The sequence below is a fragment of the Callospermophilus lateralis genome, chromosome 13, assembly GCF_048772815.1.
Source record: "Callospermophilus lateralis isolate mCalLat2 chromosome 13, mCalLat2.hap1, whole genome shotgun sequence".
NCBI classification, from domain to species: Eukaryota; Metazoa; Chordata; class Mammalia; order Rodentia; family Sciuridae; genus Callospermophilus; species Callospermophilus lateralis.
The window spans coordinates 69,489,474-69,561,562 of NC_135317.1; positions in this window are offsets into that span (position 1 = coordinate 69,489,474).

Consider the following 72,089-nt stretch of genomic DNA (forward strand, 5'->3'; position numbering starts at 1 on the left):
CAGACTTTCCTAGCAGCTTCCTAGCAGCCGGGTAACCCGGCTCCCAGAAGTGTAACAATAACCAATGAAAGAGAGAGAGTTGATTGATCAGCTCCTCACTCCTTATCCATACTGTGTCATCAGACTCCTGCATTTTCTCCATCAGCATCTTGGTGGAATCATGTGTGACTGAGCTGTAGCTGTGTTTTCCTGTGAAGCTGTGGCCAACCTGGTAATGATGCACTGCCGCTGAGGCCCTGACCTCTTCCCTGTCTCATTTTCCCCTTCCCTTTCTTGCTGAAGTCCCAGGATCCCTGTCCTCTCAACCCTTGATCATGGGCATCATCTCAGGCTCAGCTTTCTAAGGAACTGGGACTACAGCATTCCTGTTTCCTGACTCATAAGTCATAGACAGACGAGAGCATTACAATGTAAAGATAAAAGAGCAAAATAAAACATAAAATAGCAAAAGGAAACTATTAGCTTAACAAATGTTACTGAGGTGTGAAAAATCTAATGCAAGAATTTAATAGGTTTGACTTTATACAAATCTGAAACCTCTAGGTTGGAAATACCACAAATAATGAAATGACATAATGAAAAATAAAATATTTAAAATGTCTTTGAAAAAATAAGGTGGCATTTGTTAGTACATTTATATGTTAATAAAGAGCTCAGATAAATCAATAAAAGATTAAAAAAAATAGACTAAGAACTTAAGCAAGTAATCCACAAAGAAATAACATAAAGGATCCAAAACATATGAAAAAAAATATTCAGGCTCATAAAAATCAGGGAAATACAAATAAAAACAACAATGATTTGTTATGTTCTCAATATATTTGCCAAGTTTAAAACCAAAGGCAATCTCTAAAATTGGGGAGGTTGCTGTGGTTTTGTTGTTGTTGTTGTTGTTATTGTTTTGTTGTTCTGCAAACTGCTAGGAGGACTGTAAATTGGTACATTCTTTCTAGAAATAAATAAATATGTTATATATATATATATATATATATATATATATATATATATATATATATAAAATCAAAACTTTAATAAAGTTTTTACCATTTAAACTGAAATCCATGTATAATGATTTATCCAAAAAAAAAAAAAAATCAGGGAACTAAGACTTACAACTAAGAATATTCAGAGCAACATTTTTTATAGAAAAACACAACTGGAAACAAGATAAATTCAGAGCAATACTGTTTATAATATCAAGTAACTAGAAACAAGATAAATACCAAAGAAAGGGACCAGCTGAATATTTTTTTTCATATTAAGAAGTCATGATTCTCTGCACTTGCTTCACATTAAGGTTTTAAAAATATGAAAGTTTGTGATGAAATATTTTCAAAACATGCAGAATATAAAAACCTGATAAAATTGTGTAAAATAAATTTTCAAGTACAAAAAACTCAAAGTGCTTTTATAGCATATGAAATCAACCCTCTTCTCTCCCTTCATATCCCAAGACAAAAATCAAATAAAACTAAACAAGAACTAGAACCACAAATAAGTAAGTAAATAAAATAAAAGCAAGTCTCTCAGGGATATCTTTTAAAACTAATTCTTGCTAACTTCATTATCAAAAAATAACATTAATATTATTTATAAATGATTTTGGACCATAAACTTAAGTGTAAAAGCTAACACTATAGGCTTCTAGAAGAAAATACAAGAAAATATTTAGAGATTCTGAAATAGGCAAGTATTCCTTAAGTAGAACACTAAAAACTCAAACTATAAAAGAAAAAACAGATTGCAATTGAACTTTATCAAAATTTAAAACTTCTGCTTTTCAAAAAATACCATTAAGCTATGAAAAGGCAAACTATGGAAGGAAAGCATGTATAGTACTTTTATTTGACAAAAGAATTGTATCCAGAATACATGAAGAGCCCTCAATTATTGTTATCCAGTAATAACAAAGCTTAATTTTTTAAATGAGAAAAATATTTGAATAGGTTCTACAGAAGATCTACAAATAACAATAGGTATATGAAAAGAAGGTCAAAGTTATTAGTTGTTAGGGAAATGCAAATTATACCACAGTGAAATATCAGAGCATCTCCACTAGAATGCAAGATCTTAGAAAGACTTGTAAAACTAAGTGTTGGCAAGGATGAGGATCAAGCGGATCTCTCTCTGGTGGTGGAACTGAACAGTGATGGCACTACTTTGGAAAACTGTCAGTTTCTTGCAGAGGTAAATATGGAGTTCCTACCCTATCAGCCACTCAACTCCTGAGTATTTTATCTTAAAGAAATGAAAACATATACCCACACAAATTGTTGTACAACGATCATGGCAGTTTATTTGAAATAACCCCCAAATGGAAATAATCTAAACGTTTATCACCAAATGAATAGATAAACAAATTGGGGTGTAAATATACAATGTTACTCAGTAACAAAAAAGAATAAATAAGAACAAAAAATTCCTGATATACAAACCAATTCCTGATATACACACTTATCTAAGTGAAGGAAGTCAAACACGAAAGAGCACACACACAGTATAATAACATTTATATAAGATTTTAGAAAATGCAAACTAATCTATAGCTGCAGAAAGTCTATGGCCTGAAGTCAAGGGGAAGGATGGTGTGCCATTGACTGGTACAGTTTAAATAGCTATAGTTAATAATATATAAATTATATAACAGTAAATTTAATGGAAAATACTTTTTCCTGTATTTCCTGCTGAATGAGATCTACCCAATTAAGGTACTGATTTGCTTATTGTCTTTCCTACTTAATATTGTATTGTCATAACAGACTTAAGAACGCAACTGTGATTACAAATTTTAATTGCTTGTGTGTGTGTGTGTGTGTGTGTGTGTGTGTGTGTGTTGACCAAGGAAGAAGAGATTGAAAATTCCCAGCTGTTAGGTTTTTGGTAAAGAAAAAGCACCTAAGTTATGGGATCCAGAGTACAGATGAGACTGTGGCACTTGGAGCAAAGTCAAGACTGGACACGGGGAAACTTGAGGTGGCCTCATGAGAGGCTGAAGCAGTCTGATGGCCTCAAATATTTCACAAATATAAAATGTCACGTCTGAAGAAGGTCCTGGATGGAGCCACAGTGGAGGAGGCTGGGGTTTACTGGTGAAATCAACCAAGAGACAATAAAGAATTCGCCTGAGAGGGTCAAAGGGTAAGCAGAACATTCTAGATAGAAGGAAGCCTCTGCCTGCTCCCAGCAGGGTTTCTGGCTCACTTCTCCTCCAGTGCACAGGAAGGATGCTGTATCACTAACGGTGTGTCGTCCTCTCCACCCTAGCTCCTCTTCCAAACCTCAGACATTGGGCGACTGTCTAGAGTTTCCAGGTGGAGAGATTAGGAAATGGAGGTGCTCCTGCCATGATTGTGGATAGGTCTTTATCTTGTTTGGGTAAGAAGTACCAAATCTGATCCCTTTCCAGCTGTTGGAGGCTCAGTACTCATGGTGCAGATCTATCTCCATCAAGCAACCTCCAGGGTCCTCCCTTGCTAAAAGCGCAATTTTATTTTGTGTATAATGTGTCCATTAAGGGCCCTTTGCTTTCTACTGGCAGAAAATGTAGTCCTGCTAAGGAGAATCCCATGTGCCTGCTAAGTGGGTTGTGAGGTTGGAACTGTTGCTGAGAAGATCTATGCCAAATAAATTTTATTATAATGACTTAGGTCTGTATCATCAGTCTTAGATAATTGTGCTGTGGCAGACATGACTTCTTTTCCACAGGCAGGCTGTTAGCATGCATGACATAATAGTGCCATGATTAATCTGACCCAGCCCCCACTGGAGGGTCAAAAAGTACCAGTTCACAGGCTAATATAACTACTGCAAAAATTATACATCAACCCTGCATTTGGGGGGTGGGGTGAGCCATCCATCCTAAATGTGTTGTTAAGAATAGCACCCAAAGGGAAAAAAATAAACTTGGATCCCTGGGCCCCTGTAAAGAGGACAATTAACAGATTATAAATGGGGTTCATTTCTGGTATTTAAATTTGGGATTTCAGAATGTAAACTTAGGTTACTAAAATCATTATAGCATCATTATTGAGACTTCTGAAAGATTCCCCATACACCTTACACTTAGTTCTACTTTTAAAAACTAGATGGAAAAACTATAGACAGTATTGCTGAGTGACACTTTCCAAATATGAGAAACTGATCCGTATGCAAGCACTCATGCACTTGATTAACTTTAATTGCCAAGAACGAGAGAAAGAACACCTTTCCTATTTTTTGATGTTTTGTTTTTGATCATGGTTGTAGTCAAACTACGAAAAATTGGCTTTGGGAGAGAGTCATTAGCCAGCTAATTAGTTAAAGTCTGTTTGTATTTTTATTTTCAAGGCATTTATTGGTCTTAACATAAATGTTCCGCTTCCTCTGGAGATATTAGGGCCCACACAAGGGTAGTAAGGCAATCAAGGAGAGCATTGGGTATGGAGCCCTGCAGAGCTGACTTGAATCCAGGCTGGGCTCTATCCTGTATTATTCCAGCAAAGAAAAAGATTGTAGCATCTAAAATGGTTACTAGGTGGGGGGAAATTTCCTAAGGCTCCTAGAAGCTTAGGAGCCAAGATAAGATATACAGGGAAGGACTAGGCTGGAGAACCAGGATCTAAAGGTTTTACATTGAACTCTGACAACAAAGTTATGGAGTAGATAATGTTTTTGTCCCTGTTTTTCAGATGAGAAAACCGAGAGACAGAGTAAATAATGTGTGCATATTCACAGAGCTAGAAAGTGTGAACAAGGATTTCTATCCAGGCAGTGTGGGCAGTAGTACCTATAGGTACATTAAGTTTAGGAGCTATGTAGCATTAGAAGTTGCCAAGATGGCATCAGCCACAGAGAGATGCTCTATGGGTACTCAAAAATTGTTAGATACTATGAATTTATTTGGATCTCATAGTAGAGACAAAGCTAGTTGATATGTGTAGATTTTAAAGCAAATGATAATAGTAAGTGGGATACTAATTAATGAAAAAGCTCTTTGTTCTTCCCCACCTTAGTCGAGATGGTTAATATTGGACTCTAGTCTACAAGCCAGAGTTATAGAGGTCTGTGTTGTGTTCAAAGCCACGTGGGTAAGGTGGCAAAGAAGAAGAGACTGTTCCCTCAAATCACATAGGGACTTTAGTTCTTTGGTTTGCTCTCTAATTTTACTTTTTGTGTATGTTATCCAGGACCACTGAGCCACATTCCTGCTCTTTTTATTTTATTTTATTTTATTTTATTGAGACAGGTCCTTGCTAAATCACTCAGGTTAGGCTCAAATGTGCCTCCTACCTTGCCCTCCCAGGGAATTACAGGAGTATACTACTATACCAACTCGCCTTATTAAAGATGATGATGATGACGATGATGATGATGATATTGTTGTTTATACTTTGGATTAAACCCAGGGGCACTTAACCACTGAGCCACATTCCCCAGCCCCTCCTCCCCCCACCTCTCTCTCTCTTTTTTTTTTTTTTTTTTTTTTGTATTTTTATTTTGAGACAGAGTCTCACTAAGTTGCTCAGGGCCTCACTAAATTGCTGAGGCTGGCTTTGAACTTGTCTGAATTTGAACTTTGTCTGAATTCTGAATTGCTGGGATTACAGGCTTATGCCACCGAACCCAGCTTTGCCTTCAGAGTTTTAAAACAACTAGTTAAATGAACAACTTCAGAGTGGAAGTGGGTAGATTCCAACTTGTTAAGCAACAAAATTGAAAAAGCAACCAACTTGGTTGATAGCTTCCAATCAATGATTGCAAAATTAAGAAAAGAATTTTAACTGGCTACTTATTTTCTTACAGAACCCCAATTCCCAGCTATGTTTTAAAAGACAAATGCTCAGGCCTAGTCTATTAATTTTTGAGTTGGTGGGGTGGAAGAAGGGTGGGATAAAGGTGGGAGGCAGGAGTCTCTCCAGAGATATTGAAGGGTTACCCAAAGGCTAAATGCTCTGTGGTTGCATTTTCCAAAGTAGGAGGGTTGGGGTCTGCAAAGGTTGGCTGGGGTCGAGGCAGGTGAGGTACACACCTTACTCAACACTTCATTTCTGTAAGGTGCATCTGGCTGGACTGGTTTTGTCCTTGTTCTGTGGTGCTGGGATTGAACCCAGGGCTTTGCACATGCTAGCCAAGTGCTCAACCACTGAGCCACACCCGAGTCCTGCTGGACTAGTTTTTGAAGAACCATAGTTCCTTGGTAAAGGAACCCAAACAAATTGATATCCTTTCTCTGTTCACATGAAATAGAGCCTTTTAAAAGCCATCTCTTATTTGAATTTGATATCTTAGAGACCACCATTACATAAAGAAGGTCTGTGATTCTCCAGCAAATTTCTATTTGATTTCTTTTTTTTTCCCCCCTTTTTGGCTTTTTAACATTTCTGTCTCTGGCTTGTAACTTTGGGAAGACTGTATCAGGGCTTACATGGTTAATAACAGCAAACTAAAGCAAATAATCACCTTCTAGTACTTCTTTCAGCATATTCTAATTTTTTAATGGAGAAAATGCATTCTTAAATTAAATATGCATAATAAGAAATACTAATAATAAGAATAAAGTGGAATATGTGAGAATGAATCTAGTGTTGTAAGCAAAATGCATTTGATTTGCTAAGGATAAAAGCTGGCTTGAATCAGTAAGAATCAGTGCAAAAAAGAAAAGCCTCATAATGTTCATAAATTGTCCATAATTGTATGGATTTTAAATATAAAAGTTGGCAGTGGCAAAAGCTAAAAGCCATTAGGAGAGATACTATTGTGCAATACACCAGGAGCAGCAAGTCACAATCTTACGAAAAAAAACCCTTGCTAGAGTTTTCTAAAATTTTGATAACCACACTTGAGACTTGTCTTGATGTTTACTACAATGCACGCATTGTTCTGCATGGCATGGCCTAATGCATATATGAATCATATTTGAAAAGAGCTACTAATTAACATGAATAGTCTTCTTCCATGAAGGTCGTTTATTACAAAGTTCTTTCTTCTTCTTCTTTTTTTTTTCTTTCTAGCTGAATGTTGCTAAAGGAGTCCTCGACAACAGCCATTAGTTTAAGAGACTAGTCTGTTTTCTCTCTGACATTGGGTCAGAGTTTTAAAGAGTCTTTATCTTATGCCAAGAAGTCATAAAAACAATATTTAAAGGCAAGAGAGAGACGAGAGAGAGAGAGAGAGAGAGAGAGAGAGAGAGAGAGAGAAGAAAAGAGAAGAGAAGAGGAAAGGGAGAGAGAAGAAAATAATCTTTCTCCTGTTGAGCAGTTTACCATGCCACCCAATCCATTCATTAATTTTTTTTCTGCATTCAACTTATTGTTAAAATAGTATTTAAAAATTATTTTGCTGAACTTATTCGAGTGAGATTAATTGGGAGGTTTTTCTTTGAAAATGGTATTAGCCATTACTTTTCTAAGATTCACTATAATGGGTTTTTCAGATTTGTAAAAGAACTTTTGGGACTTTGTTAGACTATTCTGGAACTTTTGGCACCTCCCAATGTTGAAAGTTTAGGTTCAGTGAGCTTTATGACTTAGCCAGGATAAAGGGATTCCCAAGGTTTGTCAGGAAACAATAGTACTCTGTGCCAAAATATCTCCTAACTAAATACCTTCAGTTAGGAGATACTTAAAATTTTATCCATTTGAAATGGTTGATTTTATGTGTCAACTCAGGTAGGCTGTTATGCTCAGTTGTTTGGTGAAACCCCAGTCTTTGAGTGAGCATGAAGATGTTTTTAAGAGGTGACTAATCTTTGAATCAATAGATTTTGTGTAAGCAGATTACCTTCCATGGTGTGGTGGGCCTCACTTGATCAATTGAAGGCCTTATGAGCAGACTGAGATTTCCTAAAGAAAGGAAATCCTACGTTGAGATTTCAGTGTAGAAACTCTGCCTACATTTTCAGCTACAGATTTCAGACTCACTTTGCAATACACATCAACTGCTGCATGAATTTCCAGCCTGCTGATGTAGATGTACTCTATAGACTTGCCAGCCTCCATAATCATGTATGTCAATCAATTCTCTAAATAACTAAATTATCATATATCTCTATCCTATTGGCTCTGATTAATTGGAGAACCCTGAATAATCTAATACATCATTTAAGTACAACTATCAGTAAGCTTCTCATACAAAATGTGCTCTTTAAAATATTCAGCATCTAAAATAAACTTAAATTTTGGACCAAGTTTGCCTGATGCAAAGATATGATATAAAGTATTTTTTAAAATATATACTGGTATAGTCAGTTTTCCATTATTATAACAAATTCCTGAGATAAATCAACTTAAAAAGAGAAAAAGTTTTTTGGGTTCATGATTTCAGAGGATTCAATCCACACCCAGTTGGCCTCATCGCTTTGGGCTATGGTAGCATAGTACCTCCTGGCAGGGCTATGTGGCAGAGCAAGCTATTCATCTCAGGTGATTAGAAGCAAAAAATGAGAGTCCCACAATCCCATTGGGGGGCACTTCTCCATGACCTAAAATGTTCTATTAAGCCCTACCTGTTCCACCACCTTCCAGTAGCACCAAGCTGAGGCCCAACAGGCCTTTTGGGAACATTCCAGATCTAAACTGTAACACACACATTATTTTAACTGGCCAATCTGCTTAGATAATAATCCTAAGATTTGTCAATTTCATACCTTTTCTAGTTCTGGAGTCTGTGAATGCAGTATGTGGCTATTTGGGGGAATTCGCCGGATCATCCCAGGAAGGATTAGCTTTTGGAAGTATCAGGCAGAAGTTCTCACACTGAATTGGTAATGCACAACTTCTACTATTAAGTTTTCAACCACAGAAGTATTTTACAAGTTGAAATTAAGTAAAAGGCATCCAATCGTCCCTTCAGCCCAACTCCCTACCCCCAGACTCCTTCTCTTACCAGTTAGCCAGGGAAAGGGACACCAATGTGGGGGAGAGAGGAAGCCCCTCAGACATCCCCTTTCTTGTTTTCCTCGTGTTCCCATTAATGGAGTCAATCTATAAACATCAACATATTATTGATGGTTCATCAGGTACCAGGCCCTGTTTCATATGAGATGTTGTCCTGGAGATCACAGTATTGAGGGGGGGTGGTATTGTCTACAATAGGAGGCAGAATGTGATCCGTGCCCAAAGACAAGAGTCTATGTGACTGTTAGAGATGAAGCAGGTACGTCCAGTCCAAAGATCCAGAGAGGACACGGCCCCCGGGAGGGCAGATCCCCTGGGTTAAGCATAGGAGGGAGGAAGGACATTGGTCAATAATGGGGTGAGGAGAGAAATGGGGAGATGTTGGTTATTTTATAAACCTCCCTTCCCTGGAACTAAACAGGCTGCCTCAAACATCTTTGCTGGAAAAAATCTGATTTTACCATTAAGAAACTAGTCCCTTATAAACTGGACCGGTCCCTCTCCAAATGGCATCTTGCCCTTGCGCAGAGACACATCTTGGCTGGGCTACCAGGGCTGGGGCAGCAGCGAGGCAGAGGAAAAGTCTCAGAACCCAGGAGTTTCCTCAAATGAATAGCAGCAAGGATGTTATAGTGTTTTCCTGTTTGGGAAGTTTAATTCTTCACGGTTTGCTTGGCTGTCAGAACGCTTCACGTTTTTATTTGTGAACATACATGGTGATCATCCTTAAGACAAAAAAAAATCTGATGGCGGGTCCCTCGATGCCCTTGTTCAGAGCAGATGTTGCAATCAGAGCTGGGCTTTCAATTCTCACCCCTGAGATGTTGTAAATTGCATTAAGCAGCATCGTTCCCCCACCCTTCACGTGTACAACCGACTTATGACGATAGTATTGGAGGAAGAAGTTGAAAGAGACAAACAGATCACCAAGGCAGAATTGTCATCCACGTTGGTGACCATCACCCTCAGCTCTTGTGACAACAAAGGCAGACTTGACTCACCAGGGTTATCAAAGAGAGAGATGCATGCACTCAGATCACCAATGTGGAACAGACTTGTGCAGCTAAGACTGCGTCTGCACTCAGGGACCACGGCTCATGGGTACGTGGAGCCTGAAGTGAGAGGAGACGTCTCTCTGAATGGGAAAAGAAGTGCTCTCACCCCTCTTATCAGGGAGAGACCTCAGCATCCCTGTCAGGGCCCTCTCACCTCCCCTTGAACTCCTCCACTGGCTGGAGTTTAGACATCCTGACTTCTTGTTTGGGCTTTGTTGGATATAGCCTAAGTCTGGATGGCAGGGTGGAAATTGGATAAACAGCCACACTGACTCAGGGGAGGGTTTTTTTTTTTTTTTTTTTTTTTTTAATGCAAACATCTGTTTCTTGAATTTGGCCATGGTAAGACCTAGGGGAAGGGGGAATGCCAATTGATGAACTAAAACCAGGAAGATTCAGCCCCATTCTTTATTTCTGTCTCAGGAGCATACAGCCCATCTCCTTCCAGCGTTACAGAGGGAAGACCCTTTCCAAGTTTCCTCTGATACTGGGTCTATGTCCAACTGTTGCTTGGGTGAGCTCACGTGGACGCATTTTCTGGTGATTTGTCGTACCACAGATGTAACTTGCTTTGAAAGAAACCCCATGCCTGCATCTAAAGATGCCATCTCAGAGTAGAGATGAGTAGAGCTGTCAATGAATATTTACTAAGCACTTCCCAGCACTGGGCAATATGCTGAAGTGTATCAAGAAGTGTAGAAGAATGAATCTGTATATCCATAAAGCTGCAAGCTTTGATAGGAACATTAATAAGTGATACAGAGCAAAAATAGACAAGCTACGATTTGGTGCTATATTGCAAAGCACCTGTGTTAATAGCCACAGTTATTTATGATGGGAGAAGACGAGGTGGACCACCAAATCCAGGGCAGACTCCAAGATGGTAGTTTGAACAATGCTGACTTCAAGGTGCTAAGAAGCTCTGAGCAGGCAGAACATAGATGAGAAGTGTGTTTGGTGGAGGAATTGCATGAGCTGGCAATAAGGGTTGCTTAGTCAATTGATTGTCTAATTGCTAAGAATTCATGATATAGGGACATTTCTGTCCTCAGTTACCAATGGGGTCATGAAACTCGGTAATAGATAGGTAACTTGGTCATCATTCATTTGGCATTTTCTATGGGAACTTGTTTCAGGCTCTTTGCATATTTAAGGTTATTTAAGCCTCTTAATGACTCTTCCAGGTAGGTACCAGGAAGAGAGTGAGGCAGAGAGAAGTTAAGTAACTAATTCAAGGTCACATAGGCAAATAAGTGACTGACCTGGGATCAAACCCAAGCCCATACTCTGTGACACTGAATCTATGAGGAGAGTAGATGTTTGGGGAATCAGATGACAATGACCTTGTAGGAGGGGCACGATTTCAAGGTGGGAGGAACATGTGCAGCTGAGAGTTAAGGAAGGGTAGTCAGAATTTATTCTCAAACAATTTTTTTGTTTTGAATCAATTTTTTAAATAAATCGTTTTAGTTGTTGTTGGACCTTTACTTTACTCATTTATTTTTTTATGTAGTGCTGAGAATCAAACCCAGTGCCTCACACATGTGAGGCAAGCACTCTACCACTGAGCCACAACCCCAGCCCCTGTTTTGAATTATTTTTAACTCTCATCCAGGCTTTGATCCCTGGAATTGGGTGAAGATATAGAATTATGTGGACCCTCTTTGCATCTTTTGGTAGAATGGCCAACCAACCTACTTGAAAAGGTTATGATGTCAAGTTGGTTCTCAGAACAGACTGTATGGAGAGAGAGAGAAAATGATGTGGTCAGAAAGGATTCAGGATAGAAATTCCTTATCAAAATGTCTTCCTCTTAGACATATCATATTGTTAAAATCTCATTATTAACCATTCACTTTCTTTAATAAAGCCAACAGATCTTTTACTGAAAAGGGCGTATGATCCATTTGTTTTAAACATAGAGTTTTAACAAAAGAATTTACTTTTCTCAAATGAATCTCCATTTAGATTCTCAATATTTAAGACAGGAGATGAACTAGGCTGAGAATAAACTAGTACCAGTAAGACACAGGGGTCCCTTTTGCTAGCCTAGGCATTACCTTGTCCTAGCGGCCTCTGAGAGATTGTCCCAGAATCTTTGAACTATGGAGCTTTGTGAGAAATAGTTCATGTATCTCAGCTAGTACGAAGTACCAGAGTATGAATAGAATACCAATCAGAATAACCAATGACTTACACAAAGGGTTTCAACTTTTTTTTTCCATAAATATAAATGCCTGAAGGTAATGAAGGGGTTTGTCAGCATTGGTCCTATAGTTCAGAGATCTCAGAGCCAATTTCTTTCTGTTTTTTGTTTTGTTTTGTTTTGTTTTTTTCACCTCATGATCTATGGGAAGCTGCTTCAGCTCTAGACATCACATTTTTGCCCAGGGAAAGAAGATGGAAGGACAGGGCCAGTCATATCTGTCTCCTACACTCAAGAAAATGAAGACTTTCTTGAAAGCTTCTAGTTAACCTTTGGTTAGGTCTTCTTGGTCTAAAATATGCCCCAAGGTCACTCCAATCTGCAAAGGACTCTGGGAAGATAAATATTTAACTGGTCATCCTGCGACTCCAAACAATACAAGGTTCTATTCTTAAGGAAGGATGTAGGTAGGTGTGACTAATAGGTCACTAATAGTGTAAATTGTAGCCTGATTGTACTTCATGAAGGAACATAGCACATTTTAAAGTTTCATGATAGAAATTGCACATAAAATCAGTTTTTGCTAGGAAACAAATGACTTCCCTTCTGGTGGGAGCAAGAAAATTTAGGTTTCTGTAGGCTGTTGTAGAAAAGAGATAAAAATGTAAGAAAAATGATAGAAAAACATCAAGAATAGATTACTGGCAGCTCAGAGGGTTCTCCATGCAATTTTAACTATGCAGACCTAATTCATCTAGTGAGGATATCATGTTTTCTGGAACAATGTGCCTTTGTGCAGCTTCTTTAAACATAGTGTTTCATCTCAAGTGTAAGCATATTAGGTTATTTAACCAAATAAGTTCACCTGATTATCCAGAGAAGTGATTTGCTGTAGCAAAACACTTAATATATGATAGAACAGAGGTACAAGTCATCTCAGGAAAAAAGTGAAAATGTGTTCCAACACACACACACACACACACACACACACGTGCACACACTCACACAGAGCCATAAAGATAAAATCCAGCCAGGGCACACGCTCCATGAGAGTCTTTCTGCTAATAGTGATTTTTTCTTCTGTGTCTCTCCTTTCCTGCTTCTTGGGCAGTTGAAGGAGGGTACATCATGCCTGTCTTTAGGTGGAGTCATGAAACCTTGGCAGTGGAAAGCTTTAATGAGCAAGAACTTGTCCTGAAAGGCAGGACAAAAAGAAATTATTTATCATGTTTCCCTTTATATATTACTGTTTTGATTCTGAGAAAATTAATCCATGAAGAGATGCAAAATTAGGAAATATGCCTGATTGGTAATTAATGTAATTTTAAATTTTTATAGAGGAAGAACTGGGTTGTAATTGTGTGTGTGTGTGTGTGTGTGTGTGTGTGTGGCGGGGGGGTATTTTAGCTTCATGAAGTTAATAAATATCTTGCATTACCGAGTTACTGTCTTTTGGGAATGAGGTTGGGTATGTTCTTTCTTTTTAAAAAACCAACTAGAAGAGGTGGAAAAGTCAAATGAACCTACCAGGTGGGAGAGAAAAGCCAATCACAAACAGACATGGACCTGGGCTCCCTGTTAGGAACTGACAAGAGCTTTTTAAAATTATAATTGTCCTTTGAAAAGCAAGTAAACCATAAATCCCAGTCTCCTCCCCTTGATTCTCAGTCAGTTGAGATTTAATAGTTCTCTTCCTTCTTGAGTTAGAAGGAAATGGAAAGGCAGCACTTTCTAAATTCATATTTAAGCAGAGTGGGTGAAATGTTCAGCCCAGCTATTGGGATTGGAGACTGAGATCACCTAGAAAGCTGGCAAGCAAGTCAGGGCCCTGGGGCAGTGGGTTTCAATTATGGGTCCCTACCATTGGTGAGTTACAGAATCATGGGAGGGTTCTGCCATAGGTAATCTCTTAGCCAAATGGAATCACATAGCCTGCAATAAAATATAATAAAAACATAAATATGAGTCACACACAGTAAGGGTATTTATAAAACTTTTGTTTTCATAATACATGTATGTCCCTCACAAATTATTTCTTTACATGACTCATAGTCAAAAAATGTTTGAAAAACATTGCTGCAGGGTTAAGTATGAATGGGTGGCTACTCTTCAGGTCCCAAAGCCAACTGGAAAGTGATGTGGGGGAAGGGAGATTTGGGGGAGGGGAGAACAAGAGCTGGGAAAGAGGAAATGAAAGAGGGGGAGGGAGAATCTGTGGCTCCTCTGGTCCCCGTTAATGTACATCACGGCTCTTGAAGTATGGGTGTGTGTACCTTCATTACTTTCACATAACTATTCTTCCACATGAAGTTTAGAAAAATTTTGCCAAATTCTTTATTGACAAATTTCCTTTGGAATTTGATTGGGATTGCATTACATTTTTAAAATAATCTGGAAAGAATTGACATCGTAGTTAAATCTGACCAATCCAAAGGTATAGGGTATGTCTTCACTCCTTTAGGCCTTTATGCCCCTTAGCTCTATTCAAATCCCTTTTATTTTTTACTTTCTTGTTAAGATGACTCTTATGTGTTTGGCATATTTTGGTTCTATTTCAAATATCTTTTTTTTTCTTAATTTTTTTTGGAGAGGGGGCCAGTTACCAGGGATTGAACCCAGAGGAGCTTTACCACTGAGTCACTTCCCACCCCTTTTATTTTTTAATATTGAGGCAGAGTCTTGCTAATTTGCTTAGGGCCTGGCTAAGTTGCTAAGGCTGGCTTTGAACTTGTGATCCTCCTGCCTTAGGCTCCAGAGTTGCTGGGACAGGTGTATGCCACCCTGTTGGGCTTTTTTCTTCTATTTTGCCATCTTTTCTCCAGGTATACTGGACTTAGGCTCACTACGGCTGTGTTCTGTGAGATCTAACCTCTGCTCATGCTGTTCCACTGTGCAGAGAGCCTTCCTACATTCTTGAAAGGTGTCTGTTCTGCTGAGATGACAGATAGGGCTATTTCCACAGCAGCCTCTAACTGGTCACCCAGTTCCTTCTTTCCAACTGCCCACCATTCACCACAGCCTCGGAGGTGATCTTTGAAAAGTATTAGTCAGATGATGTCCATCCCCTCCAAGACATCTAATAGCTTCTGTGATCTTGCAAAAATCCAAATGTGTCTCAAGATCCATAGGGCTCCCCACAACACAACCCCTTGGACCTCATTTCCTGAATGTTCCTTGTCATTCACGATGTTTCAACCACACTGGCTTTTCTTTGGCCTCTAGGCATTCCCCTGTCCCACCCTTGGCATGTTGACTGCTGCCTTTTCCCAGGATACTCTTGCCCTGGATGTTTGTGTGACTAGCTTCATCTTGTCATAGGAACACACACACACACACACACACACACACACACACACACATCACCAATTTATATAAATGTAATTTTGATTTTGAGAAGATTTTTTCTGAGCACCAATATAAAATGACATTCTCTATACATCTAATCACTTCCCATCATTTTAAAAAATATGCTGTAGAGTATCTGATACTTTCTTATTTGCTTCTTCACTCTGTTTCCCACCCCCTCAGCCCCAATACACACATGGAGACATCTCCATGACTACCATCTCCTCACTGTACCTAGACACGAAATATAAATGATGAATTCATGGAGAGCCTCAGAGAAGGGGCTATCCCAAATGCAGAGTACAGAAAGTATTCAGCCTAGGACCTTGTGCATGCTAGGCTAGTGCTCTGCCACTGAGCCACACCCTATCCCTCTCAGTTCTTATCTTTGATAAGTGTGTACTTTGAAGTCAATGATGCTCTGAAAATTACCTACTCAGTTTTAGCAAATCCTGTGTGTGTGTGTGTGTGTGTGTGTGTGTGTGTGTGTGTGTGTTTGAGAGAGAGAGAGAGAGAGAGAGAGAGAGAGAGAGAGAGAGAGAAACATCACATGGAAGAAGTCCTTAAAAATAAACTCATAAGTCAGGCATGGAAAGGGCAGGGCGTGTGGCATACTCCTGTAAACCCAGCAGCTTGGGAAGCTGAAGCAGGAGGATCCCAAATTTGATCAGCCTCAGCAATTTAGCAAGGCTCTCAGCAATTTAGTGAGACTGTGTCTCAAAGTAAACATAAAAAGGACTAGGATGTGGCTCAATGGTTAAATGCCTCTTGGGTTCAATTCCTGGTGAGAGAGAGAGAGGAATGAACTCTTAAGAATGTACACACACACACACTAAGGATTAAACCCAAGGCACTTAACCACTGAACCACATCTTCAGCCTGTTTTATTTTTTGTTTTGAGAAAGGGTTTCACTAAGTTGCTTAGGGACTTGCCAAGTTGCTGAGGCTGGCTTCGAACTTGTGATCCTCCTGTCTCAGCCTCCCAAGCTGCTGGGATTACAGGCTGGGCCACTGTGCTAGGCAAGAATACATTTTAACAGTTAAGGTTGTACTTTAATTGTTAAGAATATGTTCTCTGTTAAGGATATATTTTAATTTGATCTTGCAATGTCTTTTGAAAACTTTGCTGTAGGTAAACGGGGCCCTCTGGAGAGATACCCAGATAAATAAAGCAATCTGCACCCTTGAAGGAGAATGCTTTTAGTAAGATGAAGAGGCTTGTAAAAACACAACAAAACAATGGACTAGAAAAGTGCCAGTGAGGATGCTCCCATAAGGGCCAGTTAGGGGACACTGGTGATAGGGCTCAGCCTGTCCCAGGATGGTGGCCAACATTCTTTGCTTATTCATAACAAACCATTAGGGGCAGTCAGATTCTAATTTACTTAAAATCATTTTGAAAATTATCATGAAATTTACATTCTATAAAAATTATAGGAAATTAACATTTTTTTTTTTTTACCTGAAAGAGAAATTGACAATTTGATCCAAACTTCAGAAACAAACCCGGAGAATGAATGAGCCTTTCTGAAGAAAGTCATATGGCATTGCTATAAAAATGAGTGTAATGTGAATAATACTAAAAAGCTTCCTGCCCATAAATCAGTGGTCTGCCCTGACTTGTTACACTTCCAGTGTCTGAGATGGAGGGGATCCTGCGACTCAGGCCATGCCTACCTGCCACCGCATACCAGCCCACCTGACCTGCCTGAGGATTTCTTAGCTCTGGATGTGGATGTTTCTGAGCAGAGGAGTGCCAAGGTGTGGGAGGGCCAGGTTTTATCTCTCCTTGAACCCTGAATAGTTTATCAGGCCTCCATGGAAACTACATTTGTAAGGATCATGGAAGCTCCTGTAGAATAGATCAGGTCATATGACAAATGAGAATGGAAGTGTCCAAGCAGGAAGAGGAGGCCAAGGAGTAGAGAGAGACAGAGAAACTCTTGCAGACAGCATGGAGGGGGTCATTGCCTCAGAAGTCTTGCAAATAAAAACAAACAAATGCATGATCCATGATTTGACTAGGAGTAATCTGAAAGGATTTTGATTTCCTTGGAGGAGCAATGAAGGCACAATACCTGTCTAATCGGAGACTATCCACTGGCCTACCCTGGTAACTTCCCTATATCCATATCCTTAACTTAATCATATCTGCAAAGTCCCTTTCACCGTGAAGGGCAGTGTCTTTCACAAGTCCCTGGGATTAGGATGCAAACTTTTATATTTAGGAGATGGTGTGAACACAGATGGGCACTGTGTTCCTGGAACCCAGGGGGGCAGTTTTATAACCTTGGCCCACAGCATCCCTTGATCATCATCATGAAGGCATGACCACATGGGAGGGTCTCAGGTTGCTGATTGCTCAAGCATCAAGCACATAGAGAAGGTCTACACCAGCTCCATCACAACAGGGAGACAAGTGGTCATGACCCGGCCTTTCTAGACCACAGCTTCCCATTCTGGTGTCTGTGACTCCACAACAGCCTCTGGACTGTGTGGGATTGATCTCCCCTTTCCTCTTCCCAGAACCTTGTCTGAAGAAGCTGAAGAGCCTCTTCTCCTTGTGGGGTGGAGATGCTCTGGGCTCCTCCCCTCTCACCTGCCCCTCCAAGCCCTGACCCTTCTCATTACCATCCTGTCAGGCCATGGTAGGAGTTCTCAGGAAGGGGACATTCTAGGGGGAGGCTTTGTTGGTAGCACCTTGCATCTGGTCACTGTGGGCCAGGATTCTGGGCATGATTTTCTTGTAGACTGGGGTCTATTCTTTGCAAACCGAATTTAATAGTTCCCCTGGTAAAAATCAGTCTAATGCAAATGGTGTTAAAAAATGAATATTAGGCATTTTCTAAGCAGGGGTCACCTAGTGAAATGAGTTTCTAAGTCTTTGTTTGAGTCGCTTCTCAGATCTTTTAACCTTGCTCCTTGATGGTTATAACTTAGAGCAGAGCCAGCCATTATAAGTTGTTGAAGGCAGCTGGGAATGTGGGGGGCGGAGCCTGGGGGGAGCTTGCTGGTGGGGAAATGGCCTCAGCCACAAACTGTGGGTGCCCAGTTATTCAGTGGTATAACAGTAGGCATTAAAGTATATCAAATCCCACTACAGAGTGGTGTCTGCCTGTGCACCTGGATTTGGGAGGAAAATACCTTAATTCTATCTGCTCGCCCTGTGAAGGACCCCGCTCCAGGACAAGAAGCCACACCCCCTACCCAATCCACTGACCAGGGCCCTAAGATCCCCCTTGAGCTTGCCTTTCTCTTTCCTGGGCTTAGATCCTTCCTCTCCATTGGTAGATTTAACCACATTCCATCAGCCGTCCTTGGACAGATTCCTGGAAGCAGACTCAAAGTCAGGGCTGGTTCATTCTAGCAGAATTCACTGCCCGTCCTTTTTCAACTTCTAGAGACCACCTGCATTTCTTGGCTTGTGGCCTCTTGCTTAATTGTCCCAACCTCTTGTTTCATTTTCCATCTCCTGCCTAATCCCCCTATCTTGCTCATCCAAGGGCCTTGTGACTATAATGGGTCTACCTTGATAATCTCCCCACCACAAGATCCTTAACTTCATGACAACATTGAAATTCCTTTCACCAAGTAAGGAATGTCTTTAACAGATCATTGGGAATAGGGATTTTTTTTTTTTTTAAGAAAATGGTATTATTCTACCTACATTAGTTGGGAATGAAGGGAAGTGCTTCAGGCTAGGGAAATGAGGCGGACAGACAGAAGACAGAATTTTTAACTTGTTCTGAGGCTGATGTGGAGCAGGGACAGGGAGTAAAGAAGGAGTCTCCTAGCATTCATGAACCTCAGCAGAAGGTGGCTATAGGAGACTGTTCATAGTGGGGATGGACCAGTGGCAGAGAGAGCTCTGAGCTGCCCAGAGCAGCAGGACCAAGACAGATGGCAGCACCAGCTCTCAGCTGCAGCAGCAGCATCTTTTAGCTAAAGAAATAGTCACAGAGGTAAGGACCATCATGCAGAAGTACCTGCCTGCTCCCCTGACTTTCTGGAACCATAAAAGCCTCGATTTTTATGTGACCCCATAGAACATAGAGCAGGGGAAGGTGTCCCTCAAATGAATATCTGGTTGGGCTAACTAGTTGGAACTGAAAAAGATTTATTGTAATTTCAGGAGTTTTCAAAAACAGTGTGATGTTGAACTTTCATATCATGGTTTTAAAAAATCATACTTCTGGAGTTATAAACTTGCTGTGGCTACAGGAGGTAGATGGGCAGGTAAAGGCAGAGTTTTCAACAATATGCTCCAAGCAGTGTTTACTTGGGAGTTAGCCACAAGGAGACATCTCACTTCCAAATGCTTCTGACTCAGGGGTCTACACCTAAACCAAACAACCTGCTAGGTGGTTGGGCTCCTTCCATGGCAGATATTATCTGAATAACAATAGTCATATTAATAACTCTATCCAGCAGGGGGGATAAAAAGGTGGTAGGGTATTCCCAAGAGGAAAATTAATTTCTTTTTATAATCTGTCGTAGTTTATTTCACATATTCATGACCCGCCCAGTATGTTTTTTCTTTATGATGAGCCATAAAAATGACAAAATACATTAGCCAAGTTCTTCGTTTCTGCTAAAATGACCATATTCAAAAATAATAACAGAGACTTGTATCAGCGATGCAAAAGATGCATGAAGTAATTGGGGCTTAATTTGTACACAAACTGTCAAGGCAGTTTTCCTCACGGCCTGCATCTTCTGAATTCATTAGTCTCTAATTACGGCCAGTGGGGACCAGCAGTTAGAAGGTTAAAGAGGTTCTGACAGGCCTAATCATTGCTCAGGAAGCTGAAAATGTATGCAAAGTCTCGGCAGATGGGGTGAGAGCAGCTTCTGCCAAGTGATAACTGTTATTCCTTTGCACCTCCAAAGCTGTCATACTAATAGGCACATTTTAAATTTATTAATGCTCTAGTTACAATGCATACACAGTCTCTAATGGTATGTCATTCTGAGTATATAAACTGAGCAATTAACACATATTACCTGGTAATGGTAAAATTATTTGTTGCCTGTTTGATTTTTTTTGGGGGGGGGAGGGATATCTCATTCTGGTAAGAATTGTCCCAGGAAAAGCTTCCTTCCCTTTGTTAAAATAACATCAGAGCTACGTTGTGGACAGGCTGCTCTCTGCACTCTGATGTAGGAAGCCCCTCTGAAATCACACATTCCGTTCTCCTCTTTACCAGTTTCTGACCTCTCGTGTCAGAATCTGGTAGTTAAAAACAATTCGAGAGAGCTGCTTGGCTGGACTTTGGGAAAGAAACAGAACTCCAAGCTTTGATGATAGAATCCTTTAAAGTGAGAAAAACCCAGGGTCCCACTTCGTGTTTGTGCCTTTATACCAATTCATAAAAGTAGAGGAATGTATGTACTTTCCAATTTCCAAATGCCCCATCTTCCATGTCATATCCTTCTCAGGTGGCCTCCCTGACTTTAACCCTAATCACTTTAAAGCTAACTTATCACCAATAAGAAGTATCTTTTTTTTTTTTTTTTAACAAACGAGGTCTCTCTTCTTTTCTGTAACTGCAGCTATGACATGGGAAGGGCCTTTAATTAAATGCAGCACTTAGTGCCACAATTGTTTACATGTAGGAGGCTACAGAAATGGAGACAGCTGGAATGGATAGTCCCTAAATTGTAGGCTTCGTCAGGACTACAAGATTCATAAGCGGTCCTAATAGCATGATAAGGTGTTAATCTCAGCAACAGAGCAATTATCTGTCCAGTGACTGACCGCCACTCTGCACTCACTAGCCCGTTGCAGCTAATTGATTTACACTGTAATGAAGTAATGTTACAATAACAGCAACAAAAAAAAAATGTCTTGAAGATTGTATGTTAATTAAAAACTATGATTACATTTTCCTGCTAGGTGATCTTTTAAGATTTTTTTATATCATCCAGCAACAATAGCACACTGGTAGGTAATAAGTTTTCCTTACTGGGGAAGAAATAACTCATCTGCTATGATTCTGCAGGACTACAGGAATAGCTCTAGTTGATTAATAAATATGAGCCGTGTGACCTCAGGTAAGTGCCCTCATCTCTCTGAGTTTGGTTTCGTCATCCCCAAAGCAAAGAGTTGGCCTAGACTATCTGTAACCTCTAAGCTCATTTTCAGTTCTTGAAGTTCACAATTCTATGAATTCAAATGCCCTATAGGCAGAACTAGTTAGGAGCAGATCGAGTCTTATGTCTTCCACTGGACATTTAATGTATTTTCTGATTGTTCTGTTTATTTATAACTTGTTTTCCTATATGTGTACACTGAATATTTCTGGTTCCATTGCTGTATTTTTTCCTTTATGAGATAGACATTCATTTTCAGAGATTAAAAAAAAAACAAACAAGCAAACAAACTGTTTTCAGTATCACTTTAATGGAAAACCCAGTGAAGAGAGTCTAGACATGCCCTGCAGCGGTGTCAGCTCACTTGGTGTGATGTGGCACTGAGGGAGAAGGGCCACCCTTCGGGCTCTATGAACAGTGAGGGTGTGGGGTCTGCCCCTGTGGAGTCCCCTGTTTATGTAAGCATAAGCCCCTGTCTATGTCTCTGCTCAGAAGACATTTTGCCTCCTTGGGCCTCGTTTCCCTGTATATACCTGAAAATCCTGGGGTGAATGCTCTCTAAGATCTGCATCATCAGCTGCATTTGATGACATCCATTCTGGGAAAAGGGAATTTCCTTGAAATTAGAGCCTTAGAAGCCAAATAGTATTTAGAGGAACCAGCAGATAGAGAGAGAAAGAAGAGCCCTGAAAATCATTTATGAGATACAAGTCTCATCATTTTGAAAATGTCAGGTCATGGTGTGGGGTACAATTTATAGTTCAATAAAAATTAAAAAATATTAGTTATACTTATTAAGCAAAGTTTAAAAATGACTTTGGATTGTCTTATCTACTTGAGAATCTTAGGAGCCACTGTTTTTAAGCACATCATCTGACTTGCTTAACCTCACCTAGAAAGGCCACTGCAGCTCCCTTGGTGAAGGAATGTGGCTCAGAGTGACCGCTGACCCTCCAGTGAACATTCCCATCATGTTAAAGCCATCTGTTTTGTAAAGATATTTCCCAAAGAATGGACCACTGCATCAGAGATCCTGGAAGTCTGTTCAAAAGTGAGCATTTCTTAAAAAGAAAGATCCTCAGGTTATCCTTAGAAGATGAAAAACCACAGTTCTAGAAATCAGGCTGTTCTGTTGTTCCCTTCAAGAACAGTTCAGTTTATTTTCCACTCTGGGGCTGACTTGCAGCCTTCTATAAGGAAGAAGGTCTAGTGTGCAGGTTAATCCTGTGGTGACCTCCCAGGAGCAAGGTCACAGTCATCAATTACAGGTCAAGGTTTTTTTTATTTGTGCCCAGGTGTGCTCACAGACTCCATCCTTCCAGTATAAACTGGTTTCTATAATTGGGGCTTTGTTGGTATGGGTCACTTTTGCCTATGGCCTTAGCCATCAAGCTTCTACAGGCTTTGACATGGAGGTGCAATAGAATGTGGGAGTCCAAGGAAACCCATTCCTAGCTCTGTGCATTCACATTTACATTATTGACCACATACACCCAGTCACACACGTGCACAAGTCTCCTGGTCATTGTAGTTCCCTGGAAGTATGACAATCTCAGAGTTCCTCAAACTCACTCTTAATAGTAGAAGAGAAGAAAATGAAATGACTTCACAGAGTGGAAATCTCTTAGTAGAATTCTCAGACTCAGCTTTGGAGAAGGGTAACTAGATGCATTACCAGTGCTCCTGGTTTCAAATGCTGGCTCTACCCTGTATCCATAGAGCCACAGACAAGATGCATACCTCTTCTATGCCTCAGTTTCCATGTTAAAGATAGAAAATAGCAGTTATTCCCTCTTAGGTTTTTCCTAAGGATTAAATGATTAAGCTTTTAGAACAGGGCTCAACAGAGAGCAATTACCCATTCAATATTAGTCATGGTTAATTATGGATCATCTATGCACAGGCTCTATGGGGGTGCAACCTATGCAGTGGCCAAGGACCCCAAGTTTAGAAAGGCCCCTGTACTTGCCTTAATGTTATGCTTCTGTTGGCTTGAAATTTTTTGTAATTTTTGAGCAAGAACCCCACATATTCATCTTGCCCTGGACCTACAAATTATGTGGCGGTCTGTCTACAAGATGGTTGTGGCTAAAATCCAGTCTATAAAGTGTTGAAACTAAAATGACCTACCTTAATGTTCTCTGAGAAAGGCCAGATTTTTCCCTAAAGAAAGTAGGGCTAAGGCAAATATTCTAGGCACATTTGCATGGAGCCAGAGATGACTCATATTTAGTGGTACAATTATGCTTCAAAGACTTAGCATTATCTGGCCTTCAGATAATGAAGTGGATCAACATTGATATGGGTAGAAGTAAAATCTTTTAAACTTATAGTATGGTAGTATGATTCTAGATTTTTTTATTAGTTTCTAGATTTTTTTGATCATAGTTTCATTTTTTCTCCTATAAAAAAAGTATATTGTTAGTTTTCTGAATTTTCCAAAGTATCCATCAAAGGCTTTGACAACCAGTCATTATTTAGTAATTTTAAAGATGACCAATAAGATGATCATATGTCATTCATCTCATGAGTAATGTTGAACATATTTTGGGTAAAGATGAAAATTAATATATGCTAAGCTCCTTCCTCTATCATGAATTTTGGTTGTTTTTAGTTCATGGGTTTTGATGCAACTTAAAAGCCCATGAACTGATACAATTAAAAGATTATATGGGAACTCTACTGCTTTATGATGTAAATTTCTAGAATGATTTCATAATAAGTGAAGCATTTTTTCCCCAATAATATCCCAGTTTTAGGCTCTCATTAAAGGATATTAGAACTCTATGAGACCTCAGGAATCATTTTCTTGGTGCCTGACTTGGCATTTGAGGAGACTGATGCCCACAAAGGTTGTGGTTTCGAAAGTCACTCAGTTTGTTGATGCTTGTCAAGTGGTTCACCATTGCCCTAGGTTGGGGACCAGAGGATGATCCATGCAGTGGGGCAGAGCTTGGGGTGCAGATAGGTCACTTCAACTTGGGCAACCCATGGATGATGAGCTGGGCAACATTGGCTGGCATCAACTCCCTCCCAGGACAGCAATAAGAACCTCTGAGTCCCAACTCAGCTTCTTTCTAGCACCAAGTTCTCAATAGAGCTGAGACTAGAGATTTCTTAAGCTAATATATTCTCTCTTCCTGCTCCTTACTCTCTTCCGTCCTGTTTTTATCCATGTATTTCTCTGGAAAACCTACACTGCAAGTGTGTCTTCGAATCTTTCTGTATCCACGTTTAGACAAGCAGTTTGTATGTGGTACTAACCATCTCTGTTTCTGGAGTACAGAAGGTGAGTCCCACCCAGCTGTGAAGAAGGGACCCTAGGTGTGCTTCTGAAAGTAATCAGTGAGTCCAAGAGAAGGGTGTGGGATGAATGCAGAGCACGTTAATTGAGGCTTCAAAACGTGAAATGGTCTCAACTGTTACTCAGGAGTCTGGTTTCCCTAGATGCCCAGTAACTCCTTTCAAACTTGGTGCCATTTTTCTTCCTACTTCCTCTCTTATTTGGAGATACAGTCTTCCCTCTCCCTGACTGCTTTTTCTCTGGCCTGGCACTGCCAGGGAGGGGATGGAGGCTTTCAAGGAGCAGTGCCCTGGTGCCTGGTACGCTATTCCTCTGAAAGGAGCAGCATCCAATCAGCCAGTTGGTACCACTACCAGGGCCATAGGAAGCGGGCATCAACACAGGGGCTAGGATTCCTCATTTCTTGGCAGTGCAAATGCTGAATTTTATTTAGAAGGCATTTTCTTTAGGTTCTATCTATCAGGTGAGTGGGTCAGGGACCAGGGGAATCAGGATTCCTATTTACCAGATGCAGCTGGGCTGACCAAGGTTGAGGGTAAATGAACTGTTCCATAGATTTCTAGTTATTCACTTGCAGATGTGAGGCAACACATCTCTTTCAACTGGGCTGGGAAAGAGTGTCTGCCCTGAGGAATGCACAGGGACCTTAGAGATCCCCACTGTGTCATAGACTTACATTTTTGGTGGACTCACATCACCTCACAGGCCTGGGGGTCTAGGGTCTTTCTCACTGCAACTTAGGACCACTTTAAAGCTCATTGCCCTTGTCTTTGTGGGATTCTTCTGAGCCTTGAGTAGATCTGGACAGGAGGATAGTAAGTAATGAGTAGCTACACGATGAAGAATCTCATCTTTGGGGGAAATTAGGAGAGGTATTCTTATTTTCCCCAAATGACTGTTTTAAAATGTACAAGATTCCTCATTGAGCACAACTCTTCTATCCAGCTCCTTGCTTTAAGTGAAGAGAGTAATCTCCATTTCTGTCCACCCTTATCATTAGCAGTCATATTACCCTAGCAGTGTCACATGTGCATTTCCTGTTCTTGGTCACTTCTCCTCCTGGAGATGAATCATAAAGAACATGAGATCCGTGTGGGCACAGTGACTATGGACACAGCCACCGGCTACCCCATAGCAGGAATAGCAGGGACAGGAGTAGGTAAGAAGGAAAGAGGGAGGGGAGAGGTATCTTTATAGGGTATCAAGACAACAGAGTAGTTGACTGGGTTGCTTGGCCATGTGGAATGCAGAGGACCGTTAGAGGGTAAGTGAGAGAATAGCTCATTTATGCTCTAAAAGTAAATGGGTCATAAAAGGAGAGAAAGGGGTTATAAAAACCAATTCAGGAAGATGGAGAAAAAGTGAGGACTAAAACATGGAGTCAGTCTTGAATCATTTTACATAAAGGCAGTGGATTTCCGAGCAAAAGTGTGATTTTTTTTCCATGTTTATTGCCGCTACTTAGCAGTGGCTATACAAAAGGCACTGAGTGAAGTTGGACTTTGGACAGAAGTTTAGTAGTCAGTCTTTTCTCTTCAGGGTTCCTCCAGGTTTTCCTGGGGGGAGGAGACTGGAGTGGATGTGCCCACTCCCCGCATCCTGAATGGCTCTCCAGGGCCTCTCTGTTCACTCATTGCTTATTCATTCCTCAGGCTTAGATGGAGCCCACTCATGCCTAGCACTGGCACGGTATGGGATACGGAGATGCCAAGAGCCATATAAGGTAGGTGACACAGATAAAGGAAGGTCATGAAGAATAGCAGTCTAGGAAGATAAGACGAAGGTGGGGGGCAGTATCTAGAGAAAGAGCTAGAGCAGGACTGACCTAGGTGTTCCCTACCTCCTATTCCTGAAGTCTTCCCCTCGAACCCCCCACCCCACCGCAGTAACACTAATGCTCTTGGATCATGTCAGGGGCTTGGATCAGAGAGAAAGTTTAGGAACTGAATAAGTTGTCCCAGAAAAGGATCATTTGGAGACAGAAATGCTCAGGAAGTGGGATTTTTAGAAGGTGGAATTTGCCGTCTCAAATCCACACTATGTAGGTAGCAGCATGACTAAACCTAAGGCAGCTCTCTGGAGTCGTTTGCTCCCAGCCACACATGCAGGTGGCAGGATTGAGATTTCCAAAGGGAGGAGTGAAGTACACCTTCTCACCTCAACCACTGAGATACACCTGCCCCCATCCTATGGGGTTGTGGAAATGCTAAGCTTCCTGTCTCAGAAGATGGTCATTAAGATGTCAAAATGCACCCAAATGCGTCTCTGGACCTTCTTTAATCAGAAATTTGAATTTACAGGTCTAGTTGGCTCCACTAAGGGATAAAGGTGGCCATATTTCTAGGAGGAGGCTTTCTGACAAAACTGAGGCCACCAGCCCCAGCTGATGCAGTCGTTTTTTCCCTCACTGGGAACTTCTGCCAAGTTCTAAGGACAGGGACGGGGATACCCTACCACAGATAGTCTGCAGGTCATCACTTGGCACAATTTGTTTTCCCTTCTGATCTTTCTTTTTCCTTTTCCCCAGGGCAGGTTCAGGGCAAGCTTTCTCTGGGAAGTGGGCAGAGTCTCCTCCTCCTAGATTCCAGATCGTTTGGAGGCAGCCCGGCGTCCTGGGATGCAGCTGAACTCAGAGTGCCAGGAAAATGGAGAGCAATAAGGGAATGCTAGGTCTACACAATATTTATTGCCTTGTCAGTGCTTCTGCTGTGGATTTTTTTGCAGATCACATCGACTTAAAGCCAGTTCTCAAGAAGCTTCTCCTGGCATAACCACAGATTGTCTCCCTTCCCTACCATTAATCAGTGTCTGCTAATTAGAGAACAAACTCCTGTTTATCCAAACAGTTTCCCACATCCCCACCCAAGGCAGCTAAATGAGGATAAATGAATCCGTCTTATTAAAAAATGACTTAAATGTATTAAATCCTATTTATTTTTTTTTAAGTAAAGTCAATTTTCTATAGATTCACTGACTCCAAATGAGAAGGTTTCTAGCTAAAGTAATTTCTTCCTGACGTAACACAAGACTGGGTTGCGTGTCAGTAATATTTGTGACCGCCACAGCAGTAATTCTACAAAATACTAATATCACGAAGCCCTTTGTATGCACTGTGTTCAAAACTTTACCTGCATTATCTCATTTAATTCTCACAAACACCTTGGCAATAAATATTATCTCCATTGGCACGTAAGGAAACTAATGTTCAAGAAGGTTAAGTCAATTAACTGAGGTCACACTGTAGGTATTTAATAGGATTCCATGACCCATCCTAGATTCTGAATCCAGTATGCTCAGAGTGTGACCCTTGAACCACTGAAATTGGAAAGTTCTAGAGGCCTTGTTAAACTGACGATTCCTAGGCTCTACATTAGACCTAGGAAATCAAAATCCCTGGGGATGTGGTCCTGGAATCTATGAAGGTGTAACGTCTGTGGATAGGGATATGTGGTTCACCTTGGAGACTACATTGACTTCCTTCCTATGAGGCAGTGGGAAAAAAATGGAGGCAGAGAACTGTTTTAGTCCTTGAATGAGCTTTCATGATTTATTTGATCAGTCTCAGCCTCCATTATTTTTTTTTTTTTATTTGTAAACAGAAAGGCTACTTTTCTTTTCCAGATGATTGTGAGGATTGAAGGAGATGAGAGAGGAATAAAATTTTAAACATTGAAAAAAAAACTGTACAAATGTAATTAATTGTAGGATTGCCTGGGCCTGGGGAGCAGTCACAGTTCTGTGCATAATGTTGGCACTTTGTATGAATACAGAGGAGGGGGAAAGAGCAGCTAATCCCTTCAGGGACTGGGCATCTTGGGGATCTGTCCAACTTCTTAGAAGGGACCATTTCTCCTACAACTCAAATGAATTCATGTCTTCAATCCAAGTAGGCATGCGTTCTATCTGCTGCTGGCCCTCATTTACCAAGCTGTTTCATGTGGGATGAAGGATTCCTTTCTGCCTGAATTTCTCCCCTGTGTACAGGCTGGAGACACACACCTGCTCCTCCTTGATCCCGCCCTCTGCCAACATTATTTTTTTAGGTCGTATAAGTGAATGTTCTCTATGTGCCCAGGTAAGTATTGCTGTGGTTTGATAAGTATCTTTAAAAGACCCATGTGTTAAAGGTTCGGTCTCCAATCTGTGGTGTTGGTGAGCACTGGTAGAACCTTTAGGAGGGGGACCTAGTGGAAGAAGTGAGGTCATTGGGATGTGCCTTTGAAGGGGATATTAGGACCTGACCTCCTTCCTTTCTTTTCCTTCCTGGCCTCCATGAGGTAAATAGACCCCCTCCACCACATGTTCCTGCCATGATGTGCTGCCAGAGGCCCCAAATAATAGGGTCAAGTGACCATGGACTGAAAATGTGAGTCCAAATAAACATTTTCACTTTTTAAGTTGATTATCTCTGGTATTTGCTAAAGTCATAGAGAGCTGACTAATACAAGTATTACTTCATTTAGTCCTCACAACAGTGCTATTGAGTCTATACTTTGATTATTCCCATTTTACAACAAGGGAAGAGATGCGCGGAGTTTAATCTGCCCAAGCTAGGAAGTGGTAGAACTCCAGGAAGTTCTTATCTTCCATCGCACACTCCCGGGAAAGGCTGGAAGGAAGGGTTGCGACCGAGAGCATGTTAAGCTTCATGCTGTTCTGAGGCCTCTCAAGGAGCATCTGTATTTGAAGCCACCTCTTCCTCTCCCTGGCCCTCTTTAATGTAGCCTAAGTTATTCAATTAGGAAGGCAAATAATTGGCAGTGGAGAATGCCTCCAGCGGTAGTAATTACCTCCAGTGCCTTGTTGGAATAGTCAAGCTACATTTCAGTTTATGCTGTAATACCTTAATTATAATATAAACAGCTGCCCTCCAGCCCTGTGCGGCAGGCTTCCCCGGCCTTTCTGCTCTGGTCTGGGAATGGTGTTCCCCTCCTGAGTGGTCAGGGAGCTCTGGGAGTGGGATGGGGCCTTGGGAAGGAGGAGAGCTGATGTGCAATGTGTGTGGTGATGGGATTTGAGAGACTAAACTAGAGGGAGGCTCTGTCAAGTCCCCATCTTCAGATGAGGCAGCTGAAGGCAGCCTCACCCACCATTCACACTAGAGTCTCAGAGGGGCAGAGGCCCCAGGAGTTAGCTCTCAGCCTAGCACCATTCTGTTTGAATGGGGTTTGGCAGGATGTAGCATCATTTCAGGGTAACGTCTTTTTCCATTTTCTCCCCTGTGAAGGAGATGAAGTCTTCCCTTTTGGAATGGGATGTTGCATCTTGGATGGGCCCCTATTGAGCACCCACTGCATACTAGGTAGAGTGTTAGGCACAGTCCCAAGTGTTTCCCCATTAAAACTTTAAAATGCTTGGATACTCAGGACATTAATAGCCTCATTTGCCTGTTGAGAACATCTGCCTTTGAAAATTTAATGGGGAATAAATTTCGTGGTTGAAATGCAAACCACTTTGTTAGATTATGGTTCAGGTAATCAATATTAGGTATTTTTGTCCAGAGTAGAAGGAGGCAGAGGAAGGGATGGTCACCAATGGGCATCTGAGAGGGTCCAGGGGCAGGGTGCTGATGAGAGGAGGAGGGACTGGAAACAAGAAGAGCTGAAGCTGCTGATTGCCTGGTGCAGAGATCTGCCTAGGACTAGCCCTAGTGCCCCATGAGGAGAAGTTCTGTGCCATCTGACAACCAGGTTTAGAACTTTGATATAAGAAATCAAAGTCAGTATGGTGAGATAGATACGGTTGTCATTTGATGGTCAGGGCTCTCTCTTCAATCATTGTGGGCAAGATGGAAATATATGAGCTTTTCAGTGGTCTTCATAATTGAGTAAGCAAAGCAGTCCTCTAAAGAGTAAGAATGTTTATTAGGACTTCTATTTAAAAACATTTATCCTCCATTTAATTTCTGATTTCTACATGTTTCATAATAGGGATATGTTTCACAATAGGACATTTATCTAATTTATACACAAATATGCATATGTATATATGTAAATATGTATACACACATACATACATGCTCATGTTCAAGATTGTTCTAGAACTTGTGGTATATCATCAAAATTTTGAAATCCACTGGGCTATTTAGATTTGATATATAGATTTATTGTTTTTTTCCTCTTTTTCTTTTTTTTATTCTAATTTGTTATTTATGGCAGCAGAATACATTACAATTCATATTACACAAATAAAGCACAAATTTTCATATCTCTGGTTGTACACAAAGTCAAGTCACACCATTCGTGTCTTCATACATATACTTTGGGTAATGATTTCCATCTCATTCCACTGTCTTTCCTGCCCCCATGCCCTTCTTTCCCCTCCCTCCCCTTTACCTTATCTAAAGTTCATCTAATCTACCCATGCTCCTCACTTCCAACCCCATTATGAATCAGCATCTTTATATCAGAGAAAACATTCAGCATTTGGTTTTTTGAGATTGGCTTACTTCACTTAGGATGATATTCTCCAACTCCATCCATTTACCTGCAAATACCATGATTTTATTCTTTGTTAATGCTGAGTAGTATTCCATTGTGTATATATACCACATTTTCATTATCCATTCATCAACTGAAGGGCATCTAGGTTGGTTCCACAATTTAGTTATTGTGAATTGTGCTGCTATAAACATTGGGGTAGTGACTCATTTGGATAACTTGGAGTCATAGTAATTATTTCTCAAAGAGCAACTACGAGTTTATACTTTCATTTGCTGAAGCAAGGCAAAGTAGAGTCCACGGCATATCCTCAGGAACTGGACTGTCCAGCCCCAGACCCCTGCTCTGTCATCTGCTAGCTGTGTGATATGGGATAAGTTATTTAGCCTTTGCATGTCTCAGTATCTTTGAAGATTAGAACTCGGATTCTTCAGAATTTAACTCTAGTCTACATCGAAGGGTATCTAGAGGATTACATGAGTTAGTCCACCTAAAGTGCTTACATAGTACTTGGTCCTAGTGACCAGTGAGCAAATGTTAACGATGCAGGATTTTACTGGTAAGGAAAGGGAGCTTCAGGAAAGGAAGTGGAAGAGCTGACCTTTCAGCTCAGATCTGGATGATTCTAAAACCTATGCATGGGGACCCACAACAGAAATTATTCTAAGTTTTCACCCACAATCAGATGGGCCCAAGAAGGTATATCGGCTTCTGTTTCTAAGAATCTATGAGTCTTAACCTCTAGCTACCCTCACTCAATCCATTTCCCAACCAGAACAGAGAACAGCACATTAGCATGTCTCTTGTTCAGTTAGAAGATGCCCAGCAATTTGGTGCTTGCTGCCATCATCCCAACAGGTAAATGCCTCCATCTTTTCATAGTCCTCCAGTAGGCCTCTCAACTCTTCAGGATGTCCTTGCTCCAAGGAGGGATTCTAGAGCCACTTATAGCTTCAATTAGGACCAGCAGGAGTGCTGCAGAAAGGCAGGTGCTGCCAAGGACTCGAGCATCAAAGGGAGCCCATCTGCTGGGCACACAGGGATAGGGTATGGGGGCTGTCTGGCTGGATGAGCCTGGACCAAAATTTACATATATCACTGTCTCTTTTCACTGGTTTTCCCTGACTGTCCTAGGGTATGATGCTCACATGTCCTCATTCTATATAAAGTTTGGGAGCAAGGTGTCTTTGCTGTAAACCCTGAGCCTTTTTGAGGTTGTAGTGATTTAATAGCATCTTAGGTCTTTAACCTCAACCTCCAACTCTGACAATATCTGCTGGATACGTTTTAGGCTCAGCTTATCAAGAGCTTCAGATTCAGGGACTTTGAGGTCAGAAGAAGCGCTGATCACTACAAGGACAGGAGGAAGCCCTCATGATCTGAGGGTCCTTTGCTATAGACTCCCAGAGTCACTGGAAGCAGGACTCTGCCCTGCTCCTAGGGATTGAATTTCCTCCTTCCCTGCTTCTAGCATCATCTATTGCTCTCAATCCCATGAACGCCACCCACAGATTCTTTACTAGACTTTCCCTGAAGAATGTAGCCATTGGGAGTTTTCTGAGAGTTTTTAACATCAGAAGTGGTCAGAAACTTAACAGTATCAGTAGGTAAAATTTCCAAAAAAAAAAAAAAAAGGAAAACTTACTCTGTTTCTGGACACTCTGAATGATGCACTCAAAATGCATTAGGATAGAAATTAAAGTCCTTGAGTAGCTTTTATATTTTATATTTCACGTTAACCTGACTACAATTTTCTCTTCTTCATTCACTTCCTAGAAATCCTTCTTCGATGAAAAGCCGGAGGATGAAGCCCATGCTGGCTCAGGAGGGGACAAGCGGTGCCTGTTTTTTATCTTGTGAGTTCTCTCTCGGTGGGCCACAAGACGGGGGCAACCTCTCTCAGGAGACAATTAAAATGGTGCTTTAAGAAATCTTCAGCCCAATAAAAAGTTGCTTACACCGTTAGAAAGCCTGTCTGTGTGTCAGTTTTCTTAACCTCCTAATCTCAACTGTCCAATTATGGGTTTATAAGCCCTCGGGGACTGCTGTATTAAGTAAATTAAGAAGAATAGTCACATTTAGTGGAAGAAATACCCAAGGCTAGTAGTAGGAAAGGAGTTACCTATTCCATCTTTCATAAAATACAGTCTCTAACGCAAAAAGAATAGTTCCCTTCAGATTTGCTCTGTGGGTTGCCTTTCATGGGCTGGTTCATATTTATAAACCAATTTGTCTGGGAATAAATCTCTTTAACGCACTCAACCAACTTCTAGAGGTGTGTCCCAGGGGAACCAATCTCCTAAATGAACTGTCTCAGGGATTTAACAAAAACATTGCCAATCCTGGAATATCCGCCTCAAAAAACGATATCATCAATAGACTGCTTGAGAACATAAAATGCACCAAATTTAAGAAATTGCCAAATTGAATCCAGGCACCTAAAAAAAAAATGGGTTTGTGTTAAATAGTTAAGGGGATAGTGATGGGAAGGAACAGATTCTTGTTCTATAGACCTGAGGTTCAGCAACGGCCCCTCTGACCTGAGGTTACCTCAGACAACAGCTGGTTTTGCATCTGCCACGATTTCTTCTCATTTATTCAGAAAAGAGGGCATGTAATCTTGAAAATATGAGATTTTTCTTCTCTTCTTTTTTCCTTCCTTTCTTTTTTCCCCCTTCCTTTTCTTTCCTCTCTTTTTCTAATTTCTTGAGGGTAAAGACAGGCATACGGCAAAAGTTAAAGCTTTAAAATGCTCTTTTTAAGGGGGGATTGTTTCTTCCAGGGACCTTGTACCATCTCATCTCAAAAATGGAGGGTGGTATGTTTATTACCTATTTTTATTGAGATGTGATCAACCTACAATAAAAGCACCTAATTTACAAAGTTGTTTGGAGTCATAAAATGACATGAAATTGCTCCCCACAATGTTCAGCTTTGGTTAAATTTAAATATAGCAGAACTGTTAACAGCACTCCTTTGTGGAAAAACCTCAATGGTTCTTCATTTCTTACCGACTAGGCCAAAATCCAAAGCTCAAAAATTTAAGGCTCTTAATAATTCAACCCCAGCCTGCTTTGTAGGCTCAGCTGTTGCTACATTCTTGTACACCTCACTTGGCAGATGAAACTGGATGAGAGGGAACTGTCCTATCTCCAGAATTTCCTCATGCTCTATTTCTGCCCACCAAGGCCCTTCCTATCCTTCAAGGTCGGAAGTCAACTCCTCCATGAAGTCTTCCTGAGCACTCCAGCTAGTTATTCCTTTTTCAGTGACATTAGTCAGATTCCAATCACTGTGACAAAATACCTGATATAAAAAACTTACAAAGAGAAAAGATTTATTTGGGCTCATGGTTTCAGATCTTTTAGCCCAGGGCCAGTTGACCTTTTGCTTTGGGGCCTGCATTGAGGCAGAATATCATTGTGGGAATACATGGCAGAGGAAGCTACTCATCTTGCAGCATCCGAGAAGCAAAGGAAGAGTGAGAGAGGAGGGTCCTGGGTTACAATATCTCCTTCAAGGGCACGCCCCTATGATCTCACTTCCTCTCTCTATGCTCCGCCTCTTAAAGGTTCCACCATCTCCCAAAGTGCCATAGACTAGGAACCAAGCCTTCAACACATGGGACTTGGGGAAACATTTTGAATCCAAACTCTAGCCTATCTTACTATACTGTCTTGATTCTAAGTTATTCACCACATTCTGTTTTGTACAAGTTATTGGTGAGTAATTTTGATAAACATTCATTGAGCATGTATAATGTATACTCAGTGAGTTAGACAAGGGGAGCAGAGAGGTGCAGAGGTAAATGGCATAGTGTTTCCTCTGGAAAAGCTCATGACCTGGTAGGAAGCTTGAGGTTGAAGATCCCACCTTGTTCAATTCTGGATTTTAAAATAGTGTCCAAAGTGTTCAACTGTAGCAAAGAGAGGTGCTGAATAAAATTAAAGAGTGTTAAAGGTAATTTTTTAAAAAGTCAGTGTTAAATGTAATTGTCTCATTCTAGCAAAAAAGGAAATTGAGCCTTAGATAGGTTAAGTCACTTGTCCAAGATCACCAGTGACTCCAGAGTTATAAGTAGAACACTATAAATAACCACAAACCAAGGTGGGAAGGTCAGGCATAGGAACCATTTTTGGTGTGTGTGTGTGTGTGTGTGTGTGTGTGTGTGTGTGTGTGTTTTGCTAAAATGTAGACTTCTCTGTGGTTACAAGAAGCCCACTTTTGTCCAAGAAAGTGAACACCATTTCCTGTGAAGTACCAACCTTTGGCCTCAGTGGAACCTGGGTTTGAATTCTAGACCAGACGCTGACCAGTTGAGTGTTCTAGGATGAAAGATTTACTATCGCTAAGTTTCATTTTCCTTGTCTGATAAATGAGAATATAACAGATATATAATAGAACCATTATGAAGATTTTATCAATAATGAATTAAATTAATATATGGGAAAAAATAAGCTCAGGTTCCAACCCCTGGTAAACGTTGATAGCAGTGGGTGATAGTGGTGTTGATGGTAGAAGTAGATAATGTCATTCAAATACACCAGCAAGGTGGAATTAACTTCCTGCTAATGATGTTTGTGTCTGGAAGCGTCATTTGTGAACTTAGCCCCAGATGACGGGAAAGTATAAGCATCCTAGCTTCCAGGGTTCTCACCTCCATATTTATCAACCAACCCTTTGAAGCACTTAGAGCAGAAAGAAATTCATTTCACCATGGTTTTCTAGATCTTCTTATTCCTATCTGGCCGAGGTCTGTGCCTTCATTCAGGTGAACTCTGCCAATGAGGCTGCAAAGAATGAGTGATGCTCTTATGATATTAATAACTTTGTCTCTTCTCGCCCATCCTACATAACATGTGTTTTTCCACCTGCTCCTCTTTCCTGGATTATTGACCACGTTGTCCCACTGACTCCTTGAATCAACCACCAGTATCATTTTACTGGATCAGGTCCTCCTCCTCCTTACTCATGCTTCACACTCACCTCCTGCCACAGTTTAGTGCTCCAGGCAGCCACAGGCCTGATTCCATGTTATCTCCACGCATCAGCAGTCAGGTCTTCCAAGGCTTCTCAGTTCCAATGATAAGAAATCAAATGATGAAGGTAGAGGAGGCAAGTACTGGTGTTCATGGTGAAGAGAGAGCCTGGCTGTCGGATAGATATACCCTCTCACACCAATATCTGCAACACACCTATCTTCTAGATAAGCTAGTGGTGAAAATTTTGAAACTTCTCCTAATTCTACTTTTATTAAAAGAAAAGACAAGGGAGTATACTGGTAATCACTATTGATTAAGAAAAATTACTTCTAGAGAATGTGTTAGTGCGCTAGCCGATTCTGACTTCTCTTATCTCTCCTCTCTATTACTGCATTAGTATGCCATGATTTCTGATATAGAGATCACTGTTTTGTTATTCAAAGATTCCCCAGGTGCCTCTGAATCAGCAACAAACCAACCGAGAGGTCATATGTGATATGTATACTTTCAACTTTGAAATATTTAAATTATATAAAGTTCCTTGAAAATCATTTATTTGTGAAGGCATGTATAGCAAACTTTGGTGAAATGGAATATCCAGTTGTTAAGAATATTCACATAATTCAAAATTCTACTCTATGTCTATATGCTATATGCTAGATATTTCAGAATAGTACCTCTTTTAAAATTATTATTATTTTAATTATTATTGAATAGCACTTCTTAATCTGGGTCTGTGGAACTCTTGAGAAGACTGTGAATGGATGTTGGGGGTTTGAGCCTGCTGTATCTGTGTGCAGAGTTTCATATCTGTATATTTATGATCCTTTGGCAACCAGGAGAGCCCATAGCCTTTAGTAACACTACTGTGCATGATAAGTAGCCTATATATCAGGACCCTTGATGGGTAAGTGTTTCTCCATGGTGTGTGCTTGGGAGAGCATATTTTAGTATGGGAGTATCACACATCAAAGAATGTTACCAAACTTAGCTAAGTTTATACCTGAAAAATAGGTAATCCAGGGACAAATTCTGGCTTCAACAAAATTATTCCAAAAGTGATTCTGTTTTTCCTGAGTTATTTTTCATTGTTGTTTGAGAAGAACCTTGCTCAGATACTGGAAGGGGAGCACATCCCTATTCTCCCCTATTTCTCACCATGAAAATTCCTTTTCTCATTTCTCCTCAATCACCTTCACTTTTTCTTTCTACTTTTTCACTCTCATGCCCCAAATCCTGCACCCTGCTCTCGGTTCCTTTCCTCTGCCCTTGGCTGCAAACCTGAGCTGTAATTCACAACAGAGCAGCTGTCCTTGGCTGGGAGAATCAGGCTCCTTGGTTTTAGACAGCCCCGGAACAAGGCAATGACTTTGGTCTCTGGGCTCCTCAATAGACTGTACAACAAAGCTGTGGTGAAAGAAGGTGTCTTCTAAGAAGTTCACATTACGGCCCGTAGTAAAAGAAAATGGCGATATTGTTACAGCCGCCAGTTTCTTCCCATTGTCTTCCTTGTCAAAAACATGCCCCTCCAAAGGGACGGGATGTGTTTCAGTACAATTTGAGAATGTTCAGTAACCCAATATTATCTTCATTTCCCTCCTTGTTTCATGTTACTTTCTGATCCTTGAGTTCTCCCAAGTTCACAGCGGTCCATGACATTACGGTGACTTGCTCACTTTCCCATTATACTAACCATCAATGGCAGGACAATAGGTTGTGTTATTCTGTATTTCGCTTCCCTGTCACTCAGTGTTTTATCTCCGCTGATACCCCGGTACCAGACACAGAAACCAAAGTAGGTTGTCTTGTCTTCAGCGAATCTTGAATGCCTTTTGTTCAGAGAGGCGTTTTGTATTCATCAGTCAACTGAGGACTCATCCTGAAGAGGCCCTCAGTCAGCACACAGCCCCAAGTCAAAAAGGGATACCCGGGCTGTGAAATATTCATAGCAAAAGGTACCTCGGTGGCGTTCACCTTTTGGCCCCACCAGCCTGAAAGGATCACCCATAGTAACTGGCGCGTCTTGTGGACATGAACATTTCCTGGATGAAATCATGTGCACGTCTCATATCCACTTTTGATATTAAACCTATTCACACAGGCACATTTATCTTCCTACTCGATCTGCCAACCGGCTGTGTCAAACAGCTGTAATAAAAGTCCAAAGGTGAAATGATAGTGATCAAAGCTTAACCTGATTCCTTCTCCCTCTTCTTCGAAAGAGGTAATAGCGTTTCTCCCTCTCCCCATACGCTGCTTCTTTAAATGCCTCTCTTGGGGTGCTTAGAGACAACACAGAGGCCACATCAAATGGCATGTTGTTTATGTTTCTGAAGAATAAAATCTTACCAGATCAATAAACTCATGTCCAAACAGAAAGCAACTGAAGAATATAATGGCTGCTAATTCGATGCCATTAGTTGATGACGACCAAAGGTCAAGTTCAACCAAAAAAAAAAAAAAAAAAAAACAGTCAACAGAATCCATAGCAATGCACAGAGATACAGAGAAAGGAGAAGAAATTGGGTGGGGGTGCATAAAACATCACTTTCAAGATTTACTGCCTCAGAGTTTCTGATAGAATAAGAACTGAATACTCCCAAATTTTGCAACAAACTTCTCTCTACTTATTTTTTATGTAGATCTAGATTTCCACAGCAAGGAGGACTGATTTCCATAGTAGAGAATGCAAATGAACAATAAACAGAAAATAAAAAGTAGTGAACGAACCCCCCCATGCTCATCCCAGTTAACCTAGATACTAGAAGGACATGGTAACTTTTATTTATTGTACATTATAGGCATCTCACATGCACACATAGGAAGGTTTTAAAGGAAGAGCAATAAATTTATTCACAGATTTAACTTTAGAGTGCATTTGATCAAATACTCCTGTCTGGAGTATGAATATCCAAAGTAGAATCCTAGCCAAGCCTGTACTCAACTGAAGGCCTTCAAGGAATGGTTTGTAACAACTTCTCAGGGCCGATAGAAGTGAGAAGTCTTTAGATGAAGAACAACAAAGAGGATTCCGTTCAAAAAAAATGTTTTCATGATCCTAGTTCCTGCCTAGCTTAAGAGGGTCTCTGAAACTGTTTCAACACTCAGAAGGAAAAACCAAAACAAATCGAAGAAAAACCCTGTACTTGGAATAGGAGCTTCTGCCCTGAGCATGGGATAGACTCATGGGGAAGAGCTGGTCATTCTGAGCTTAGACCCAAGTGTTCTTGGTTTCTGGATCTTTTTAATCTCAGAACACTGCAAAGGGTACAAAAGGGTTGCAAAGCAATTGACTTGGTGGGAAATCTATATACTAATTTCCTATTAGGCACCTAGACCTCTCTGGAGAGAAGGCCTCTGACAACCTAATGAATAAATAAAACCCAAATAAAGCTTCACATTCAAGTCCGGGTGCCCCAGAGAGACGGTCTCTTGGAATTCAGTCATCAAGAGGCCAGGCTGCATTCGTACCCAGGCTCCCCCTCCCCCAGCCTATCAAGAGCATATCTGGCCCCAAAGAAAGCAAATAATTAAGCAGGTCATTAGGAAGCCTATAAAAATACGGATATGCAGCTACACCCTGCCCTGCCGTTAACTTCAAAAGGTGACCGAAAGGCAGAGGTTCTTTGCAGCAAAGGAAAAAGCAGTGGAAAAAGTGAAGTCGCATGACACCCAAAGGCAACCGGGTGGGAGTTCATTCTGAAAAAATCCGCTTCAGCCCATGAGGGTTAAGTGCTTTCCCTATTTGCTGAGTCTGTGCTCAGAAGTCTCCGAGGGTTCCACTGTCACTGATAGCTGTAGCTTTGCTGGGGTGAACAGGGTACTTCCAACAAACCTGGGAGCCCTGGAGCTTCCACTTGGCCTGAGCCAGGGCAAAACTGTAAAGTGTGCCTCTCCATTTCCTTCCTTCAGAGCCCTTCCCACTTACATGCCCCGTAACCTCTCATTGCCCAGGGTCTCGTTTGCACAAGGGAGGAGAAGTTATTTAGCTCACTCATACTCAAGTGTAAATGACCTGAATATCCTATGGATGTTCACTTGAAGTTTCAGCCATTCTGCATGAAGAAGGCAATACATAAAAATGGAATTTTAGTTGCAGTGGTCCCTGTGTGGAGACAATGTTTCAGAAGACTTTTTATTTTTCCTATTCTAGTGATGGCAAAGTCTTGCCTAGTTGCTATGATGCAGGCCCACAGCTCCAATCCTGTACCAAATTCTTTCCGTTTCTGTGTTCTAGACTCTAAATGAACTCTTATACATACCTAGGGTGCAGCATATTGGTTCCAGGGCATTCTCTGGTCCCTTCCGGCTCTAATCCAATCCCAAATGGTCAGGGATAGTGAAAAAAGAGTTTGAAATACCAATAATGGAGAATTAATTTGGCTGGGGTAAGATTTATTGTAAGCATCCATTTGGAAAAGTAGTCTGAATATTTTCATTAATTCTACTTTCCCTCTATCCACCTTCCTGCCATCAACTGGAAATAACATTTCGTTGGGTACAGTTTTTCATTTTTACAGGACTTGTGTTCTTTTACTAAATTTATTTATCTAGCAGAGCCCTGATGTGATGTAATTTTGAGGAAGGACAACAGTGAGTTGGTATAATTATTTCTTAATATTTAAAAGCTCCCTTGGTTAATGTGTTTTCAGAGACAAGCTGTTAAATCATTAGGGATGGTGTTTTGCGGCCTTTTTCTAAGCAGCGGCTAATGCTGACTTGAGCTGTTGGGCCTGAGACCACCCGGCTGAGCTCCCATTAGCATGCTGGTAATGGGCTGGTCACCGCCTAACAGGTCTTATTACTAGACCTGTATTTGATGGATGTGATGATAATTGAAAACTTTTATTTAAAAAAAAAAGAAAACTAAGGGAAGTTTTCCCTGTTAAACTTCACAGTGTACTTTAGAAGCTGAGGGGAGGAGAGGAAACTTCTGGAAGCTGGAATCCATAGCTGAGTTACAGATTCCTTCAGATAAGCTTGTTCGTTGTGAGGAAATAAATGGTGGGAGAGAAGTTGAGGATAGAAGAACAAATGATTCTGGTGTGGTTCCAGAAAAGAGAACTTGGGGTGAGCTGGGGTGACATGGTGAGGGGAGTCTCAGCTCCATTTAGGGATGTCTTTTCTGACGGACAGGTTGTCTTCTCTAACAAGATACCATGGACTGGGAGGTGTGACCGCAGACATCTTTTCTTGAAGTCCTGGAGATGAGGATATTCGTATGGTCAGGTTCTGATAAGGGCTCTCTCTCGCTGTCTGCCTTCTTGCTGTGCCTCCACATGGCAGAAAGCAACAGTTCTGGTCTCTCTTCCTCTTCTTATATGGTATTACCCCCACCAGGGGCTCCATCACATCACATCCCGAAGGCCTCAGCTCCTGGTACCATCTCATAGGGGGTTAAGGTTTCAGTACATGAACTTAGTGGTGGAAAAGGGGGACACAAATATTCATTCCATTCATGACAAAAGAACTGGGCATCGTGGCACATGACTGTAATCCCAGCAGCTCGGCTGAGGCAGGAGGATTGTAAATTCAAAGCCAGCCTCAGCAAAAGCGAGGCACTAAACAACTCAGTGAGATACAAAATAGGGCTGGGGATATGGCTCAGAATTCGCGTGCCCATGAGTTTAATCCTGGGAACCAAAAAAAGAAGTACTAAAGAACAGAAGAGATTCTCTTGCAATGAAGAAAAATATGAACATACTTCTACATCATAATCTCACTGTGCAGTCCCATGTGTGGGTCACCTGTGACAAAGAGCAATTCTCCCCATGAGCCAAGGTGGATAAGAGAGCTATAGGTCTAAAAACGATGCTATCCTAGTCTCAAGCATCATTAATCCTTCTTACTAGATGCTAAACAATGTCTTCTCTCCTTTCCTCCTCCTCCTCCTCCTCCTCCTCCTCCTCCCCTTCATTTCCTCCTCCTCTTCATTCTCCTCCTCCTCCTCCTTCTTCATAAATCTGGCAGTACCAAAATTTCTTCAAAAATTCAGTATCTATGATGATGATAGGTAATTTCAGTTCATATTAAAGTTTCTTCTCCTTTAGCATCCTCATTTTGATTAGAATTCATCAACTGTGTGTGTGTGTGTGTGTGTGTGTGTGTGTGTGTGTGGTGCTGGGGAACCCAGGCCTTGTGTGTGCAAGGCAAGCATTCTACCAACTGAGCCATATCCCCAGCCCTCAACAACTTCTTTCCAGATCAGTGATAGTGGACCTCAGATGGGGTAGTTGCATGAGGTGCACACTGGAAGCTTTCTGAGAGGAAAAGGAAGCTCAGCCCAGCTGTTAGCCTGGGGCTCTTCTTCCCAGGCCTAAGGTCCCTGCAGCCCCAACTTGTACTACTTTATTGATGAGCAAATGGGAAGTGCAAAGACACTTCCACTGAGCTGGATCTCTCTTCCTCACCTGGCTTCCTCCTGTTGGCATTGTTGTCATTTTGTTATCTTAGTGACATCTTAATGCAACCCCATCTTCATGAACTGGTAAGACTGACGTGCTTATGGTATTCTTCCAAAAGGTCAAACCATATGCAAGAGAAGTAGAAGTCAGCCTCATTCTTAAAGAGACAGACACATAGTCACACATAGGAAGTAAGTTAAAACCTTTTCATTTTTATATCATATCAAGGATGTCATTGTGACTCTATCTCCATGAAATATTTTAATTGAAATCTTACTTAAATTTATGACTATTTGTACAAATACAAATTTATGATATCTATGTTACAAATGAAACACATGAAAATATATAGGAAGAAAAATTAGATGGCTTAATGTTATGCACTTGAGATTTTTGAAGCCTATTGTATGGGATAGTCTTCTCTGAGCTGGGCCTTTGGGAAGAAAAGAGAATGGCCAAGGCCATGACTTACCACAAAGTCCGTGACCTACCGTGGAGAAAGTGTATCCAAATGACAACTACTTTCTGTATTATCCCAAATTCAATTTTCCAATAAGGCCAAAGTAAGTGGCATGGATGACAATGCTTCATATGTTCAACCTCTTTTATGACAGTGGTATCCTCAGGTATTTTATTGGTCAGTGCCATGCTGCAAATGGAGAATTTGAATAAAGAAAAAATAAAGGTTTAGTTTACCATGGCAGTGCTGTAAACTATAAAGAAGGACCTCCTATGCCTCTCTAACATTTTTAAGAAATAAAAATAAGCAAATGAGTGGGAGAGACAAGCTATCCATTAATGTAGAGGGACCCTAATGGAATTGAGTATACCAACCAAGGGTCAAGGAAACACTAAATGAATTTAATTCAACTTCTCTACCACTGCTCTTTGCATATTTTCAAATCTCTTCCTGCTGAAGAAAGCAAATGCAGTGAACTCAAAAAAGGGGTACTAAGAAATCCATTCTAATGTTGCTGCTTTGTGAGGCTAAATATACATGATTTTTTAGACCACTTAATGCTAGAGATTCTTCCTACCAGTATGACCTCCAATAGTATCCATCACAGGAAATGAACTTGGCCTCTTCGGTAGATACGCATTTCAGTGCTAGGCAAAATGTGAACACTCACCTCCTGCACGGCAGATCTGTCTCTCATTTTTAAGGTGTAAATTTTTATGTTTAAGGAGTATCACTTGACATTTTTCAAGTGCAAGTCTTTATAATGGTGACCTCAGAAAAGAAAGCATTTTTTCAACAGTATTTCTATGTCATGCTTCCCTCAGAAGATCTTAAAGATGATTTTCTTAAATAATAATAATTATTATCATTATTATTTTATAAGAAATTTAATAATTATTATTTAATAATAGCTATTAATAATAAAACGTTAATAAATTATTGTTAAATTATTATTAAATAATAATAAATTATTAATTTAGTAGTAATAATAATAATAATAATAATTATTAGAGAATTTCAGGGAGATATGGTTATTCTCTCCAAATTTGTGAGAGGAACAGTAAAGAGGACAAATAATGGGATTAACTCTTCCTGCAACCTCAGAGGCACCCTGTGAAACAATTTTCCATATCATATTTGATCCTCACAACAATCATATAAGGAAGGTCAGTAATTTAGACAAGGAAAATAATAGCATCTTAGTAATGGCTCAGCAAGCAGTTAAGTGGCAAAGTCCGAGTTCTCAAAAAACAAAAACAAAAACAAAAAAAAACACCTCTAAATAAAACCCTAAAACCAAATACAATGGTTGAATGCAAAACGGATAAGCACAACCAAGAGATAAAAGAAAGAAAAAATGTTTATTACTTGCAATGATAAGAAGAGTGCTGGGAATAATTCTCAAAGCAGTGACTCCCTGAACAGAGAAAGCAAGGCCCTTTTATTGGGGAAACTCATGCATATGCATATAGGAAAGAGAAGTCATCATACATAGAGGCGGTCACATTCCTGAGCATGCTCAGTTCCAAGTCATATGTACGTAGCATGTTGGAAAAAATGGTGCATGAGAACACCCCTGGGCATAGAATTTAGTATTATAATGAGCAAAGTTTACTCCAAGTTGCTTAAAAGGGTGACTCAGCAATTTTGACTGGTGCATTGTAAGTTTCTCTGGAGGGCTTATCTCAAACCAAAAAAAAATTGAAGGATCATTAATGTCATTTAAACAGGCATCTCCTTCTCTCTCCTCCCCAGCCTCCACAAACTTAGGTGACTGCCCCTAAAAGTACCTGCCTAGCAGCTCTCACACTTCCACAACCCAGAATTATACTACAGTCCCATGGGTAAAACTAGGATCAGTAGACAGAAATGACAAAGCAGTAGATTTTATTTCACTTAATATAAGAGGGAGATTCTGAGCTTCAGAGTAGTTCAGAAATGACAAGTGAGGTTGGGGAGGGTGGAGGGTGAGAGAGTGGCCTTTCTGGGGGCTGTTGGGTTCTGATTCTATATGTCGTCATTTCCCAGTATCATGTATAGACTCCTTTGCTTGAGGAATGACAAAGGAATAGGGAAAAAATAGAGAAGGAGGAAGATGTGGGCTTGGTGGTTGAATAAATGCTCCAAATGCTGAGTTGAGACAGGCCGTCCTTGGAGAATTTTGCTAAGTCTTTCAAATACTAATTGTGATCTGTGAACCTACAAAATGGAGAACTTATCTGACATTAGAACCTCTTTCTGTTGGAATATTTCAGGGACTAATATTCCAAAGAATGTGATCATAAATAAGATCTGATCTCCTGTCTCCCCTCTCAACCCTGGTCAGCTTCCCCCATTGCCTGCAACCCATCCCAGTTCCTGTCACTCCACTCCAGTTCTCTTTCGCATTCTGAAAACACTCTAGGTACATGCAGGCTTTTCACTGCTGCTCCTGCTGCCCTTGAGGCTCCTTTCCCACATATCTGTGTGGTTAACATGGGTGCTTCCTGCAAGGTTTGCTCAGTGTTAGCTACTCAATGTAGCCAATCCCTGCTCCCCTCTCTCTCTCTCCATATATATATATATATATATATATATATATATATATATATATATATTTATTTATTTATAAAATTTTGCTTTAAGCAAAAATATATATATTCATAGAAGTTATTGCCTTTCAACATAAAATGAAATTAACCTTATAATTTTTATTGGTGTCTGTCTTCCCCACTAGAAATGTAAGCTCCATGAGGGTAAACATCTTAGTTTGTTTTGTTCATTGACACATCCCAAATGTTTAACCTAGCTCTCAAGGCCATAGTAGGTGCTCAGTAGACAGCACCTGTACCAATGAGTGACTCACAGTTCCTATCCCCGATGGAGGTAATTCTATGAACATCCAAGTGGACAGAAAACCTCTAAGATGTATTGTTGGAGTGCTTATACATATATACAGAATCTCAAAATAACCTCAAAAAAATGTAGAACATGTTCCAAGCAATTCATGACATAGATCAGGTACTGAGGACATACATATGCTTTGGAGGCATCCATAAAATTTAAATGAGATGCCCTTCATATCCAAACCTTGATGACATCACCTTATGAGGTCTGAAAGATCTAAGTCTGACCCAGAAGCTCATTTATGGTCTATTTATGTTTTAATATGTTGGAGAGCTCAGTCAGGTGGCAGTGAGTTGAGTCTAAAAGTGTCAGGATGCTCCCTACTCAAAGGTGCCAGTTAAATAGGGTCAAGGTCAACCTGGCTTGAGTACCAGGTAAACCTTTATGTTTGGACAGGGACATTCTGATATATGTGTCTATTCTTCCCAATGTGACAGTCCTAGTCCACCTTCTATGTGCTGAAAGGACTGTGGGGAAAGATCTTCAGATGCAGGGAAGCCCCTATCCTGTCTTGTAACTGGCAGACCTTTCCTATTCAGAAATTCACCATTGTTATCAGATACACATAAAGTGGGTTTTGGTGAAATTTTTATTTAGACCAGTCTAAGTTTCCAGACTGGAGCACTTTATATTTATGTGAGTCCCCAAATGACTGTTCACACCTGAAGCCACCAACAGGATGCTGACCAAAACCCAAACCCAACTCTGCTTAGACTTCTCTACTACTTGTTCTAATTATTATTCTCAGCGTCCGAGAGGAAAAAGGACAGAGGTGAAGGTTTTATTCCAAATCGGGAAATAAAAACTCATGCATTGTGAGAAACAACAATGTGATTATTTTTACCTTTATAGAATGGTTGGTTCTATTCTGTCTTATCTATGTATGTGGCAATTAAAAAAAATATAAGTAGCTGGCTTTAAGCAAATTAGAATACTTAATATGGGTTTTGAACTTCTGCCAGGAGTGGCTCCAAAGCCAGTTCTTTCTATTTGCATTGCTGCATTTATCCATTTCCAAACATTAGAAGATCCATCTATCAGATTCTGTGTAAATCCAGCACACAGATAATTTGTAAAAAAGCTTTCTTTCAAAATGTTCTGCGGTTTTTCTAATCTCGTCGCTTTTCTAATTTTCTAATCACATAACCTTGAAGTCGAAAGACACAGCCTGTGATAATCTGTGTACACTGTCTTCATAATTATCACAGACATTTCTGGGGGAAAAAAAAGAAAACACACACACAAAAAACACACACCAAAAAAAAAAAAAAAAAAAACCCTTTCCGCCCCACACACATTCAAAGCTGGCTTTAAAGTCCTACTTTAGTCACAGTTCAATCAGATCCACATTAGTCCTACTCATCAGACAGAAAAGTGTTCATGAGCATAAGGGGGATATTGACTTTAAAAATTTACTGGCGAGGCGTTCAGAGCCTGCAGGAATGTCAAAACTCCAACCTGCATTTTGATGTTTTTGCCTCCGGTTAGTCTTGACTGACAAGCTTGGAGCACTTTGGTCTGTGCTCTGGCATCCATTAACTGTCCTTGACTCAATGTTATCCGGGCCGTTATGGGCAGCTCGGTGCCTGCCTAATGGTTTCAGTGGATTAGATGCCCCAAGGTGTAAGGAAAACTCACACCCGGTTTTCAGGGATCACGTTGGCTATTCTTGGCTTCATTAGGGGGGCATTGTTTGATCCTAAATAATGAGAGCCTGTTAATTATTATTCTGATAATTGGGCCTCTTGTGGGAGCAGGGCAGGCTGGCGAGGTGTTTTAAAAGGAAGCAAGTTTGGAAAAGGAGAAAGAAATGTCAAGGTTGAGGTGTCTTTGAGAGGGGAGTTTGTTTATATGCAAAGCGTTTTCACCTAAGTGGGGACCCGGTGCTGGATGGAGGGGACAGGGGGGGCTGGGGCGAGCTCTGCTCTATACTTACTTCAGCTAGGCTGGATTACAAAATTACTACCTTGGGCAAACTATTCACAAAGGCGCACCTATCCCACGACTGAACCTGTAATTCTGTGTGAAGGGATTGGGAATTGGTTTGTCTTGGAGGAGCGAGAGATCGTACAGAGAATGGGGGGCCTGGGTTCATCCCATCTGCTCTCTGGGGACAAGAGTGAGCTTTGCTTCTTTGTGTGCTCTTGTTTTGCTATTATTTCTTCCTCCATAAAATGACAACCAAGTCCATGAAAGGGATCGTGATAACACTGCTGCCTGGTCAGACAGAAGAGGTGGCGGTCCAGGACCCAGGAATGCCAAGAGTACCTGAGGTGGCAGATAGCAGATGACCTTTGGGAGGGGGGAGGTTTCCTTGAATAAGCCAGTCCCAAATGAACACCCCGAGATACCAGGACAACTTGGCCCTTTCAGATTATCTATAAGTTCAAAGTACTGTTTTCGGTTGTTAAATCTGAACTTGGGATCTTTACCCCTCAGTGAGAACTATATGGCAACATTTAGACTTATTTTTGATGATTTATTACATCACCCATGTAATGGTGACAGATAAAATTCCATATCTAGGTGTCTACAGAATTCCAGAATCTATCATGGACTCCAAGTGAAGAGCCCATGGCATCTCTGTCCGCTTGAAGGAAGGACTGGGTTTAAACAAATGTCTCAATTTAAAAGGAGGAGAGGGAGTTTAGGGAAAGTAAACTTGCATTTGAAGCTTTAACTGGGTTTTTGTCCGACTTACTTAGACTTCGGGTAGAGTTGGCCAGCTGAGATGAGAGCTGGCCTGCCTGTAGACCAGGTGACAGTGACCGACAGGAAGAGAAGAAATAGAGAGTCCATACTCATTTTGAGTTCCAGCGCTATGTTCACCTGACTTTGCTTGCTTCTAAATCGCACTCTTCCAATTAAACTGGAGAGACTATCAAAAGTACATGTTCAAAACGGTTATATATCCTGGAGTTTTGGACTTGCCTGAGCCTTCTTCATACGGCTCTGTGATTCTCTTTTGTAGGTGCGGATGTTCTTTGAGATGCACCATGGGCTGTAGAGCAGGAGGAAAGGGTGGGAGGGCCCGGGGCACAGTATTGGGGAATTGAAGAGTTACTGGCCAAAACAGGTGATCTTGTCTGTGATCTCTCAACTGTTCCCAGCAGCTTCAGTGCATCTCATAGGCTCACCCAAATGGCACTGCACGTCACGAGAACACGGCAAACCAAGTGCAGAGTTAATAGACCGCAGAGCCATCTTGGACCCTGGGCACAGGGAAGTATTAAAGTCAGAGCTGACCAACAGAGTTCAGGAAAGAACGTGAATAATCAAGTAGAGACTATACCCGGTTTGACTGTTCATTTGTTAGGTGACCTTGAACTCGGTATAGGAATTTTGTCTAATAGTAAAGATTATGTTGCTTTTCTGTCCAGGGTTTGCCGTTACAGGTGAGGGATAAAACAAATGACCCTAAATTCCCTTTTTAAAAGACTCTTTTAAGAGTTTTTCCAAACACTTTTTTTTGTATCATTTTTTATTTTCAGCTTGTATCACTTCCCAGAATTTCAGGTTTCAGCTTTCATTTAGTTCTTATCCTCCCTCTTGAAGAAGCTGCTTCATGCCTCTCTGAAGGACAATGAACCATATATTTCCAGGATTATTGGAGAGGTGTGACATTCCCATATCCAGATCCTTGTATTTTACATATTTACTTCCACGGTTCTCCAAGCTCTTAACTTTTGCCACTGAAAGATTCGTAACCTTTGTAACCTATTTTCAGGTTGTGCATGAAGAGCCAATTGGCAGGTTCATAGGATGTTTTATTATCTTACAATTATCATAGAAACCACAGTCTCTTTCTGGAGAGTTCACAGTATGTTAAGTTAGGCAGATGATATACAAGGGCCATGGGGTCAGATTACACTCCTGGGCAAACACATTATTTAAGACAAAGGATGAGGCTTTATTCCTCCCCAGGGCTTCCTTACTCCAAATAGGCAAATTTCTTTAGGTTTACCAGTTGACAGTGCTGTCATCTTATGTCTTGACATTCACTAGGGCACTTGATCGCCAAGGTCTTCAGTGCCTTTGAACTCATACAAATATTTCCACTTCAGTGACGGTGACTCAGAAGCCAATTTCCATAGCGGCTCTGTCCTCTGGATGGGAGGGTATTTGTGTTTCACGGATGAACTCTGTATAGTGGACTTTGTAGCAAAATGCTTTTTCTCTCTTTTCTCTCTGTCTCTCCTTCTCCCTCTCAAAATATTTATGAAGTGCTTCCTTCTGCCTTTTACTGGGAGTGACATTGACAATCCTTTAGATTTATCATTTCCTGTGGCAAACAAAACACCTGTGGTTCAAAATACCAGACTGTTTTCCAGTGGTGATGTTCCCACAGGACAAAGTCTATGCCTTCTCCAGTATGCCTTTGCTCTGTGTCCTTGTGTCCCACACATGAGTGATGAGAAGAGAAAGTCATAAATACCACTGAGCATAGGCTCTTTCAAGGCCACAATCACCAACTGGTCCAGTGATTAAAAGTTGAATAAATATTTAGAATCAGGCAATTTGAGCTGAATGGGAATCAGGTAGAAGCAATTTGTAATGTTGTCCATAACTACCCTGACCCCTACATCACCTCCACTTATTATCCACAGGTAGATTCATGGATATGTAAATGAGCTGTTATGACTCTGGAATGAAGGGTCAATTCCTGCCTTCCCAGAAACCCTCCTCTACTCTGTTTTGTATCCCAAGAAAAACACAACAGGCTCATTGCCTAAAGAAGGAGCCTACTCCTCAAATTATGTTATGTGCTTGTACGTATGTCACAGTGAATCTCATTATTATTGTTTTAGTCAGCTGTTTTGCTTCTGTGACTAAATGAACTGGCCAGAACAATTGTAGAGAAGGAAAAGTTTATTTGAGGGCCCATGGTTTCAGAGGTCTTAGTCCATAGAAGGCTGGCTCCATTCCTTGGGGCTCAAGGTGAGGCAGAACATCATGGAGGAAGAGTGTGGCAGAGGAAGGCAGCTCACGTGGATCTGATCAGGAAGCAGAGAGGGGGGGGTCTCTACTTGCCAGATAAAAAATATACTCATCTCATCCAGCCACACCCTATCACTTCAATTACCACTTAGTTAATCCTATCGGGAGATTGATTCACTGATTAGGTTAAGACCCTTATAATCCAATCATTTCTCCTCTGGACCTTCTTGCATTGTCTCACAAGTGAGCTTTTGGGGGACATTTCACATCCAACCCGAAACTATTATATATAACTACAATGTGCCAATATGTTTTAAAACAAGGCGCCCATTCCTAGAACTTTTAGGTCACATGCTTTGGATTATCTATACCATCAATTTCCTCTTTTATTACAGATGATTGAAAGGTGTTAATTTAAGAGAATTTTTTTTTTCCTGGCTACAATCAGCAAAAAGCCTATCTAAAAGTTTGATCTGTTCAAAAGTTTACAGTAGAGAATGGATCGAGAAGTTAATGTGGATGGCATTTTGACAAATTTGTGACAACATTATCATGAATCTTTTTCTCATTTTTCTTGTCACCATTTCCTTGTGGCTGTCCTGGTAGAGAGAAGCTTTAACAAGCAATCGGCCATATAGCACTATCGAATAGACTACCTTATCTTTTTAACTACCCTGCCTTTTGAGGGATGCATTTTTGTCCTGTGTCTTGGGTCAGGACGGTTTTGCAAAGCTTCTGTGTCTTTGGGAACACAGTTGTCTAGGAGTGAACTGAACAGGTGTGTGGGCTGTGTGCTCTCATGGTGACATCATTACTAGTAAAGACAGATCACCTAACTTACAGCTACTAAACCAAGGCATCTGACCTCTGGTTCCACTTGTGTAAATGACAGTCCATGAAACATCTTGGGTTACTTCTCTAGAATTCTCAGAGGTTGGGCCTACATGCACGGTTTCATTAATTCAATAAATATTCAACATCCAATTAGAATACTCCAGGTGATGAAAATGGGATAGCTGAATAGTATAGATGTAGTTCCTGCCCTTTTAGTCTCTCACTATTTAAAAGGAAAGAAAAACTGAATAATGGGCATACAACAAAAATAAATAAATAATTACACAATTACTATTGACCGAATTCAAATCTTTCTTTCCCCCAAGTAAATCAGTTCTACTGAATTCCACAGTTGGTGGTTATTCTACCTCACTTCCCATGGCTTCTTCTCACTGTGTCGCACTCCGGCTGCAGCAAAATAACCGGGGGGTGACGAACAACTTGTGTGGATTGATACAGCAGGAGTGGGAGCCGTTTATTGTAGGACAGGAGCGGTATAACATTTCCTCCCTTTCTGTTTGTAGCAGGTTATTTATGGTGTTTCTGTAAAAACCACTATGGTCATTATTTAAATTAAACAAAAGGGGGAAATGTTAGAGTCTGTAAACAAGTCTGGATGGCGCCTGGCAAAATGCCAGAGGGAGTGGTTTGTGAAGTAACTCCAGCGAGCCATTAAGTGTGGAGATTCCTTATTGGTTGACTGATGTATCTAGTTTAGGTTAACTAAGATAAGCTGTGTGTAATGTATATATACTGCTCCTGTCCTACAATAAACGGCTCCTACTCCTGCTGTATCAATCTACACAAGTTGTTCGTCACCCCCCAGGTTAGTTTGCTGCAGCTGGACTCCGGCATCACTGGGTCCATGGTAAGGTCAAAGTGGCTGCTCCAAGACTGGCTGAGTCTCAGGCTTTCTCCCATTAAAAATGAGCTGACCACCTTTGCCTCCAAAAAGTTGTTGGAGCGGCAGAAGGTTTTAGGATCTGCTCCTTAAAAAAGGGTGTGTGTGTGTGTGTGTGTGTGTGTGTGTGTGTGAGAGAGAGAGAGAGAGAGAGAGAGATGGAGGAATCACTTTTCATGTCTCACATTGAAAGTGGAAAGCTTATCTCTACCACTCTCCACTCCAAATTCAAGCTACTCATTTATCTAGTTGAGGTCAAAATGCCTACTCCCCCATTTCAGAGGGATCCTCAACAAGTTGGTTGGGGGTCATAGCCAGCAATGTTGAAAGAGTTTGTAGGTTGGGCCATCTGTATGGTGTACGATAAGCGACAAGAGTTGCCCTCTCTTGAGTACTTGTCACCATTTGGCATGATTAACTCTGAAGTTTCCTGTAGACCTCATTTCCATCCCAGCTGCTGCAGGGAGCTGATAATGTATGCCCAGGGTGTGGGGAGGGAATCGGGGAGAGGAATGGAATTTCTGTGGTTTTGGTTTTCTGTTCTTTTTAGCTTAGAAGAAATGTATCAAAGGAAATAGGTCAAATTTGGCAGGTATTTCTGGTAGACCTAGAGGGCAGCAGATGCTCTAAGTAGATGATAAGCAATAGCTTCTAACATCAGTGGTTTGCATGCTTACTTGACCATTCGTCTTTTGGTCACAGGCTTTTTGTCACTGCTTTGAGCAATCACTTTCCTTAGTGATTGTCAACACCGAATGAAAAAAAGTATGGTGGCCACTACAGATCATTTCAACATTTTAGACCAAGGCAATCAGTTCTGCATCATGACTCTTAATAGGCTGTCAAGTCAGTCAGTTCAAGAAGAGAAATTTTTACCGAATGGAGATTTGATCTGGTGGCCCCTTGTAAATAGTTTCCATTATGTCACAGAGGGAGACTGAAAGCAGGACTGGGACACCTTCAAACCATATCTTCAGCCCTCTCTTGTTTCTCCTGTTTAAATTTGGTTTCTTGTTACTGGTGATCTGGCCTCCACTTCCTCACCATTGCCTAGCTGCTTGAGTGTACAGGAATCATCCCACCCCACAATTTGGTTTACTGTTTCTGTTCATTTTTCATATAGGTACAGTTTATTGAGCTTGGTATCAGATCTTGCATAGATCCTTTCTATGCATGATCTCACCCACAAATAGATAGGTGCCTTTGTTGAGTTTTCTAAATGTTCCAAAAATTTTACAAGTATATTTTGTCTAAAGCAGAATTATTGTCCCCACACTTCCAATGAGTCCTGTTCCCTTCATCCGCTTGCTCTCAACCAGACCCTCAGATTCATCGACTCCTCTCTTTCCCTAATTACAACATCCAGTCCAGCAATAGGTATTGTCAGCCCCACTTGGAAAATCTTTCTTAAATATGACCAATTCTTAGGAACTCCATTCTTGGTTTCTAAATTTAATAAAGATTTTTTTCCTTCTTCTTCAAATATCCTCTCCCAGACTTTCCCCTGGCTTCCTCAGTCTGTTCATCAAGATTTAGGCAAAATGTCACCTCCTTAAAAGAACTTTCTTTGCCCATCCTATTCCCCTTCTCATTATCTCTTTATTCTAGGTTAGCTGTTTCTAAGGTATCATCCACTATTTTGTCTTAGTACTTATTCTAGTTCATTTCTTTGGTTACATTCTCCTGATAAAATGCAAGCCTCATACAAGTAAGGAATCCAACTGGTTTACCAGCCAGGACAGGGCCTGACACAGAGTAGATGCTCACTAAAACTTATGAATGAACAAATAAACAGATGAAGAAACACAAGTCAACAGAGATAGAGTAATTTGCCCAAGGTAACACAGCTATCAAGTGGTTTAGCCAGGACTGGAGCCCTTATAGGTCTTAATTGCTACCAAATTGAGTTTTCTTCTTTTTTCTTTTCCATCAAATCTTCCCTTTTACCCTGAGCTCTCCATCCTTGTTTCTCAAGAAATTCATGACAATCTAATTCTAAGTAAATGCCTTTCTTCCTACAGGACTGTCAGTTCTTTAAAGGGATGCCTGAGGATAGTAAAAGAGTTCCCCAAAAGAATAAAGCTCTTCATTCTACTATCATTTATAACCAATTAGAGCAAATTTTTTAAAAAGAGTAAAACTCTAATTCTAATGAGAATCCTAGTCACTAAGGATTAAGAATTGGGGAGATATTTTAGAGGGCTGTGGGTGTAGGGGTCATTGGCACAAATCTTCCAGGTTTGATGAGATTCTTCAAATCTCATCAAGAAGGTAAGTCCTTCCATGCAAAGGCTGGACTAGCTGTCATCCATCCAACCACACCTGCATCAAAATATATACTGGACAAGGGTATTCCCTATGTGTTTGCTTCTTGGTGTGATCCGCACAACCCTTTCATGTTATCATGTAAGATTTTTTTTCCTATTCCCTCTTGACCAAAGAAGGAACAGAGTCTCAGAATGACCTCATCACTTCCTGCAAGGACAGCTGGCCAGGGTGTGGCAGAGCAGAAGATGGTGCCTGTGATTTCCATGTCCCAGACAGGATTTCTCCACTTGCTGTGCTGTGACAAGAGTTTCATTCTTGTGTTGTGCTTTTGATGATGGGAATAATAGGAAAAAAAAGGAAATATATATTAACTAGGAGGATCTTGTTTTTACCCCAAATTGAAAAATTTTGTTATAGGCCTGAACGATGGTTCCAAAAAATATCCTTGTGAAAATGTTTATATTCCAAGCGGTCCAAGTTTCAGTTCAAGTTAATCCCACCAACCTTTTCTCCCACTCTCCCATCTTCCCTCCCTACTTTTTTATTACTGCATTGAAGTAGAGTAAAGAATAGATGTATTTTCTTCTCAAAATTCTTCAGTCCTGTTCCCTGAAGAATGGTCCTAATTACTTACTTGGCTCTCCCATGAAGTATTAACCTCACAGGGGAGTTATTTTTTTTTTGAAGTAATAATAAGAGCTTTAATTTTATAGAGCATCTGCTATTTACCAGGTAATGTGATGACTGTAGCTATCTATTGTCATTCACATCTCAAAACACAATATGGAAGTCTTGTGCCCATTTTACAACAAGAAAACTAAGTAAGACTTTCAAGGTTATGTAGCTAGTAAGTGACAAAACTAGGTTATAAACTTATGGATGATTCCAAAATTCATTTAAACCATCTTATTAAGACTTTCTCAATCATTTTTCATCTAGCCCTTCAGCCAACTAGGTAATATCACCACATCGTTTCATGTCATTAAACTGAGATCTTTGGGACTAATGACTTAATGATTTTATTTTGGATTAATTTTCTTATTTTTGGAGCTGTCACAGTCCCGATGTTTGAAGAACAGACCCACTGACAGCTCTAAGAATGCTCTCCTCAACTGTAAACTGAGCTCCCTGTCCTATCTTCAAAGGTTTGTGAGGTGTCCAGGGTCACCATCTTGCTCTGTAGGTAACCATTTAGGGTTCTCAGGCTGAAATCCCAGGCTACTCAGTCATCATCCACATGGTTAATTTGATATCACTACCTTTGTCAAAGAGCTAGAATGCACAGGAATTTTGATGTTACACCTGACAATATTTCATCATACAACAGCAAGTTTGGGCAAAAAAAGAGAAACAGATGATTATATATGTTTGGGTAGTTTCAAGGAGGTGGTACATTAAACCAAGGCACTAATGAAATGTTTTTCACTTGAAAACATCTCCATCAGCAGCTTCATCTTTTTTTGTGTTTCCTACTTCCACAAAGTTTGCTGAGGTTCAGTGTGTATTTCCTCCACCTTTCATATCTCAAGACCTTGGAGGACAAGGGAAGATGGTGGATGAGAAAAACTCATTGCAGATGGTATCTAAAAGTTGATGAGGAGTTGCAATGATTGAGGGTGAGAAAGCAGATGGAAAGAAGCAAAGTAAGGCAGATGTAGGAACTTGGGTTGTTGGGACTTCAGTCTTTGGAAACAAATGCTCAGCTCACTCTATGTTGAAAAGCACCATCCAGTTAACACTCCCCAGTGTACGTCTATAGGTCTGCCATAGAGATATGGGCATTGCTCTGTGGGCTTCCATTATTTGGTCTTGCTCCAGCTTTGCTATGGGCTTGCTGTGCAATTTTAGACAAGTAACTTTTAAGTTTTCTGAGTCTCAGGAGACTTAATCATAAGGGTTGATCCCAACCCTCTTTGGAAATCAGAATCATCAGAACTTTTAAAAATGCAGACTCCTGCAACACACTGTCTTAAGTGGCGGATTCAGAATATGTAGGTAGGAGATCAGGGGTACACCAAAATTTTTACTAAGGTCCTTAGAAAAAACAAAATCACTGGACTGAGTGATGTCTGAGGTCCCTGTGGTTCTGACCAACTTCCTGTTCCCAAGAGACCTGAGATTCCCAACAGATTGCAAGATTAATCAGTGCACCTCAACTGGTAGACCCAGCTTTAACACATTCAATTAGAAGGTCCCCTTAGGTCCTGTGGGTTTGGTTAGAAACCTCAGGGCTGCTAGTGCTTAGGAAAGAGCAAAGCATTGGATCGACCTCTTCCTTGGAGAGAATTTGCAATGTTTGTCTGGCTGTCAGCATCAAGTGGGTGCTCAAAGTATCAGAAAGTCAGTGAAAGTGAGATGGTAATTAGCTGAGCAGCGGCACTACCAGAGGTCATTGCAGACATTTCACGATAGCAGAAGCTCCTTTTCTATCGGAGGTGGCAAAGCCTTGTTGTAGCTTGAGGTTTTTTTTCTCCCCACTAGTCCTCCTAACAAAAAAGGAACTTCTCAAGGAAACTCTAAACTGGAATTCAAAAGGAACAATAGAATTGGATTTGATTTGTTTAATTCTGAAATCAAGGTCACTAGAAAGTACTACAGCTCTTATTTGTGTGGTTTGGGATTTTTTTTTTTTTTTTTTGGCAACATCTTTCTTTTCATTTGATGGTCCTGTCATCCCCAGAACTGTGTATGTTACTGATCCTGCCTGTATTCAAAGCTGTTATTAAGTGGACTCTTTTAGATTTTAGAGAAATGATAATGGTTCCAAAGATGACAGAAAGTGGCAGCTGGTGACAAAAAAACCCCTTGATAAGACGACAACAGTAAATCAAACTACCGCCACTTTTCCGTTTCATGTTTGTTAATACCACCTCGCCTTTTGAAGTTTAAAGCAAGGTTCAAAAAAGCCAGGTGCTGAATCATAATATTAAAGCAAGCAAGGAGCTCCATGAAAGGGAGGAGATCTGAGGGGGAAGCAACAAACACAGCTTTCAACTGCCTTTTGTCGGCCTTTCTGCAGATGTCACCAGTGGTTGTCCCAGCAGAGGGTTCGGCTTGTAGCAGTGCCTCTGGCTGATTCCCGCGCTGCGTTTCAAGTGTCAATCAAAAAGGAAGGACGCAGCTTAGGTCCTGGTCATTGTCCTGTGAAAAGAGCCAAGCATTTAACATTGATTTAGCTCCCTCAATATACAAAGATAGAGCCAGCTTTGTGCATCGAAAAGGGCCTTTGGCAAGGTTGCTTGTAGAGCAATTCCATCGCATCGGATGCGCCTTGGTGTAGCTGTCAGACTGCGGTGTCTGGAGCCCTCTGAAAAGTTATTCAGGACTGAGTGAGCAAATTAGAAAGAAAGATCCCGGCAAAGAGCAGTGCTGGTTGTGGCCAGGGCCTTTTAGGATCTAGTGGTCATTTTAAATAATAAGAAACCTCCAGAGCTTCAGGGTGAGTCAGAGCAAGGTAGAAAGGAGGCCAGAGACCACCCGAGAACCCAGATTGACTGCTGGGTTGACGGCGTGTTTTCCTCGGAGTTCATCCCAGCCTGTCTGCATCCCAAGTGGCCTTCAGCAGGCGCTGAAAGTTTAGACCAGTTGGTGTTGAGTGTTCCCCTCATTTATGTTTCCATTTTCTGTGAGTAGACATCAGTCTGGCCCCGCTAAAGGGGTGGGGAAGGTGCTGACCGTTGAGTTTCATTACTTGGCCTTGTTGCATTTGGGTATGCATTTCTTATTTCTTCTCTCTCCTTCTACTTCTCCTCCTCCTCCCGTCTCTCTTCTTCCTTTTCCTCCTCCTGGACTTTTTTCTTCCCTGTGTTTTCTTATGAAATGACCAGCTGCTTGCTCTCAGGCTACATGAACACTTCCAGTCCCAAAAATGTTGTACAGATGGTTCCCCGATGATGAGGGTTTTTCCACTTTACAACGGTGCAAAAGTGTCTCATTCTGTAGAAAACTATACTTTGAATTTTGAATGTGAATCTTTTCCTGGGCTAGCAATATGCGGTACAAGACTCTCTTGTGATGCTGGGCAGGAAAATCACAGCTCGCCGTCATCTGTGTGATCACCAGGGCAAATCCCTGGGGTGCTGTGTGGCTGAGCACGGATGTTCAGAAGGTTAGGTATACTAAATGCGTTTCCCACCTACAGTATTTTACACTTAGGATGGGTTTATTAGGATGTGACCCCATCATACATCAAGGAACATTTCCAAGCCTCTCTTCCTCATCCGCTAATGAGTTGAGGTCCTTGAAATTGTTCAGGGCTTAGGATACATGGTGGTTGAGCTGGTTCAACAGAGATGATTGATGCTCTCTGAATGTCCATGGGCTTTCCTTTCATTTCCTCACTTTCTCTGCTGTTGAATGGGGGTCTTGGGGTGAGTCTGAGCTTATGAGAATGTCCTCTAATTCCTATTTGAGGTCCTAAAAATTGGAATACCTGGTCCATCACTTCTGCCATTTGCTGATGATAGAACCCCAACATAGAAAAAGACTTTTATGCTGGAGAGTCACCAGACCAACATGGACTTTGTCTGAACCAGAAATAAATCTTTGTTGTGTTACACCACTGAACTAGGGTCTCACCCATCATATTCGATATGCCCAGTGTGCTAGAAATATCCAGATAAGGCACTCCTCAAAAAGGGTGGTGCTGAAATCTTGGCTAACCATAGAGCTTTTTCCAACAGCTGCTCTAACCTGTGTAAATACAGCAAGACGATAAATGGAAACACAACAACACAAAAAATGGTTCATTTTCCATTTAGCCAAAGTTCTGAGTCCTCAACAATGATTGTCTGTCATCTGAGGGACCACCTCTTCTTTCATGCCCACCCACATCCCCAATCCCCTTGCCAAATTGTCTATTAGCTGCACATGCCTGCCCACACCTTGACTAAGATTTAACTAAACCATCTGCCTCTTTTATTCCTGAGTCCAGTTTGGTGAGTGTGACTTATAGGAAATAAATCAACCTTGCTGGTAAGGACAGCTGCTGATTCTGTTTCTCCAGCCTCAGTTGCCCCTCAATATCAATGGGCAGTTTCGTTGCACATGTTTAATTTGCTTCATCTACCATGCTCTTAGCATATCACACAACTTCCGTTTGTATGTGCACACACAAAAGACTAATTGACAGTTTCTCTAAAATTTCCATTCCAGACCCACAAGTTTTTCAATGCCTCTCTCCCGTGTCTCAAAGGATTCTGCCTTTCATCCAAGGATGATCCACATTCCTGCCCTCTGGATCCCATTTTCTAGGACTTTGCTCAATCAATGACCCTTTTTATTCCTGGGATTTCTGTCTTCAAGGACGCCCTCTCCCAGCACACAAACCAAGCTCTTTCTGAACACCTTTGGAAAAAGTAGTCTATCCTCCTGTTGTCCTTTATCTCATTCCCCAGTTATTTCTTGATCCATAACAGTCTGCCCTGTGTCTTCTCTATTTATACTGTTCTGGTGAAAGTCACTGCCATGTAATTGCAATAGGAATCTTTGGATCTTCACGTGGCAGCATCTGTCTGCACCATCTAGACTCTTTCACCACCTCCTTCTCTCCCTTTTTCCCAGTCTTGGTTTCTATGATGTTGTTTCCTTCTGTCTTGTCTCCTCTCTCTCTCTCTCTCTTTTCTTAAATTCCTGTTTCTGTGGAGAAAACACCATCCCTCCTCTTCTAACTCATGGTTTTTAAAATAGCCTTCCTAGCGCTGGTTGGAATGGGGGCAAGCACTTAGTTAAAAAAAAAAAAAAAATTCAAAATTGCCTGCAAGAAGAGGAATCCTCCTGACTCAGATTGGGGCTCTGTGACAGACTGCCGATTCCTCCAACATGATTGAGTTGTTCAATTTTGCAAGTAGATGTGACTCAGGTTGTACCAGGGGCTGGATCCACATCTATTGTTAGGGTGTTAAGCCTCTGCTCAGAGCTTCTGAAGGTGAAGAGTCATATCTGTGACATCCCTGGTGCTACCTAGTGGTTACAGGAATAGAACTAGGGTAGAGGGAGGGACCATTTGGCATCCGGCTGCTGGTTTCTTTGAAAGGCTTTGAAAATGTAGTTATTTACCTGTGCACTTCTGAACTCAGACACACGCGCAGGGATCACACCCTAGGCAATTCCATAAGACACAAAACTTTATATCTTTTGTTGTATTTCAGATGCACATCTCTGCAGATTGTCATGCATGATACTTTTTAAAAATTTTTTCATCTTCCCACTGAAAAAAATTATTCACTGCCTCTCAATGATAATTAACATGGGTTCATAATTCTACATGTTGCTTCAATTTGACTTGAAACTCTCTGAACCAGAGAACCCATTCCTTTTCCTTATAACCTTCTTGCGGCCATTCCTAGACACCCACACAATCACATACCTACATTCACACTAAGGAAGACATCATACTGACGATGCTGGAAGACTCTGCTTTTCAATCATTTACTTCTTGCTATGGACATTCAACACTTAACTCTAAAGGTGATCTGTTGCCTTAAGGCTGAAAAGAAGGCAGCATATCAGTTCCATCAGAAGTTCAGATTCTCCATGCCAACCCTTTGACTGACCTGGCTAGGTCATCTAGTATACCAGGTTGTCAACTTGAACTCATGGTCCCAATGGCTATACTGGGTCTCCAGAGAACATGCTGTGATTTTGTGACTTCCTCCCAGCTTTCCAGTCAGGGCAGCAACTCGGCTTTGATTGCTTTTGTTCTGATTCACTCTCAGCCGCGAACCAAGTTTTTAAGCCACAATAGACAGCAAAGGCCACAAGCCTGTAGTGTGGAAGAGGTGACGGCACAGGACATTAAAATAGAAACAAGGAAAAGTACCATGAATCCGTGGATAAGCTAAAGCAAATGTCATATGACATGTGACTTTGTTTACCTTGACTGGGTGTGTCATCCCTGAGTGCCCTGGGACTAGGCAGGCAGGACGGTGGGGACTGGTCTAGATAGGAGTCATCTACATATTGAGTTTATTAAAGATTTAAGGGGCTCTTTGGGTCTTTCCATCCAAAGATCATTGTTTCCTTCCAGGTGTTTAGCTACTATATCCTCTTAGGGCACACGGGGCCACAGTGTAATGACAGTCCGTGGTCTCTGGTGACAACTTCTAATCCCTCCATTGTGCTCCTCTAAAAGGGCAATATTCAATATATTTTTCAGCAGCACTTGATTACATTCTTACTCTCTCTACACTCCTTTCTCGGAGGCTCAGAATTCCTCAGATGCTTAGATCGCAAGACCTCTGAAACCCTAGGGAATGATGGATGAAGAAAAGCAGGGAGGTCACCACTCTCTTGACCCCTCCAAACTGAAGAACACTGGAGTGCTGAGGAGAATGTCAGGAGCCTCTGCTAAGGCATTAAAGCATCTCTGGAATGGGTGGGGCCAGCCTGGCAGGCATGCTCCTGCTTTTGGCATCTCCTAATCTGATCCTTGGTGTCCTTCCCTCAGAAAAGTGATCCCCGTGGTCAGAAGACACCAAGGGACAGCAAAGGGATTGGAAACCCTGTTCGTTCTGCTCTTGGGCTACTTTTATCTGAACTGTGCTTATTGGATCACACAGTTGCTAACATTGCTTCATGTACTCTCCTGGAGTGCGTGGGTCTGGTGCCCCTTTGGTTCAAGGACAATGCAATCTGTGGTTCCTTCCACCAAGGAAGTCTGGATTCACCTGTCACCCAAACAATCAAAAAATGGGGCTGGGGGGAAGAAGAAAAGTGAATCAGGTCACATAGTCAAAGTCATATGCATTCTAAAAACCCCAAATGTCCCTCCCCCTGGCATTTTGACTGCATCCAACCCTGAGTCCCCTGAAGAGAAATATGGGATACATACATGCAGGTGGAGAAGCAGATGAAGAGAGGAGAAGGGAGGAAAGGGGGTTTCAGTACAAGCCCCCTTAGTCTGTGTCCACTCATACCCAGACCTGGCCTCACAGTAAGTCCTATTTCACTCATTGCAAGTTTTCAGAGCAGTCAAGATTGGTAGGGAAATCTGCATACACCTGATCTAGAATAAAATAGTGACCAGGGAAGTAGACAGATCAAATACTTTCATTCTGATTTCATTTAGCCTTTGCTATATCAACATTTATTGAGACAATTCTCCTGATAATTCATTGATAATTCCTTCTGTTTTCCACCTGTGAAAATCAACTAAAAATGAAGACTACGAAGCTGTCGTGAAGGCAGCTGGGGCACAGTGCTATGAATGGGATTTGGGGCTCATAGTACCAGAGAACCAACACTGACTCCAGTCCCCACAGACTCAGCTCCTTTAGCTGTAGAATCAAGATGGCAGTAACGATAGCCCCTGCCTCTCAGGGGGATTAAGTCAGGTAATGCAAGCATTAAGTTAGTAGCTGGCCCATTCCAAGTGGTCATTAAACACAGCTATTGTCATTATTTATATTGCCTTTGTGTAAAATTATTTAATGCTCAATAGTTGAGCACTTCATTTTGGAGATTAAGAAGAGCCTGTGAAAGATGAATCCATGGTAAGAATGCAATGCAGGGTTACCATGTAAAATGTAGGAAGACAGAAAACAAGAGAAGAAAATTAAATTCACTTTTATCTTTTTTTTTAATTGTTATTGTTGGTTGTTCAAAACATTGCATAGTTCTTGATATATCATATTTCACACTTGATTCAAGTGGGTTATGAACTCCCATTTTTACCCTGTATACAGATTGCAGACTCACATCAGTTATACATCCATTGATTTACATATTGCCATACTAGTGTCTGTTGTATTCTGCTGCCTTTCCTATCCTCTACTTTTATCTCATCATCAGTGATAACTCCTACAAATCTAGGGCATATATATTTGAGATTTATAATTAATATTCATATACATGTGAATGTGTATATTCATATATGCATGGTTTTTTTCTATACACCAAATACATATATATTTTTACTTAATAGAGATTACACAATGTATTATTTATTAGAACCTGTTCTTTCATTTAAGGGAAGAGCATTATGTTAACACTCTCCCTTGCCCCTTGGTTGACTGCCCCACTCTCTTCTTTCAGGCTCTCCATTCCCCCCAGAGATACCTCTGTCTGCCCTAAATTAAACAGCGTTCCCATCGCCTATGTTCGCCCAGCCCACCTTGGTTCCAGCGGAGGCGCCTCTGTGTGTGCCACCTCCATTCCCATCTGAGCATGCGCCTTAGTCATCCCTGCATCTTCTGCACCCGATGCAGGCAGGACACCATCAGTGCCCCCTGCTTATTTGCAGGATGAATGCATAATTAATTCCGAGTTCTTCCTCGGCCATTCACACCTTTCTAGTGACATTGGGACAGGTTTCTTTAGTCATCAATTCATGTGCTCTGAGGAAGTGTAAACTAACCTAAATCTTGACCCAAACAGCATAAAAGGGACGGCAAGGCTGCCAGGAAATACACAGGTGAAATATCCCACAATTACCTGCAAATGATAATTTTAACGTCTGTGATTTGGGGGCTCATCGTACAGTGGGCATGAGCTCTCTCACCCGCGGAAAGGTAAGCAGAGTATTCAGATTTCCATTTTAACGCTTTTCAGTGTCCAGTCTGCACTTCTGGGTTTCTGTTCACCCGTCTCTTCTGCTCACCTGTCTGTTTACCTTAGAGGCAGGGTCTCAAGCGTCCCTTCTGGGCTTCTGATGAGAAATGTGTGAAAGAAGGAATCACAGCCCTTCTCTTTGTATCCTGAGTCACACAGAGCCATCCTTGGAGAGGTCTGGAAACAAACTCACTTGGGTAATCTTTAACCCCCAACTCACCTTTTCCAAATACAAGAGGGTCACACCGTCACCGATTTACCAGAGCCAACGTCGTGACATTTTAATTATGGGCTTCGTTGGTTGACTTGCTGACTGGACAGTGAATCGCTTCTAGAAGATGAGACGCTGATGTCACCCCTGCAGGGCCCAGAAACCTGGAAGAGAGGTTTAGAAAGCCAAGACTGTGTTGGTAGGAGTTGAGCAAAGAAGAAACAAAGTGAGAGAAAATAGAGAAAAAACACACACATCCTGCAGCATGAGTAAGCATCCTTCGTAAAAATGTTTTACCCAAGAGAGGGCGTGAGGGAGTGAGGGAGTCATCCATGGGAAGTTTATGTGATACTTTTCTGGGTCTACTTGGCAAGGCTATGGTACCCATTTATTTAATCAAAATAACTGTTGCTATGAAGGGATTTTTAAAATGTGGTTAACATCTACAATAAGTTGCCCTTCAGTGACAATTACCCTCCATAAAGTAGGTGGGCCTTGTTGAATCAGTTGAAGCCCTAAGGACAAAGAGTAATGTTTTCTGGAGAAGAAGAAATCCTGCCACAATACTGCAGTGCTAACTTCTGATTGAGTGGCAGCCTGACAGTCTGCCCTAGAGATTTCAGGCGTTCCAGTCCCTACATCATAGAAAAACCAATCCCCTCAAACATATAACATATATTTGTCCTATAAGAGATTATGTACATATGTGCTGATGTACAGATATGTTTTCTGTATATATGACATATGTATATGTGTATGTACGTATATATGATGTAATTGCACACACATATGCACAGATAGAGATATCCTTGTGTTTCTGACTGACACAGCTGGGAAGCAGGATCTGCCCAGAAAGGGGGGAGAGAAATGGGTGCAGATGGGTGTCAAGGGAAAAAAGGGAAGAAATTCAAAGACATTCCTTTACCAGAAATTGAGGACATGCCGATTCTACAGGAGTGACTGGGATGTGAACTAGGTCTGGGGGTGCAACAATGAGTGCAGAGTGTTTCCCTCAGGAGCCAAGGTGACCAATAGCCATTGCTGGACCACGGTAGCTGCCAGGGTACCAGCAAGAGTGGCTGCTAGTTCTTTCTTCCACGTGCATTACCCTCTCCCAGCCATCCCCCTTTATTTTTTTGCTTGAGTCTTAATACCAAGCCTGCAAGTTGGCAAGGGCAAGCATTGGTATGCCCATTTCACAGATCAGAAAATAGAGAGCCACTGAGTACCCAAGGCTGGGGACTCATGGATGCCGCAGAGAAAGGTTACTTGGAAGACAACGAATGGTGTTCAGAGCCCAGCGCAGCTGAGATGAATCAGGAAGCTGCGGTCCACCTCTTCTGTGTCCACCTGTGTCTGCAGCACGTGCCCATCTGCTTGAGAGCAATCCTAAAGCGCGTCCTCACAGACCAGCAGCTCTGTCGCAGGAGAATTGAAGGGGTTAGGCTTTGGAGGACGTGGTCTTTAGAGGGAAAGTTGAGCGGTGGCAACAAAAGTTACCCATCGGCAAAAACAGCTGGGGAGCCATCTGTCTGGGAGAAGCCTCCTGCCCGTTGCATTACCCCCCTTCCTGCATCTGTGAGAGGCCTGGCCGCAGAATGAGGCGGTTTATAGCACAGGGAACAGAAGGAAACCAGTTGGCCCTTGGATAACCTTGGCCTCATTAGCATTGAACCAAAGCCCACTGCGCTATTGACTTCTAGTAAATATCCACCCATCAAGAAGATGTCCCGGAGCCCTGCCTCAGGGGTGTTCAGACACCAGACAGAGCCTTCTTGCTCCTCCACGGCCAGCTTTGTGATCCAGGAGTGGCTGTCAGACCCGTCCTCCTCTCTCCACCCACCACCATCCAGCGCTCAGAAGCCACTCCATCTTCCCCGGGTGGGGGACAGGGGGAGAAGAAAACCCAGCACGGCCACCTCTCTGAAAGTCTCCCATTCTCTCGCTCCCAAGGGCCAAACAAATAAACCCTAGAAAGGCGGTTCAGCACCTGAAGTGTACACAATTATATTTCCAACTGCTTTGAAAAACTTTTATTTTTTTGTACAGCAAATGACACATTATCTTTCCGGAGGTCAGGGAATAATGCAGTTGGATTCTTGCGACATTGTGAGAGTTAATGTTTCTATTTGCCATTGTGTCCTGTGCAAAGAAAGGCAGCCGGTCACCTGGGGTTACCACAACACAGCACGGAGATGGTGGAATCTCGGAGAAGTGCTTTGATAATATTGGACACTATTGTGCAGGCGGTGGCCCCCTTCTTGCCTGCGCTGCATAATGGGCTTCCGAGTGCTAAGGAGATAAACGATACTATCCTTGGAGTGTCAGAGGTAGAGCTCTCCAGGAGCTGCATTCATAATTCGCTCCAACTTAAGGACTTGGATTTTTTAATAGTAATTGAAACATATAATTCAATGGCCATGTCATTTTCTAATATCATAATTGCCAAGGAAATTGAACCACAAAGAACTCTTACAAATTGCAATTTCACTTTATTAGAGTACCTGGGAGCTGGTAGTGTTTTCTCATCAAGAAAGACCCCTAGGTATCTTCTCTTTGCGTCTTTCAAACGTTCACCCTCATTCACGCTGCCCTCTTGAGCAGTGCCTTCTCTTCCCCCTGGATTTTCCAATGGGCATATTTAGCCCCTCTTAAAATGTGTACTATTTGCCAAGTGTTTATATTAATTGCTCCCGTGGGAGCTTCATAATATAAGCTTCAACTCCATCTCTTCGTTGTCACATGTCAGCTTCCTCCCATTCCACCTAGAACACTGTCTTTGTTTCTGTGGATAGAAGTGATATAAAGATGCTTTATATGTTAGAAGACTGTTATAATATTGATGCTGCTGTTACTGGATTCTATGCATCTTTCTTAAAGTGAAACAATCCCTAAAGAAGATTTATTACAATATCACCAAACTAAGTTCAGGACTTAAGCATAGAACAACAACCAAAAAAAAAAAAAAAATTTTTTTCACTCTTCTTCAAGAGGCCTGACTTGGTCATCTGAATTATTATTGTCATTATTATTATTATTATTATTATTATTGATTATTGACAGGCAGTGAAGCACTTTACCTCCCATTTCTGTGGAAATGAAGAACCTGCTTACTTTTTATCCCCACCTCCCAATTACTGAACTGCTCTGTTATCCTTTTCCTGGTCCTGGATTCTGATCCATTGATAACCACCCCCACCCCCCCACTCCTTCCTGGTAGCTACTATCTCAGTTCAATTCCTGGAACATTCTGGCATGAAAAGGACTCCAGAGGGGAGACCCCTCTGGGGAACTCAGTCCAGGCATCCTTGACAAAGAAACCATATGGAACCCAGCAGAGTCTTTATTCCCAGGAATCCCGGGAACCTGGGAATTTGAGATTCAAACACCAGGGAAGAAAACAAGAGACACAAACCACACTCATCCTGGAAAAGTCTCTGATATGGAGGGGGAGAAAAAGGGATATGAAATGTGTGCCCATCTGGGATTGTAACTATGTAACGTCTTTATTTATGAAGACAAAGGATGGCAACAGAATTTACCAGAGTGAAAGCAGGTTGTGTTAGGTGGTCAGGGTTATTAAGTATTATTTTCTCCATTTTCTGGACCTTCTATTATGCACTGTCTTTATAATAGAAAAATGGAAGAAAATGAGGCTTTAAGGAGAGAAGAGCAGAATCCCAGCCACATCTGCCCCTCTTTTGACCCCTCACCTTCCAGCACCTCAGACCCCGTCTAGCATTGTGTGGAGGTCCACTAGCTGGGAGCAGAGGGAAGGGAAACTGAAACTTTAGCTGGGTGACTTTTTCACTTACTATGGAAGGGTGAGCTGAAGAAAAGCAGAAGTCAGGGACAATTTTTCCAAAGTGATATGCTGATCCCAAGGTGCCTGTTTAAAATTCTTTGAAAGACAGGTACTGCAGGAACAGCCCACGACAGACAAACTTAAGTGTATCTTTCTAGAGGTTTGAATTTATGTATTTATTTTAACTGAATTTTTTTTCTCATGATTTTTTTTTTCCCCTTAAAAAATGAAACAGCCAGACGTGGTGGCACACGCCTGTAATCCCAGTGTCTCAGGAGGCTGAGGTAGGAGGATCTCAAGTTCAAAGCCAGCCTCAGCAAAAGGGAGGCACTAAGTATCTTGGTGAGACTATGTCTCTAAACGGAATATAAAAATAGGGCTGGGGATGTGGCTTAGTGGTTGAGTGCCTCTTGAGTTCAATCCTTGGTACCAATCCTTGGTACCACTACCACCATTACACTCCCCCAAAGGAAAAAAAAAAAAAAAGAAAAGAAACAGCCACTTCCCATGGAAGCACGTGTAATGGAATTGATATCATACAAAGAAAGTAAGTCTGGCCCTGCAATAGGATGACATGAAGGACCAAAAGCATCTCAATATCAGATGAGGGATGTCATTAAGTATAAAAAGCCCTGGGCTTTGATGTCACTCAGACTTGAATTGTCGGCTCCATTTGGCAATCGAATTAACCCTTCTGGACCTCAATCATCGCCACAGATAAACAGTGGGAATTTTCCCTGCCTTGAGTTACTCTGAGAAGGCAAAGGGCTAGGGTTTGTAACCAGTGAAACAGCTTTGCAAGTCTAAAGTACTCAACAAGGTGCAGTTCTCATGTCCTTCTGGTCTGAGTTCTCCTGTCTACTCCTGTGCATCTCACTGGACTGCTCTTATGTCAAAAGGAGGCAGAATGGCGTCTGAGACAACATCCCTTGATTCAGATATGCTGCTGGTTAAATCATGATCTATAAAATGACCCAACTACAGGTAAACAGAGTTTAGTTGCTTTGATGATTTTCAGTACCTGAAAGGGGTGGCTCGATGCTCTGGGGCCCTGGTGCTCTCTGACATAGGGACAAGGAGCTCGAAGCTGAGGTTCAAATCACCACAAATACACTGAGGGGCTTGGGCAAGACACTTTGCTCCCTAAGCCTTCAGTTTTCTCATCTGTAAAATGAGGCAAAATGGTCAGAATCAGGACCTTCAAAATAGATTTTGGCAGCACTTCAGTATTCAAGTTGAACCTTCCCCAAAACAGTCATCCCCGTTGTGGCAGGGAGCAGTCACTCTGGTTGTGGCCTCCCAGCTTGGTGATCCTCACTCCCTGTGGTGGCCCATCTGCAAGACCACAGAGCAGAGCTGGAGACACAGGTTTACCCTCTTCCAAACCACTTCTCAATCTAACAGTGCACAGCATATTGAACAGAATGGGTATTTATTACTGTGTTAGAATAATAAACATCTGGCCACAAGACGTGACTATTTATTTTAAAAATATTGTTAACCTTTATCAAAGCATATTATCAAATTACTTTGTTTGCTTCCATTTAGGAACAAGTTCTAAAAAAAAAAAAAAAAAAATTTTTTTTTTTACTCCTGACTGCTTTACTGAACATCTGTCATTTTTATTCTTCTTTTTGCCTTTTGTTTTACTTTAATTTCTATTCTCTTCCAAAAGGAATTCCCCACTCTCTATTATCGAATTCCTCGGCTCCCTTCTTAACCCAGATTGACTTGTACATTGGAGAGCAAGGGAAGGATCAGGAAAGGTAGATTCTGGGAATGCCTCTCTCACTCTCTCTCTCTCTCCCAGATGGCGTTCTTCTTTCTGATTTCTCTTCCAAGTTCTTTCCTTCATCCTCCAGGCATCCTCTAAGGGCCACCATAGCACCATTACCTTGAAGGTATTTTTAAAAACCCAGATTCCTGGGTTTCATCCCATATCTATCCAATCAAGATCTCCGAGGCTGGAATTTTAGGAAAGTAGAGAATCAAAATAAAGCTCCCAAAGTGAATTTTTTTTTTTTTAATCTCTTCTAAATTTCAAAACCTACCTTCCAAATCCCTTTCCCCAAATCCCATCTCCCAGTCTCCCCATCTCTCTCTTCTCCACGACTTTCCCCATGGGTTTTCATCCTAATTACCAGCCAACTGGTGGATGTCACTGCTACTCAGATGCACTCCCGCTCTGGAGCCCTAATCATGCCCATTGTGCTCCTCAAAGCTGAGTCAAGAATTGCTGCCTTTTTATTTCCCTCTCTCCATACATATTGTAGAAGGAAGCAGGTCCCTGGTGCTTTTGTTGTCCCTACTTCTGGGCTGAGCTCCATTTGCTGGTGAACGGGGCTTATCTTCACCCTCCCCCGCCCCCTCTAAACACTGTGACATTCAGGATCCTTTCATGTTGGTGCTTTTAAAGTAAATCTTTGGACAATTAAAGATATGAAATGGCTAAATAGAGTTCTGCGGGCGTTCTTCTCTCCTTTTTAAAGGTTTAATCACACTTAATGGCTCTCTTCAAAACTTGAATTTTCCATTTTGGTGTTTTGACTCCATTGAAAGAGTTTACTAATATTCTTTCAAAAGTATTCTCTGCTCAAATGAGCTATTCAATAAAGTTTTATGCCACGCTATAGGATTTACACTAAATGGAAAATAATTTAAAGGGAGATCAGAGTTGGGGGTGACGTTTCGCTCTACAGGTTTTGTTAGCCAAACTATAATCATCAAATACATGGTGCCTGAAGAGTTGGTGTGAGAGAACAAAAATTATTTAGATACTACAGGAGAGTATTTCAAATGCGATTTCAATACCTTCCTTTCCTTGAAGAGAGCTTCTTGTATGGCTTTATGATTCTATAAATAGGAACTTGTGGTCTATTTCCCCCTTTTCTGTCCCTCTCTCTCTTCTCTCTTTTCCTCTTATGTTTTTCTTCCCGAAGAGTAGCAAGCAATGACTCTACTTTGTGACCGATCGTCTGTTGCAGGTTGTTTTAAACAAATCGCTTGACAGTTCCCAGCCTTGGTCTTGCTGAGACAAATCTTGTTCTTACTTGTCACCGTCAAGAGTAAGAAGCTGGCAGGACACTGAGTTCCCCACCCCCCTTCCCCGGTCATCACAGTCCAAATGAAAGAATTTGCCATTTGAAAGGCAAATTTAATGGGAAATAGAAACCAGAACTCCTCGGCAGCTTCTTTATGCACCCCAAGCTCTCTGGTGGTCTTACTGGTATGCACGTGTATGTGGCACTAACAAGACACACTGGAAAGGTAAGGAGTGATCTACGACCATGACCAAACACGGACACCCCTTCACCTGCCTGCCATCTACCCTCCTTCCTTCTTTCTTCCTGTAAGTAACCTTGATCACTTGTACCATGCCCAGTCATGTGCTAAGTATCAGGCCACATTGAAGAGAAGTATGACCTGATCATGTGTTTAACATTTGGCTAAAGAAATAAGTAATATAGGTAATATATGGACGATGCTATGATCCATGAGCCAGGTGCTGTCATTTACTAACTATGTGATCTCTGGGAAGGCATTTAACTTCTCTGAGACTCAGTGTTTCTCTTCCATGGACAGGGTTGCTGAGTAG